The sequence below is a fragment of the Notamacropus eugenii genome, chromosome 2 (genome assembly GCF_028372415.1).
Source record: "Notamacropus eugenii isolate mMacEug1 chromosome 2, mMacEug1.pri_v2, whole genome shotgun sequence".
Lineage (NCBI taxonomy): Eukaryota > Metazoa > Chordata > Mammalia > Diprotodontia > Macropodidae > Notamacropus > Notamacropus eugenii.
In genome coordinates, this window is record NC_092873.1 from 525,610,335 (window position 1) to 525,682,423 (window position 72,089).

The following is a 72,089-nucleotide window of genomic DNA, read 5'->3' on the forward strand; positions in this document are numbered from 1 at the left end:
CCTGCATAAACAAATTTAATTCAGGTGGAAAACATTGGGACCTGGGGGGGTCAGTCTAGGGCTCCTGCTGTAGGTGGCACTTGAATGAGTCTTGAAGAAAATCTGGGGGTCTAAGAGGCATAGGGGAGGAGAGAGTGTTTTGCAGGCATGGGAGTCACCAGAGCTGCTTGAGCAGGGGAATGACATGATCAGACTTAGGATCTTTAGGGAGATCAAGATAAAATCACACCCTACAAGAAGAATGCAGCCTTCCAAGGTTCATCTGTTAGCATGAACTTTAAGAAGCAAGGGTCACTTCTAGACCAAGATAAGGCACCGAGAAGGCCTCTAGTAGAGATGGAAATATATAATTTGCTGATCATTATTTATTTTTTAGTTTCGGGCTACAATATCTTTGGTGTGGGAAACTGAATTCAATCCAATTCAGTAAATTTTTATTAAGTTTTCACCTTGTTTAAAGCAGTAGAGACAGAGAGACAAAATCTGAAATAACTCCTTAGGGTGCTTCACTGTGGGGGAGGGTGAACAACCTCTCCTCCCCAAAAAAGATGAATATCAGCCATTACTTTGTAATCTATAAATTGAGCAGGTTGTCTGGAGATCCTTGAGGTGAAATGACTTGCTCAGGGTCCCACCACCAGGATGTGTTCTTTCTGACTCAGAGGTGGACTAGCTCTCTAACCGTTACACCCCGTTGTATTTCAGTCAAAAGCATACTTCTTACTTAGTTTAAACTTTAATTTTTGTTAACTAATAAGCATTTATTTTCTCTCTCTTCTACCTCCCTTAACCCAATGTGGGAGGGGGGAGAAAATCCAAACCTGTGTAAAGAATATGCATGTTCAAACAAAACAAATTCCTTTATTGGCCTTTTGTCAAACTGTGTACTCTACGTTTTGAGTCCATCCCTTTTCTGTAAGGAGGGCAGGTATCAGGATTCATCATCCGTCCTCTGGAGTTAGAGTCAATTATCACCTTGACCAAAATTCTGTCCTCTGGAATCATGGTTGGTCGTTGTATTGATCAGAATTTGTTCTTTCCATGTTGATTGTCTTAGTAACGTTGTCATTATTGTAGAAATTACTCTTGTGTTTCTGTTCCCTTCACTCTTCTTCAGTTTACCCATGTCTTCCCAGGTTTCTCCCAAACCATTCCCTTCATCACATTTTATAGCACAATGGTATTCTATCACATGCACATCCTAGAATTGTTTTGGCCATTACCCAATTGACGGGTGCTATGCCATTACGATAGAGTGTCTGCAAGCATAACTCAGACTTTGGAAGGTGAAATGTTTAATTACTAGTGTCCTCCTAGAAAATAACAGTGACATTAAGGTGAGCAAGAATAGGCAGACATTGTTGAACTAAAGAAACAGAATCCCAGGATTTAGGGGAAATTCTATGGTGACATGAGCTGGATTTCTGGTTTGATCTTGAATTTCCTGACTGTCTCACACAAGACATTCATTGAGACTATAGAGATGATAGACCATTGCTTCCATTTCTCATTGAATATTGTCTCTCCCCCCACACTTCCTTTTTCTCAGCTTCCTGTAGGCCAGGCCTCATGGGACTTAATGCAAGAAAATACATGAAGATCCCTGAGAGTTTTGAGGGAAAGGATTTCCTAAATATTAAGTTAAAAAATGCTCAACTACCATCACATTATAAAATTTAAAAAATTAATGTTGTATAATTCCTATACAATCATGTTATCAAGAACAGTGCTCATTATTTTATGGGCCCATTTTTCTTCTAAATGCCTGTGGTAATCTTTGCCTCCTTCACCCTCCATATCTGGTCATAAAACCATAAAAAGGAAGGATACTCTGTTAGTTTGGGGATAAGATGCTGGTTTTAGAATCAGACGATTTATGTTTTAGAAGGAAGAGCAGGAAAAGAAGGAAGAGGAGAGAGGGAAGAAGAAATATAGACCCTTGTTTCATATGGACATAATTAAGCAAAACAAATTCCCATATTGTCTATATCCTAAAAGGTGGTTCCTCTTCTGCTTTAATTCATCATCTCTCTGCTATAAGGGAGGCAGCATTCCTCTTCATCAGTTTTCTAAAATCATAATTGTTTATTTAGTTGGTTGGAGCTCTTACATCTTTCTGAATTGTTCATTTTTACAGTATCATTGATGTTATAATATAAACTGTTCTTCTGCCTCTGCCCCCTTTACTCAGCATTAGCGTCTTTTCAGGTGTGTCTAAAACTATCTCTTCATTTCTTATAGCATGGTAGTGTGCTACCACATTCATATACCATAATTTGTTTAGTCATTTCCCAATTAACGGGCATCTATTTAGTTTCTGGTTCTTTCTCATTACCAAAAGAGCAGTTATATTTTGGGAAAAATGGATCCTTTTTCTCTTTTCAGAATTCACATGGAATATAGGCCTGAACTGTTTAGTACCTGTTGGGCCATAATTATAAACTGATTTCCCCTAAGGTTGGATCATTCACAACTCCACCAACAGTGTGCTTTCTCACAGCCCCGTCAACATTTGTCATTTTCCATTTTCGGCTGCTTTGCTAATCTAAGTGGTATGAGGTGAAATTTCAATGTTGTTTTAATTTTCATTTCTTTACATATAAGCAATTTGAATTGTTTGCTTATGAGTACCAATAACTTGGGTCTTCAGACCATTTATCAATTGCAAAATGGTTCTTGCTCCTATAAATTTAAATCAATGTCTCAACTATTACCAAACATCTCACATTCACTTACCGGTCAACAAAGATTTATTAAACACCTACTAAGTGCAAGATATTGCTCCAGGATATGTGAGCACTGGGAGTAGAGAGGAAAATTAAACAGTCCCTACACCGAAGAAACAAAAATGATCCAGCACCTGCAACAAAGTAGGTAGCAAGGTACTGCTTGGCTGGTGCCACAGGATGACCTCTGCCAGCCCATTCTCTTTACTTTAGACTCAACTAGGTGGAACAGTAGATAGAGCGCCAGGTCTGGAGTCTGGAAGCCTTGAGTTCAAATCAAGTGTCAGACACTTTATTAGCTGCGGGCCCCTGGGCAAGTCACTTAGTCTCTGTTTGCCTCAATTCCCCCAACTATAAAATGGGGATCATTAAAGCATCTACCTCCCCAAGTTTTCATGAGGGTCAAGTGAGATAGTATTTGTAAAGTGTTTAGCACAGTACCTGGCACATAGCAAGCAAAGTGTAAGCGTTAGTTATTACCATCATTATTATCTGTCACCATAATTTATCAGTGGTTCAGATCTGGGGGGAAGCCTGATTTCTTTATAGCGGATTTCGGCTCCTCAATGCTTCATTCCATTCCCAAACTTGGATTCCCAAGGAAAGATGCCATTTATAGAGTTGCTAATCATAGCAATTATTATGGGCTTAAAACCTAGGGTTTTCCCAAGTTGGTCAACAGAGAAAGAGTCACAAAGTACTGAGTAGAGAAGCATGAATTGGGTCGTTCACTCCTTGCAGAGAATGAAATGCTAAGCACTAAAAAAATGATAGAACGAGTAGAACAAACACCAGCAACTTAACACATTCAGTCGGGAGGCTAATATCCAAGGGTCATTTGAATACAGTTTCTTTACAAGGCTGCTGATTCGTCATTGCACATTTTCCATTATGCACAGTCGGATCAAACACTAAACTAGACCTTTCCAGTGGCCTCGTTTTCTTTCTGATGGTGCCTCTTTCCTGACCACCTGTCTGCCATTGAACCAGAATCTGCTCCAGTTGCTTCTATAACTTCTCACACACTTGGAAGATTCCTATGGACTTTCAGTGCTCCCAAGGTTGATAATGAAAGGAAACATACAAGGGAGGTTGAGGCAGCCAGGGGCCTCACCACAAGTCTGGCTATAGAGTTTCCACTACCCGTGGGGAGCAGTGGCCCCACATGCTAATGGCATGGTAGAGAGGGACTTCTTCTCCAGAAACCTTGACTGAAACCACATCTTGCTACCTGGAATGTGGAAGACAAGAGGGCTGCCAGTGGAAATCAGCTTCTTCTATTTGATGTTACACCTTGTGTGTTGATTTTTAAAAAATGAAATATAGACATAGAGAAGATGTGCATCCAATTGTCAGATGACAAAGTGGAGAGAGAACAAGTTAACTCATTGGATGACAGAGTCAGGTTCTAAAAAGATCCTAACCAATGAGAGCCAAATATAATAAAATGGGAATGAAGTGAGAGAAATATAAATAGTAATAATTACCAGCATTCGTATACTACTTTATGGTTCACAAATCACTTTATGGGTGCTATTTCAATTAATTCAACAGCCCTGTAAGGTAGGTACAATTATTATCATCCTTATTTTATAAAAGAAGAAACAGAGGCTGATGGAGATATACTGCCTTGTCAGGATAACAAATAAGTGTCTGAGGTGGGATTCGAACTCATGGCTTCCAAACTCCAAATCTATTGTATGATTCATTACTCCAAAGGCTTTTAAAAATATATTAACGCTTGCTTTCATATACTTTCCCATAATTATGTAATTTGTTTTTCATAATTTTTATAACAGATATAATCTTTTTCAATAACTTTCTATATATAAACATTAGGTGAGGCCAAAAAATGAGGACAGGCAGGCTTGACAAAGATTTTTGCCATTGTCATGAAAGAATCCAGTGTAGAGTCAAAACTTAGGAGAAAATCTTCAGAGATTATGAGTTCCTTCAGATATTTTTGTCTGTGCATGGCATAGTTCTGTTTGGATTAAGTCCTGGAATATTGTCACATCTTGAACGAGATCTGCTCAAGAGTTTGACCTAATCATCCAGACAGTAAAAACTAAGTGGATGAAAAATGTCAGTTATCCAGATTATGAGTGAAGAATATCCCCAAGATAATGAATGAGCAAAAAGGAACATTGGCTGACTACATAACAACACAAACGGGTAGCTGGGGGACAGCTCTGGTGATCTGTTGGTATCTTTACGATCTCAAGAGAAAGTAAGGAAGTTCTTCTTTTGAAGTAGGTAGATGATGTAATACAGAGTGCTGGACTCCTACTTTAGAAACTAAATAGCTCTGTGACCCTGGGCAAATTATTTAACATCTGTGAGGCTCAGTTTCCTCATCTGTAAAATAAAGGAATTGGACTTGATAGCCTCTAAATCCTCTTCTAGCTCCATTGATCCTATGGTTATAGGAAGACTTGGATAAGATCCAAAAAGGATGGACAACAAAGGATATGACATGGATGGGAATTCCAGACTAATATGACCACAGCTCTAATTGAGTTATCTTTCAAAACCTACAACTGGGTGGATCAAGTCTAGATGGCAGAGTAGCAGGAAGAAGGGTAGTTGGGGTTTACCTCACAACTCATCCAAACAGAATTAGAAAACACACAAGCCTGTGTCCTAATCAGGAAATCCAAGAAAAAAAATCATAGTGAGTCATTTTTTTCTGACTCAGGTCACCATAGGAAAACAAAAAGAGAATTCCTTGAAGGCTGGGAAAGGGATCTAGGCAGAAATAGCAGAGCATTCCAGTACAGGGAGGGACTGTGTGGCAAAGCAAGAAGAGCCACTCATCTAGGACGGGAGAGCTGCAGCTTGTGCATGGTGCAGAAATAGGTGCCAACTGGCATTTTTATCAGTAACTACCAAGTTCATGGGCAGCTAGGTGGCACAGTGGATACAGCACCAGGCCTGGAGTCAGGAAGACTTATTTTCTAAGTTCAAATCTCGTCTCAGACACTTAGCAGATTTGTGAACTTGAACCAGTCACTTAATCCTGTTTGCCTCAGTTTCCTTATCTGTAAAATAAGTTGGAGAAGGATATGGCAAAGCACTCTAGTATCTTTGCCAATAAAACCCCAAAATGAGGTCACAGAGAGTTGGAAAACAATTTCACACACAGAGAGAACATGGCACAACAATAATATTCTGTCATATTCGTAGGGTACAATACGTTCAATCATTTTTTGCTTCCATTTCTTTGAACATCCAAGGCATCCAGTCCAGGAAGTGGGATCACTGGGTCAAAGAGGGTGAACGTGTTAGTCTGTAGCTTCAATACCATTTTGACTTGAAAATATTGACCTCTGGGAGTACTCACCACTGTTTCTTAGAATTCTGTGTTTCCTCTGAGATTCTGCCCAAGCACCGCCTTCTACAGGAAACATTCCCTGATAGCCTCTGTTGCTAGAGACGTCTCTGTCAAGGTGGGCATTGATCTAGTTTGTACATAGCTGTATGTGCATGTTTCTTCTCTCCAGGAGATTGAAAGTCCCATGAAGGCAGAGACTGTCTCACTTGTGTCTTTGTCTCCCCAGCACCTAGCACAATGCCTGGCATGCAGGAGGGGCTTAATAGTTGCCCCTTGATTTGGATGGACTGATTGGGTTTCCTATGAGGGTGACATTATTGTTTTGACTGGGAATAGGATATGCAAGCTTGAACTGTGAACATTGGAAAGGAACTCCACCCTTCCTTCAATCTATCAATAATCATTTATTAAGCCACTGCCCTTCATGTGACAGGGAAACAGAGAAGTGTCATGAGACAGATGATCAGCATCACGGGCACCACAGCACTGAGCTGGACCCCTCCCTAATCCAAAAGGGTTTTTCTATGACAGACCTCCAGAGATAGTCTCCCTGGGGATGGAGCCCTGGAGGAAGTCATGGCTGGACTCAGGGCATTGACCAATATTGGCTATCTCTTCGTTATTTCCTTTTCAACATCAGGGGATGCTTTTAGACTGACATAAACAGAAGAGGAGAGCCACATGTGTGCAGCTGTCACGTCACTTGCTAGAGTTCTTTATCTTTTATGAGTACTTGTTGACAAAGCTAACTATTAATCAATTCAGTTCAGCACACATCTATTAATCATCTACCATATGGAAGGCTAAGGTCTGGGGACTGAGAATGAGGACAAAATGAGTCAGTCTTTTCCTTCCAGTGCTTTACATTCTTCTTGGGGAGATGGTGTGTCTACAGATGAGTAAATGCAAAGACTTCACAAAGAAAAACCAAATTAATTTCAAGAGGGAGAAAAAAGGCCTTAGATAGGGAGTCTTCCTGGGCTATTTTGAAAGAAGCTAATAGAGGTGAGGAGGGCATGGGATCCAGACCACCTGGGCAACCTAAGGAGTCTGAATGTGGAATGTTGTGGACAGTGTGAGTCTTAGGATATCTGTGATGAGCCTGGCAGGCCCATGAGGATGTCTTCCTTTACTGGAGCCTTTTTTATTTAGTCTCCATTAATCATCAGCTGCTTGTCATTTACTTTATTATATTTAAGTTTTATTTTTTTTTGATATGTAAAGGGAGTGCTCTGACCCCCTGCCATGAACCCAGTTGCTGAAGGCTTAGACTTACTCTTGAATCAAATCAATCAGTATGACCCAGCTGGAGAGGAGTCAATGACTGGATATCATCAGACAAGGTCACACAGGAAGCATTAGGATTGGTTGAAAGAATCAGACACATGTCTAAACCTCTGTATATTACAGTAAAATGGTTTAGAATTCAGAATTCAGCAAGAGCAGCTGTTCTGAGAACTCCTAGGCTTGAGGGCTCCTTGAGGAGGCAGATCCTTTTGCTTGTAAAATTGGACAACAAGACGAGGAGATTTAGTCCCACAGGGATGTTACACATACACACACACACACACACACACACACACACACACACACACACACACACACACACACACACCCTATAAACCAGGTAAAGACTTTGTGAACTTGGGAAGGTCACATCATCTGTACTGCCCATCAACCTCATAACTGGGTCCACTGGAACCAGAAGCAAACTCTCTTGTCTCATCTCTGCCTCCCTTCTTCACCTCTCTCTCCTTGGCTCCATCAGACTTCATATAGGAAGCTGACAAACACATTAAGGACAAACTAGATACAATGAGAGAAGGTAGATTCTGGGCTCTACAAAGGCACCTACTTTCAGAACTCTGAAGACAGCTACACCGAAAGGAATCCTCATGAGGGTGACACGAAGGGAGAAAAGGACTCCCCATCTTAGGAACAGTGATTCTATCCTTTGACCACAGGAACCTTAAGTTTCAAGCCACTCACCCTCTGGGACCTTGCATATGTGCAAGAGGGGAACATGTATAGTTCAAGGAAATTCTTCTGCTAACAACTGCAAATACTCCTTTCTGATAGTAAATTAACTCAGGTCAGCTAATTGATAATCAATAAGAAGCACATAGGATGAGGGATGGGGTGAAGACTCATAAAGGACAGTCCTAGGAAATCATCTCCTTAAGGCTATACTTAGGGGAAAAGTAGTAATAGCTTTCTGAAGACCCGGCTGACCAATGTGAATGGGAGTTTCAGAATTCACCCTGGATGGAGTGTTGCATATGTAGATGTCTGGTCTTCTCCACATCTTTATGATCTCCTTTTGACTAGATTATTTAATTTGATGATGATTTATTAAGTGCCTACTATATACCAGACACTCTGCTAGGCACTGGGGATGCGAAGACAAAAATGAAGCAGTCCCTGCCCTGGGGGAGCTTGTATTCTAATGAAAGGACACATGGAGCCAGATAAGTAAGTCTGAAGTATATTTCAAGTCAACATAAAGTCATTTCAGAAGGGTGAGGAACACTAAGCAACTGGGGATCAGGAGAGGATTCCTGTGGATTAGACCTTGAGCTGAGCCTTAAAGGAAACTAGATACTGCAAGGGATGATCTTTGTCTCATAATCCCCATAATGCCTAGCATAGTGCTCTATACAGAATGGACACTCAATGGCTCCTTCTCTCTCAAATTTATACGTATCTATGTATACGTGTACATATGTATGTGTTGTAACTGAACCCTTTGTAACAAGTTTTTATTTAGAGCTGGTTTTGCAGCGGAAAGAGCCAGAGGATAAAAGAACTAAAGCTGAAAGGAATCTTAGAGATCACCTAGGTCAACCACCAAATATTACAGATAAGAAAACTGAGGCTCAGACAAAGTGCTTTATAAGCACCATAGCTGAGATTCTGAATCAGGTCCTACCTGTAGTGCTCCAAGTTCAGAGCTCTTACAAGTGGACCAAGACTGGACATGAGGTCAAATTCCAGTTCTGCAATTTATCATCTAAGTGACTTTCTGCACCTCAGTTTCCTCATATGTAAATAAAGAGGTTTAGATGGCTTCTGATGGCTAGGTTGCACAGTATATAGAGCACTGGACCTGGAGTTATTAATATCTAAGTGCAAATCCAGCTTCAGCTGTGTGACCCTGGACAAGTCACTTAGTTTGCCTTAGTTACCTCAGCTGTAAAATGGGGGTCAAAATAGCAGCTGCCTTCCGGGGTTGTTGTGAGAATCAAATGAGAGAACATTTGCCAATTACTTAGCACAGTGCCTGGCACACAGTAGGTGCTGACTAAATGTTTGTTTCCTTCTTTTCTCCCTCTCTCCTTCTTTTCCTTCTTTCCTTTTCTCTTCTCCCTCCTTTCCTTCCTTCCTTCCTACTGTTCATCTAGGATTCCTTCTAGATTTAAATCTATGATCCAAATCAGGGGTGGGGAATCTGAGGTCTCGCGGCCACATGCGGCCCTCAAAGGCAGCCCTTTGACTGAATCCAAACTTCACCGAACAATGAAACCGCAGGTCCCCACTCCTGATCCAAATGTTGGAATGGTTTGAGAACCAACTTGCATGCTAGGATTTGTAGTTCCAAGGTACACACTTTCCTGATCAGCCCTGAACTATAAGGAGTATTTGAGGAACAAGATCTGAAATCTCATTATTTCAGGTCATTAATGAAGTTGTCTTGCTTGAGTCATGAGAGAGCATCCCTTCTGTGGGATGGCCAGAGAAAAGCAGTGTTTCCAGGACAGTCCTTCAGTGAGCTGTGCTCCCTAGTGGACAGAGAGATTGCATGCGTCTGACTGATGATAAATCACTTCTGGGACCAGATCCAAGGTCTGGCCTCCATTTGAAAGCTACTGTGGCACTATAGGCAGGCAAGCACATTGCCACTGCTTCTGCAGAGAACAGACATGATGGAGGGCAATGGGGAACTGAGGAAAATCTAAACAGATTCATGGCCATCTTGTGAAAAGCCAGGTGAGCCAGGGAATGAGAGCTGGAACTCTAGAGGTCCCACTTGGCTGGAATCCACTCAGCTGTCGGGGCAGAAGGTGCCACTCTGTGCCAAGGAGAAACTTGCAGATGGTGATGGCAATGGTGGGAATGCAGTTGGGATACAAAGAGATATGGAAAAGGAAAGGAGAGCAGCCTAGGAATGGTCTGGAAACTATGGAATCATGGACCTGGAAACACCAGAAAGGACTTCAGAGATTGACCTCTAGTCCAAGCCGTTCCTTTGCCATATAAGCAAGCCCAGGAAGAGAAAGACCCTCGCCCTAGTGTACAAAGTGAGTGGCAAGGGTAGGATTGGAAGCCATGTGCTCTGACACCAAAGGCATTGCTCTTTCTACCCTACTACAAATGGTTTTCTTTGTTATCGACCATCATGGCGACATGAGGCAAGTCTCTTCTTACTTTGGAGTCTCAGTTTCCTTCTCTATAAAAAGAAGGGTTTGGACCAGAGGACCTCCAAGGTCCTGTCCAGCTTGATCGATAATCTCATGACTTACTACCCTCATCTATATGAAAGCACCTAGGCTTCAAAAGCAATACTGCTAGTGTTCCCCAAGTAAAGGCTGTCCTGTAAATTAGCCCAAAGTCCAGTTTCTGTGACCAGAGGTGTCCACGATGTTCAAATATAGATCCCTGATAAGCAGCCCTTTACAGAAGCATCAGTCATCATCGATCGATCAATCAAATATTTATTTATCAAGCATCAGTTATGTGCTGGGCACCTTGCTAGGCACTGGGGACAAAAGTACAAAGAAAAGAATGGCCACAACTGGAAATGAACTTATGGGAGGGAATGAAACCAAACTGGGAAAGAATGACAGATTTAGAGCCAGAAGATGCCTTGGAGACAGTAGTCAAAATCCTTGACTTGATAGGGTAGAAAACTGAGGCTTAGAGATCATCACACTCAACCTTTTCAGTTCCTCCCTAATCCATGAAAAATAAATGGACTGAGGCCTTCTGTTTTGGTGCCACAGTCTTGCTAGTTTGCCCTCCTGCTTCATTAAAACCAAAAAACAGCAGAGTGACCACCTATGACTGTGTGTATACAACATCCTTTCCTCAGAGACCTCTTCCTCTGGCTGATAGGAAGGACGTATATGTCTTTCTATGTTTCTGGGACCAAAATGGATGATTGTAATTACCTAAGAGTTTGTCTTCACTTCCAATAATAAAGATGATAATATTAACTAACATTTCTTTAGTGCTTTCTATGTGCCTGAACTGTGTTAAGTGCTTTACAAATTGTTTCTCAATTGGTCCTCAAAACAGTCCTGGGATGTATCATTCCCATTTAACAGTTGAGGAGACAGAAGCAGACAGAGATTAAGTGACTTGGCTGGGGTTGCATAGCTACCTCTGGGGCTAGGTTTGCACTCAAGTCTTCCTGATTCCAGCTTAGGGCTCCATCCACTGTGGAGCCACCTCATTGCTGGTGTTCTCGGTTTTGCTTACTTCATGCTGCATCAGTTCTCCTCTCATTCTTCTTAGGTTTCTCTGAATCCTGCATTTCCACTTCATCTGTTCTACCACAAGTTGTTAGCCATGCCCAAGTTGGATGCGTGCCCACTTCATTTCCAGTTCTTTGTAACAACAAGAAGAAGCACTACTGCGCACATCTGGACACATCGGGGTCCATTTTTTTCTCCTTTCTGTCTCTGATATCCTTGGGCTACATGCCCAGTAGCAGGACTCTTGAGCCATAAGGGATGAACAGTTAACTCACTTCTCTCAGATGATTGACCTTACTGACAGCTAATATTTGTATAATGCTTTAAGATTTGCAAAGTACTTTGCATGTATTTTCTCATTTGGTCCTCATAACAAGATGCCGTTATCCTCCCCATTTTACAGCTGAGGAATCTGAGGCTGGGTTGTTAAGTGACTTACTCAGGGTCACATGGCTTGTCAGTATCTGATATTGGATTCAAGTCCAGGTGGCCCTGGCTCCAAATTCTGGGGACTCTGCCTAGTTTCTACCAATGGTTTCAGCTCTTTCATTTTATAGAATAGGAAATGGAAATTCATAAAGAGGAAGTGATTTGCCCAGGTCGTAAGGGTCCATGAATAGACGTCAAACTCAGTGTCTCTGGCTCCTTCCAGGCTTTTGGTTGAGCTGTACTGCCTCCCCATGGTGAGCCAAGCCTGAGATTTGCCAGAAGTGTGGGCCCCCTGGTGTGTTCTCACTGTTAAATCCTCATCCAAAGGAGTCAGAGATTCAACAGGAACCTCATATGTGCCATTATTACATCAAGTCAATTCAGTGCTGTTTGGATGACTGTATCCAGAAGAGATCTGATGCCAACCTGAAGGACGAGAGGTTTCTGGGGCTGAGTCTCTTGGGTCACCATCTGCATGTCTACTCCTTCATAGTCACCTCTGCTGGCTCATCCTCTGAGTCACATCTTCTCACCGGCAGTGACTGTCAAGACTCCCTCTTGGATCCTCCTTCCCTCTCTCTCTCTCTTTACACTCTCTCACTTGGTGCCCTCTTCTGCTCCCAAGGTCCAATAATCCGCTCCATGCAGATGATTCATGAATCTCCAAATACAGCTCTAGTCTATTCCCTGAACTTTAGTCCCACATCATGAACTGCCTACTGGACATACTAAACTGAATACCTTGTGAAGCATCATCATCTCAACACCCAAAAGAGAACTCATTATTTTTCCCCTCATTAAACCCAAATGTCCCTATTTTAGCCAAACTACAGTAGGCACCCAAATTTGAACCCTCTATTCTTACCCTCACTTATGCCATACATCCACTCAGCTGCCCAATTATGTCTCCATGATACCTCTTAAATCCGTCCCTTCTCTCCTCTCACCAGCCATAACCCTCATTCAAGACCTTGTTGGCTCTTGTCTGGACCATTACATTAGCCTCTTAACGTTTCTCCCTGCATCCAGTCTTTCTGCACTTCAATCTTTCCTCCACACAGCTTCCAATTTTCCCAAAGCGCAAGTCTGAATAGAGTATGTCATTTCACCCTCCTGCCCCCCACTCAATAATTCCTTTGGTTTCTCAACAATTCTAGGTCAAATCTAAACTTCTCTTTAGGACATTGAAAACTCCTCTCAGTTTGACCTCAACCTCCCTCTCCAGAATTATCACCTACTATTTCCCTTCCTTTCCTCTTTGGTTCAGGAAAATTTGCTTTCTTAGTGTTCCTCATACATGATACTCTATTTTCTGTCTCTGTACTACTGTGCTAAATGTCCCCCATGCCTCGACTATCTCAGAGGATCCCTCACCTCCTTCAAGGTTCGGCTCAAGTACCACCTTCTGTATGTCTTTCTGATTCCCCAACTACTTATGTCCACTGCCCCTATGTACTTTGCATATATTCCACATAGACACACATATTATTTGAGTTTTGATGACTTTGCATGAGTATGAATGAGAGCAGTTGTTTTGGCCAGAAACCCTGAGTATCTTCCTCTCCCAGACTGATTTGGTTTTGCTATAACTTTTAAGTAAATATTTCTGAATATTAAGTGGCTAAAAGGAACTGGGTTGTAAGGGACCCCTAAAATTGGAGTAACATGATTGGTGAAAGCTTGAGCCAATAGCAGAGATGAAAGATACTGCCCCCTCCCTCCAACTTCTACAAGTACCAGAGAATAGGATGGAAAGGGTGACACATCTGCCTCTAAAGCAATGGGGACCGGAATTACAGTAACTGTTGTTACACATGTGACATGTAATAGTAATATGCTGTTATAGTCATTGCTTTTTGTAAAAGAGGCCATTTTTGCTTCATTTCTTACCTAGCCTTAATCACTGAATGGGTGTTGCCTCAGACAAACTGAGACCTGGGAATGACCTTAACTTGAAAAGGCCAAGGTCTCCCACTGCAGCTGGGACTATCTCCAGTCATCTTGATCTGTATGTTGCCGCTGGACCCAGACAGCTGCAGAGGAGAGTGAGGCTGGTGACTTTGCATGGCCCTGTCTCATTTCAATTTAATTCATTTGCAAGTCAAGACATCAACATGCCGATGTCACGGTCCTTTTCAAGAATGAAGGAAAAATAACAATATGGATAGATACTTCCTCTGGCCCCCATTGCCTGAGAACCATTATATAAAAACACACATACACACACACACACACACACACACACACACACACACACACACCACATTGTTTCAAAAGTCTAAATGAGGTTTTAAGCTATCAATGCTTTTAAAAAGTTCTTTTTCTTTTAAAGTTTAAAAGTTAGCAGTTTAAAATTGAACTAAGACTTTTGGGACACAGTACATGTTTATGTGTGTGTGTGTGTGTGTGTGTGTGTGTGTGTGTGTGTGTGTGTGTGTGCTGTCACTCCCAGTAGATCAGAAGCTCCTTGAGGGTAAGGATTGTTTAATTTTTATCTTTGTACCCCCAGCACCTAACAGTGCCTAGATAATAGCAGGGACTTCACAGATGTTTATTGAATAATTGATTGATTAGTCTTGCCTTATTTAAAATGGTGATTGTTGGCTTCAGTCAAGACGTACTAATCATACTTACAGTTATGCGAAGTTAGAAAGGCTAGCTAATAAATTGGATGACATTCATCAATATTTTATTACTGTAAAATAGCAGCACAATCGTAACATAGAACAATTATGATTCATTAGTAAGTATTAGAGAATTGCTTGGATCTCAAAAAGTTTAAACAACTTGGCTCTTCATCATAAAGTAATTAAGAGATGTAGGCAGGGTTTGAACCTTGGATTTCCAGACTCCAAGTCTAGCACTTTACCCACAGTCCCTCAGGGCCCCTCAGAACATCCTTATCTTGAAAGATCTTTATAGATTGGAACAATGAACTAAATCTAATGAGATGGAATTTAACAGGAATAAATATAAAGTTCTGCCCTGGGGTTTAAAAATTCATCGTGCAAGTCCAAGATGGGAGAGACCTATCTTTTTACAACTGAAGTTGATTAATGTTATCTTTGTACTGACAGCAGTTTCTTTAGACAACTCATGGTTTTCCTCTTCATCTGAGATATTTCTCTTTGTGTCTTTAGATCTCCATTCTTGAGAACTTTCCATTCAACCATTCTTCCCTTGGAGAATTTTTGGCCATGAATTCAGATATGGGACATTTTGTTATGTGGATCTTCCTCTTCCATGTCAAAATTAACCACTGAAGGAAGAATTCTGCAAAAATTCACCATGCTTTTAACAATTCTCAGTTGTTCCATGACACAGAAACCCATTCAAAAATACCAATATTCTCTTTATTATGCTACATGGCTATGAGTCATTTCAGATGCATTTATTAAGCACTTCCTATGTACCAGGCACCATCTAGTTCTGGGAATACAAAGAAAGGCAAAGACAGTCCCTGACCTCAACGCACTGATAATTTAACAGAGGAGACAAAATGAGATATCCCAACAAGAATCTCAGTGCTTTGTACACTCCAGTGTTTGATAAATGAAGAAAGTCAATCAATCAATCACTGGCTACATAGATGATAGACACATGTGTACTGTGTGTGCATATATGTATGTGTGAGTGAATATACATGTATACAAACATATACATATATATATGATGGAAGGTAGAATAATACTAATGATAATGATGATGGTAACTGACATTTTTAAAGTACTTTAAGGATTACAAAGAGCTTTCTGTACATTATCTTACCTGAGCCTCACCACAACCCTGTGAATGAAGTACTGTTATCCTCACTTTTTCAGATGAGAAAGCTGAGACTGAGAAGAAAGTGATGTGCCTCGTCATACAACTAATAATAGAATACCACTATTGTTGGAAATTCAAAATCATCGTTGATCCAAAGGAAAATGATGCAGTGAATGGTAAGTTTAAGTAGGCTTACAGGATATTAACAGTGGCAAATTTTATGCAAGACATGAATGAATGAATGAATGAATGAATGAATGAATGAATGAGTGAGTGAGTGAAAAAGCATTTACTAAACTTTCCGTACATGCCAGTTCCTCAGCTGAGTGTTAAGGATATAAGCTGCCCCCTAGTGGAGGCCCTCTTCCCCTCATGCCTGAGTTATTGTAATGGTTTTCTTGATGGTCTCCTTACTTCAAATCTTTCCTCTTTCCAGTGCATCTGACACTCCACTCCCCAAGTGATTTGCCTAAAGCACAGATCTAGTCATATCTTATATCCCCCATCCCCACAAAACTAGTGGCTCCCTGTTACTTCCAGGATCAGATATAAAATCCTCCATTTGACTTTTAAGGCCCTTTAGAACATGGTCCCTTCCTAGCGTTCCAGCCTCCTGACACTTTGCTCCCTTCCATGAACTCTGATTCAGTGTCATTGGCCTCTTGGATGTTCCTAATGTGACCTGTTACCTCTCTGCCTCTTCACTGGCTATGCCTCGTGCCTGGAATGCCCTACCCCCTTCCCTCGGCCTCTTGGCTTCCCTAGCCTCCTTCAAGACTCACCTCAGATCCCATTCCTTACAGAAATTCTTTTCAATCATTCCTGCTTCTCTTCTCCACCTCAGGGCAATCCTTCTGTGATTATCTCCCATTATTCTAATATAACTTGTTTGTATGCCGCACCAAAAAGTTTTCATGTTGTCTCCCTCATTAAACTATGAGCTTTTTGAAGGAAGGAACAGGTTGTTGTTTTTTTTTCTGCTTTCTTCACGTCTTCAGCACTTAGCAAATATCTGGCATGCAGTAGGCATTGTAGCCTGTTATCTCATTTGAGTCTTATAATAATAAACGTCTATTGACCAATTGTCTGACATAATAAGACAAAATCTCCCCAGAAAAGATATTCATAAGGTTATAGATTTAGAGCTGGAAGGGACCTTGGAGCCAACTGAGTCCAACTCATTTTTCAGATGAGGAAACTGAGGTAAAGTCATTTTCCCTGAGCCACATAGCTAGTCAGGGTCTGTGGCTGGATTTGAACCCAAACTTTCCAGATTTCCAGTATGTTGGTTGCTCCACTACACTGTGACTGAAAATAGGAGGAGAAAAGGGGGTTGAGGAAGAAAGAAAGGAAAGGAGAGAGGGAACAAAGAGAATAATGATTGAGCAACTGCTACGTGCAAGGCACTCTGCAAAGTGCCAGAAGTACAAATACAAAGAGACAGAGTGTGCCTTCAAATACCTTGCATTCTAATAGGAGAAGACAAAATGGAAGCTGAAAAGAGGGGAGGGGAGGAGGATTAAGGAGGCATCCTGACCATCATGGGCTCCAGTATTTCAGTGAGGATGGTTGGCATGAGGGCTCTCTCAAATGGGGTTCCAGGATTGAACTCGCCAGTCAGAACTGTAGAAGTGGACAGCTGCCAGCATGAAGAAGGTACTAGCTAATAATAGTCAACATATATCATGTTAAGGATGAATAACAGTTTTGTATACATCATCTCATTTACTTCTCAGAACTTATCCTGTGAGGTAAGTATTACAGATGTCCCCACTTTACAGAGGAACAGACTAAAGTCCCTAATGGCTAATTGACTCATACTTGACTGATCCAATTTGTTTACACATGACACCACCTTCCCTGTGAAACAAGGACAGACAACAGACACTGTTATCCCCACTTTACAGAGGAATGAATTAAAGTTCTTAATGGCTAATTGACTCAGGTTCACATAAATAAGAAGTGTCAGTGAGATTCATGAGGCCACTGGAAGTATCCACGCACCAACTGCAGAGTGATTGGCCCAAAGCATTTCTTCCCTAGGGCAGGAGCATTTGACCAAAAAGGAAGAAAAATCCACAGATACACTGAGAGAGCATTTCCTTCCATGGGGCATGACAAGGTGATAAGCAGATTGTTTTCCCATGGGCTCTGTTTTTCCAAGAATATAGACAACCTCTTCCCTCCTGTTCTTCTAACTCTGATTAAGTGTCTTGGGAAATGATAATTTAATTTATCCTGCTTAAAAGTTTTTCTCCCAGGGGTCATTTGGCTTTCCACAGAGATCTTGCTGTTTTCTTGAGGGTACTTAAGGAAAAAGAGACCTGATGGAGAAATTCCACATCATCTACCAGCTTTCTACCTTGGGGGATTTAAGGTTATGTTTAGCTTTGGGAGGTTTTGTTTGCTTGTTTGTATTGAATGCGATTCTTGTCTAGGCTCTTTTTCTCATCATGGCTTTCAAGTAGTCCCATAATTTTTAAATTGTCTCTCCTGGATCTATTTTCCAGGTCAGTTGTTTTTCCAACGAGATATTTCACATTGTCTTCCATTTTTTCATTCTTTTGGTTTTGTTTTGTGATTTCTTGGTTTCTCACAAAGTCATTAGCCTCATCTGTTCCATTCTAATTTTGAAAGAACTATTTTCTTCAGTGACCTTTTGAATCTCCTTTTCCATTTGGCTAATTCTGCTTTTGAAAGCATTCTTGTCCTCATTGGCTTTTTAACCTCTTTTGCCAATTGAGTTAGCCTATTTTTCAAGGTGTTATTTTCTTCAACATTTTTTTGGGTCTCCTTTAGCAAGGTGTGGACCCGCTTTTCATACTTTTCTTGCATTTCTCTCATTTCTCTTCCCAGTTTTTCCTCCACCTCTCTAACTTGATTTTCAAGATCCTTTTTGAGCTCTTCCATGGCCTGAGCCCACTGGGTGGGCTGGGATACAGAAGCCTTGACTTCTGTGTCTTTCCCTGATGGTAAGCATTGTTCTTCCTCATCAGAAAGGAAGGGAGGAATTATCTGTTCACCAAGAAAGTAACCTTCTATAGTCTTATTTTTTTTCCCTTTTCTGGGCATTTTCCCAGCCAGTGACTTGCCTTCTGAGTTTTCTTTCCACTCCCACCTTGCCTCCAGATCTGCCCAGCCAGCACTTGGAGTTTGAGATTCAAATGCTGCTTCCCAGCCTCAGGGCTTTGGGTGGGGGCAGGGCTGCTATTCAGTGTGAGATTAAGTTCAGGTGCTCAGGTGGGGGCAGGGCCACCTCACGGGTCTCAGTTCCCTCAGGGGGTTTATGCAGAGACCAGCAATGGATCTGGGCTCCTGCCTGCTCTGGGAGCCCCTGTCCACTGCCCCTGCTGCTGCCTCCCAAGGGGGCCTGAGTTATGGGGACACCCCACTCCCCTCTCCGCAAGCCAGAAAGACTCACTCACCCCTGGCGCCTGTGGGTGGAGGGACCTGTGCAGCCGCTGGAGATTCAGTCCCTGAAGCCTGCTAGGATCTGCTCCCCTCGGTGCCGGCGCCAAGGCAGGGCTGGGCTCTGCTCTGGGTCTGGGGTGTGACGGACCTTTTGCGGAAGGTTTTCAGGTCCCTCTGGAACAGAAATCTCGTCTGCTCCATTGTTCTGTGGCTTCTGCTGCTCCAGAGTTTGTTGGGAGTTCTTCTTTACAGATATTTTATGGGTTGTGGGTTCGGAGCTAGCATATGTGTGTCTTTCTACTCTGCCATCTTGGCTCCTCCCCCTGAATGAGATTCTTAATGCAAAGGCAAGCTCTTATTAATGCTCAGTGTGCCCTACTAAGTATGTCACTACTAATCTCTGTTGTTAAAGGCCTGGGATTGACTCAAAACCTGTCTTCTCCAGAGTCACTGGCATTATAAAAAGATTCATACAATGTCAGAGCTGGAAGGGACAAAGTCAACTAGACCAAGTTTTCATTTTACAGATATTGTAAGAGTGAGCTCAGTTCTGGGACCAATGACTTAGGAAGGACATTGCAAACTGGTAAATTGTCAGCAGAAGGCAACCAAAATGGTGAAGGACTTCCAGTCTATGCCATGTGAAGATGAGGTGAAGGAAATTAACTTGTCTAGCCTGAAGAAGACATGGTGTGAAGTCTTCCACAGCATTGTATTAGCATTTTTTGCATGTCATTGTCAAGTCACATTAAGATTACAGACCACTGAAACCCCTTGATCTTTTACAGATTAATCACTATCTAGCCCTGTTTTCCTCATCTCATACTTATATAGTTATTTTTTTGGCATCTAAGCTCCAGTGCAATACTTTACATTTATCTTTTTTCAATTCCATCTAATTTGATTCAACCCAGTGCCCCCTAGTCTATTAAAATCTTGAGTTCTGACTTTGCTATCTAGCGAGTATATAAGTCAGCCTTCCCAGTTTTGCAACAGCTACAAATTTGATGAACTTTTCTCGAAGGCATTGATCAAAAAAATACATTATACAATAGTAAATGACCACAATAATCTAGTGTTTGATAAGCCGAAAGATCCAAAATTTGGGGACAAGAATTCACTATCTGACAAAAATTGCTGGTAAAACTGGAAAGCAGTATCGCAGAAACTAGGTACAGACCAGAGATTCCCAAATTTATTTGGCCTACCACTCCCTTTAAAAAGTTATTCAGTGGCCCCCAAGAACTCTACTTTTTTTAACCCTTTAACATTTTTTTTGAAATTTGCATCATTCCAAACATATGTATATATATTATATATATGAAATGACACACCTTAGATTTAATAATTTCTTACAAATTCGGGGTTTTCTTTCCTGAACTGAAATTTTGATGATGCAATATTGTGTCATGTAACCATATAATACCATCCTGTAAACAAGTCATTACACACATATATTCCTGCCCATGCATTCTGGATTTCCCAACAATGCCTGCCAACCTCACCTGCCAACACCTGCTTATTAAGATCTTTGATGGAATTGACCACTGATCATGGCCAATATGATAATAATAATGTAACTTGTATTTTTGGGTGTTAATTTGTAACCTAATGTAATCACTGTAACTTTAACTGTTACACGACAGATGAAAGTACAAATGCTTTTTCACAATTTTCTTTTTCTTTGCTTCTTTCCTTATGTTTCCACAGCCCACTTATTTTTATCCAATGCCTCTCCCATTACACTAAGGCTCCTACTGCCCCCTGGATCATTCCAGGGGGTGGCATTGTTCACTTTGGGAACCTATGGTTGTAAAGGCAACGATACTGCCATACCCAGAATGGCTGCTAGCACAGGGTCTTAGATCTGCTTCTCTAGGAAAGCTAGCTATTTAAGGGGTCAACAATCTTTCTAAATTACATTCACTAGTTCAAGGGGAAAGTCAGCACCCTGAACTTCAGAGAAAATACAAACAGGAAAAATACAGAGAAGATATAAGCAGAAAAATAAAGACCAATAGACGGGGCTCTATTGACTGAATTAAAACCATATTGCTATACACTTTACATACCTCCCTGGATCAAGAGAGCCTTTACATCTGAGCAGTCAGGGAACTCTGAATATATGGACACTCAGAGTCTATACCAGGGAATCACAAGATCCTTCTCATAAGGAAGCCCCCAAAGCAAAATACCAACTCAGAGTATATACTTCTCAGAGCCAGAAGGCATCACAACCCTCATAGTGGTGCCTAAGTTGAAATGAGCAAAATATGTGAAAGCTTTCCTAACAGCAAGCCTCTCCTAAGCATGCTTCCCTTAATGGATTCCACATGAGGCCTATTAACGAGCAGGGAAGATCTTAAATCCCATTAACATTACAATGGTAGACCAACGTCTCATATTGTACACGAAGATAAAGTCAAAATGGGTGCATGAGTTAGACATAAAGAAAATTAGGGGAGCATGGAATGTTTTACCTGTCAGGTTTATGAATAAGGGAAGAATTTATCACCAAACAAGAGATAGAGAGCATTATGGCATGTAAAATGGATAATTTTCATTGCCTCAAATTGAAAAGGCTTTTCACAAACAAAATCAATGCAGCTAAGATTAAAAGGAAAACAGGATAGGGGGAGAGGGAATTTTTTTATAGCAAGTTTCTCTGATAAAGGTCTCATTTCTCAAATATATGGAGAACTGAATCAAATTTATAAGAATATGAAAAATTCACCAATTGAGAAATGGTCAAAGGATATGAACATGCAGTTTTCAGAAGAAGAAATCAAAGCTATCTGTAGTCGAATGAAAAAATGCTCTAAATCACAATTAAAGATATACAAATTCAGTCAGCTCTGAGGTACCACATATCAGATTGACAAAAAAAGGAAAATGACATATATTGGAGATGTGGAAAAATACGGGCACTAACGCACTGCTGGTGCAGTTGTAAACTGCTCCAATCATTATGAGAGCATTTTGGAACTATGTCCAAAGAAAGCTGTGCATACCCTTTGATCCTTCAATACCATACTAACTCTGTATGTCCAAAAGATTTTTTTTAAAAAGGAAAAGGACCCATATCTACAAAAATATTTCTACTTGTTCTTTTTGTGGTGACAAAGAATTGGAAATTGAGGGAATGTCCATCAACTGAGGAATAGCTAAACAAGTTGTGGTATGTGATTGTGATGGAATACTATTGGGCTATTAAAAATAACGAGCAGGATGCTTTCAGAAAAACCTGAAAAAACTTACATAAACTGATACAGAGGGGAAGTGAGACTAAACCAGGAGAACACTGTATACAGTAACAGCAATATTGTACAATGATCAACTGTGAAAAGAACTGATGGAGTCTGAATATAGATTAAAGCATACTTTTCCCCCAAAACTTATTAATTTATTTGTTTTGAGTTTTCGACAATCATTTCTATAAGTTTCAAATTTTCTTCCCCTCCTTTACCCCCACCCTCCTCATGATAGCATGCAAGCTTATATGGATTCTACACATACATTTCTATTAAACACATTTCACTTAAGTCATATTGCATAAAAAAATTAAAATGAATGGGAGAAACCATTAGAAAAACATAACATAACAAAAGAGAAAATAGTCTGCTTCATTCTGCCCAACTTCATAGTTCTTTCTCTGGATTTGGAAATGTTTTAAGTCCTTGCATTGCTGTGAAAGGCTAAATCTGTCAAAAATAGTCCTCCCACACTGTGGCTGTTACTGTGTATAATGTTCTCCTGCTTCTGCTCACTTCACTCAGCATCAATTCACATAAGTCTTCCTAATTTTTCTGTACTCCACCTGCTCATCATTTCTTATAGTACAATAGTATTCCATTGCATTCACATATGACAACTTGATTAACCATGTCCCAATTGATGAGCATTCCTTCAATTTCCAGTGCTTAGCCACCACAAAAAGAGCTGCTATAAATATTTTTGTAAATGTGAGTCCTTTTCCCATTTTTATGATCTCTTTGGGATATAGTCCTAGAAGCAATATTTCTGGGTGAGAGGATATGTACATTTTTATAGCTCTTTGGACATAGTTCCAAATTGCTCTCGTGAATGGTTGGATAAGCTCACAGCTCCACCAACAAAGAGTTAGTGTGCAAACTTTTTAAAAACTTTATTATTATTGTTTTTTTGGTCTGCATTTTCTTTCATAACATGGATAATATGGAAATGCTTTACATGACTGCACATGTAATCTATATAAAATTGCTTGTCTTCTTGGGGTGAGGGAGAGAAGAATAGAATTTGGAACTCAGTTTTTAAAAAATGAATGTTATAAGTGTTTGTTTATATGTAATTGAGAAAAATTTAAATTAAATAAAAAGCTTAATAGCTGTCCAGGCACCATCACTTTGAGGAAATACAGTCTGTTGAGTCAATGAATAAGTAGGTGACTGACAAAGCATTCATAGTGTTTAGTATGTGTCAAGCACTAGAGACACAAACACAAAAGCAAGATTGTTCCTGCTCCCAAGGACCTGTGCTCTAATGAGGGTAGAAAATAAAAATGATGGGGAAGGTGGCCAAGGACAACATCTTGATCTGGGAAGTCACAGATGCTGAAATATATCACCTTAGATTACGTATAGGTAAACTGCATAGTCTCATAGATTTGAAACTAGAATTGACCTTAGCAGCCATTGAGCCCAACTTGTTCTTTTAAATGAGGAAACTGAGCCCTGAGGGGAAGTACAAGGTCACACAGCTATTGATTTCAATTGTTTTTTCCTTCTGACTCTATAACCAGAGCTTTGGAATTTGCCTCAATTTAACAGTCATAGAATTCTAGAATTGGAAGGGACTTCAGTGCCCTCTCTAGTCCATGTACCCCCAAATGAATCCCCACTATGGTTTACCCAGCAAGTAGCCCCCAAACCTCTGCTCAGAGCCCTGAGAGGAAGGGGACTCATTCCCCTCTAAGGCATTCCATTCCATTTCTGGTTGGCTCTCAATGAGAAGAAGTTCTACCTGCTATCCAGCCTAACGCATCGGTGACAATTTCCATACTCTTTTCCTAGTTCTGTTCTCTGGGAACAAATAGATTGAGTCTAATTCCTCTTGTACATGACTGTCCTGGAATACTTGAAGACAGCTATCTTCTCCAAATGAAACCAATCTAGTTCATCCAGTCAATCTGCATGGTGCAGTTTCCAATCCCTTTGCCATCTTCCTTAATATCCCCAGGACCCATTGCACCTCTCCATCCTTATATAGTCTAGTTCAGGGGTGGGGAACCTGTGGCCTTGAGGCCACATGGGATTGTCTAGGTCCTCAAGTGCAGCCTTTTGATGGAATCCAACAAGTTTGGGACCACACTTAAGGACCTAGAGGGCCATATGTGGCCTCAAGGCTGGAAGGTTTCCCACCCCTGGTCTAGTTCACGTACGGCAATGTTGTAATCCAATAGTAATCAATTTTGCTCCTCTATGGTCCCCTGATATCCTTTATCTCTTTGGTGTACTAAAGAGAGTACTGTTGGACTTGTTTATCTCTGAGCTTCCTTCCAACCCTGGTGCTCTGTGATTCTGTGGCTAGATCAAGAGGCAATAGAAAGCTGGACTTTCCAGTCAGCAAAACCTGAGTCCAATTCCAGGATTAAACCTTACTATGTGACCCTGGGCAAGTCACTTAAACTCTCTGCATCTTTCTATTTCCTCATTTATAAAATGAAGGCTGATTTCTAAGGTCCTATCGAGTTCTTAATCTATGCTCCTATGATTTCCAACTTTCTCTCTTCCTCCCCTCATAAGAAATACCCCTTGCAATTTTATCCTATAGAAAGCACCACAGTGGAGCTACAGCAGATGTCAAGAAAGCTACAGCATCTCAGTCTGAAAAACAAGAGTGGCTCTGTGAGGTCTATTCACTTTCAAAGTGAGAAAAATTGAGCCCAGGGAGATTCCATGACTTGCCTGGGGGATGTTAAGGAAATCAGCAGCCTAGGTTTCATGAGCTTTCTGGGTCTGAACCTATACTTTCAGACTGTATGCTGTCCTCTACTGCTCCCAGAGTGAAAGACCATGACCTCCAAGTCCATCTCCCTTCAGTCTCTTCTAAAAACATACTACAGCAGGAGCTCTTCAAATGCGGAAAGCAAAGCATGACCAAGGAGCCTCACAATCTCTGTGCTGGAAGAGACCTCACAGTCCAACCTGGGCCTCACCATAAATCCCCTCTAAAACAGCCAAGAGGTAACTCAGGGCAGTGGATGGCATTTAGTCATTTTTCAGTTGTATTTAATGCTTCATGCTCCCATTTAGGATTTTCTTAGCAAAAAGACTGGCTTGGTTTGCCATTTCCTTCTCTATCTCACTTTTCAGATAAGGAAACTGAGGCAAATAACTTCCCAGGGTCACACAGCTAGGAAGCCTGAATTTGAACTCAGGAAGATGAGTCTTCCTGACTTGAGGCTTGGTGCTCTATCCACAGAGCCACCTAGATGCCCTTCCAGGGCAGTGGAAAGAACATAGAAATTGGAACCCCAGGACCTGGCTTCAAATCTTGACTCTGCCACTTATCACCTTTGAAGTCACTTAACCTAACTAGGTCTCATTACCCTCATCTGTTAGAGGAAGGCACTCATTTCAATGGCCTCTAAAATTCCTGCCTGTTCTAAATCTACCATTCCATGATCTCTGACATGCAATCATCTGTTATCACATTGAAGACCTCCTGGCAGTGCAAAGCCCCTACATCCTTAGATAGCACCTTCTCCTTTAACAGCTCCAGTAGTTCTGAAAGTTTTCCTTCAATTAGACTGAAATTGTCATGTAGGCCACTTCCACTCACTGGTCCCAGTTCTGTTCTTGGAGTCCTGGAAGAATAAGCAGAGTTTCTCCTCCACATGTCAGCTTTTTTTAAATACTTGAAAAGACCTGTCATGCAGGTGGCATGGTGGGTAGAGTGCTGGACTTGAGTTTAAATCCAGTCTCAAACACTAGCTGGGTGATCCTGAGCAAGTCATTTAACCTTTTCTCCTCAGTTTCCTCATCTGTAAAAGAGGGACAATTGTCCCTACCTCACTGGATTATTGTGACAATCAAATGAGAGAATGAATGTGAAATGCTTTGTTGACCTTAAAATACCACATAAATGCTATATATGAATTAGTTATATGTCCCCCTAGATTTCTCCAGGACAAACAACCCCAGTTTCTTTAACCAGTGCTTCCATAGCGTGTTTTCCAATTCCTTCATCATTCTAGTTTTTCTCCTTGGCTACTCAGACTCTTCTCTGCCTCTATTTCAATCCAATGTGAATTGCATTAAGGCCTTACATTGCACTATGTGCATTTTACAATCACAGGAAAGTTTTTTTGGCCAAGATGTGACTCAAGATCCTTTTCTTAGACAAGGAACATAATGTTGGTCCCCTCAGTTGAAAAGTGAAAGAACATACGAAGCCCATCTATAATGCCTCACTCTCTTACTTTTGATGTTCAGAAGAACAAATGAATGGAAGAGTTTCTTTCTGAATTTTTAAAATTTTATGTTTTCACTGGCCAAAATTTTTTTTTCTCCTTCCCATTTCTCTCCTCTCCCCACTCACCAAAGGGAAAACAAAGCTGTTGTAACAAATATGCGCAGTCCAGCAAACCAAGTTCCTGAATTGACTCTGCCTTCAACATATGTCTCAATCTTTCCTGACTCCATCCTCACCTCTTCATCAGGAGATGATGCCATAAAGAAGCATTTCTTTAAACACCTATGTTCCAGGCACTGTAATAGACAGAAGGAATACAGAGACAAAGACCAGAACAGTTAGTGTCTGCCCTCAAGACACTTCTATTGTAAAAGAGGGGCACAGCCCATAGTGGGGAAAGGAGGTTAAGTTTGGGGCATCACAGGGGTTTGGGTGGAGTCAGCTGCCAGTCTTTTTACTAGCAATGTTAGGAAGAACAGATGACTCCACCCAAACCCCTGTGATGACAGACTGGATGAAAATGACAAAGACCTTGAAGATACAACATCTATGAAATGATGAAGAGTTCCGATAGGGTGAAGAGAGACTTAGTGGTGAGAATCAAAAGATCTGAGTTCTAATCCCAGTGGTGACATCTGATAACATGGGTGACCTTCAACAAATCTTTTCATTTTCATAAGCCTCCATTTTATTATCGTAAAATGAGGGGTTTGGACTAAATTCCCTCTGAGCTATCTGCCAGCTCCAAATTTACGATCCTACAGATGCCCCTTGAAGCTTCAAAGAGGCAATTTTAGGATATTTCAGGACCATTTTCCATATGCAACAGAAAAAAGGAAACTGCTTATCGTGAGATTCATTAAAACATTGGAAGTTGGAGCTTCAAGGGGTCTTGGAACTCATTAATTCCAACTCCCTTATTTTATGACCCCATTTCACAGATGAGAAACCTGAATCTCCAACAGAGGAAATGACTCCTTGAGGGTTGCACAGCTAGCTGGTGGCAGAGATGTTCAAATTCTCCACTCTGCTATGGTGCTCCTCAGATCAGACAGAGAAAGTCAAAGAGATTATGGATAAATTCATCAATTATAGGTTTTGATAGGATTTTTGAAAGTTTTATCTTACTGTTCAACTTGACTAAGTATAAAAGCCACAAAATCTAAAACTATTTCTAAAGTAATTTCCAAATGGAAGTTGGGAGTGTTCCAGGCACATATCTAGTCTTTTAAGACTCACCCCATGGGTGACCATTATCATGATTTCTATTTGTAATGCCTTACTCTCCAGCCTTTGGTCAATAGAGAAGTCTTGTGAAGAATGAATGGACATTTCTTTTTTAATTGTTTTTGTAATTAACATTAAATTTAAAATGAAAAGAACAAAACATCCTTTGGCTTTCCTATCAGGGCTGTGATGCTGGGCTTGGTAGCTATTGGTCTTAGGCATGGCAGACAAACATTTTACAGTCTAAAGGAAGTACCCTCAGAAAGGTATAGGCTCAAAGGGGCCTACCCAAAATGGAATCATGTTTGACCTGGCTAGTGTAGAAACTGAGGTTTTGTTGATATACGCTTCTTTTCAATTGAAGTACAAAGGATCATAAGATTCAATTCTTGAAGATGTCATTTCTGGTCTCATTCCTTATTTCCAGAAGGATTTATCTATACACAAACTTACAGTAAAAAACAGTTTATATTTAGTGAAAAACATGTTGGCTAGACTCATAAAATACAGTTAATCTTTCCACATCATGACATTCCCCATTGTGGTTTTGATATATTATGAATGAGGATAAGAAATTAAATGGGAAATTCTGAAAGTTTTGCAGAAACTGCAGATGACATATGAAGGCCAGCAGATGACACAGAAAAGGTTTAGAAACTCAGAAATGCATAAATATCAGCTTATTCAGACTTCTCTGGTACAAAAGGAGGGTCAACAATTTTTATGTGGATTTCCTAGATTGGGATATGTGAACCATGTTCCTAACCCCCTAGATGTGTGTGTGTGTGTGTGTGTGTGTGTGTGTGTGTGTGTGTGTAATAACTGTATGATATTATGACAAGAATGCCTGTTCCATGGTTGCTAGAGGAGATTTAGAATTTCCAGTTCCCTGGAAAATATTCAAAGGAACATCTAAATACTTCATTTGGGGACAAATCTGAAGTCAATTCAATCACCAAGCATTTATTAAGTGTCTGTTCTATACACAGTTCTGGAGATATAAAGGCAAAAAATGAAATAGCCCCTATTCTCAAGAAGATTACATTCTGTTGGAGAAGATGTGGGAGAGTTGGAACACTAATTCATTGTTGGTGGAGCTGTGAGCTGACCCAACCATTCTGGAGAGTAATTTGGAACTATGCCCCAAAGGTTACTTATATGAACTGATGCTGAGTGAAGTGAGCAGAACCAGGAGAATATTATACATAGTAATAACCACAATGTGGGAGCACTGTTTTGATAGATGTTGCCTTTCACAGCAATGCAAGGACCTAAATCATATGCAAAGGACTCATGATGTCAAATGCCATCCACATCCAGTGAAAGAACGATGGAGTCAAAATGCATAATGAAACACACTCTTTTCTCCTTTGTTATGCTTCGTTTTGGTTTGTTTTTTCTCATGGTTTTGTCCCATTTGTTTTAATTCTTCTTTGCAACATGATTAATGTAAAAATCGTTTAGTAGGAATTTATGCGTAGAGCCCATATAAGGTCATCTCAGGGAGGGAGGGAGAAGGACGGGGGAAAAAATTTGGAACTTCTGGAAGTGAATGTTGAAAACTGAAAACAAATAAATTCATAAATTTGAGGAAAAAGAAACAGATACGTACACAGAAAATAGAAAATGAATAGAAAGAAGTGTGCAGGAGCAACAGAGGGAAACACAAATAAGCAGAACAACTTTGGTGCTCAATCGTGTTCTAAATTAAAAAAAAACTATACATAATGAAATTTTAAATTTCATGTACAATCCTCTTTTTCTGTTCATCTTTGTATACAACCATACTCATTCCAAATAAAATGTACAAATTTTATTTTAAATACATAATTCATTTATTTATATGATCATCATATATAACATAGTATGTAAATCTATTTAAATGATATTATTTCTACAATATAAAATATATTATAAAGAAATTATATACAATAAACATATACTATATGACAAATTATATATACACATACGTGTGTATATATTTTATTCTGAATGATACAAACACAAGAAAAGAAGTGCATGGTCACATACAAAGAAGAGAAAAGACGGTTATGTATGTGTGTATGTGTGTATGTATAGATGTGTATTTATTGCATTTAATTTATAGCTATTCCAGAGATATGTATGTGTACATATGTGTGTATAGGTGGGAGTAAGGAAGAGATAAATCTTTCTCCAGGATTTTGTAAGGAAAAAAATCTAAATTTGAAGTATACAAAAGCAGGCATCCAAGCTTTTCGGAGCGACCAACAACCTCAGCAGCCATCTAGCTCAGCCCTTACATGAAGTCAAATCCTGTCTACACCACCTCAATGTGCTTGTAGACTTGGAGGAGGTGTGCATCACCGTCCCCAGCAAGCAGCCAAAGCAAGGACATCCCATTCAGGGCCCAGTTCCAAACAATAGTGGGCTTTTTCCTCAGTGTTCACCCACCGCTCCTAGGTCAGCTCTCTAGCGGCCAAGCAGAACCAGTGCGATTCCTTTCCCATGGCAGCCTTCTGTGGGCTCTCCAGAATGCTCCCTGATTGTGTGAACTTTCAAATCACATTTTGTGAAAAAAATACTAAAGAATTTTCCATGAGCTTCTTTATGAATTGCTTCTCATAAAATACTTCAGAACATTTTTAATTTTAGAGTTAGAAGGAACCCTCTACGTCATTTATTCCAATGCCCTCATCTGTAGGATGATCAAACTAAGGCGCAGGGATGGGAAATGGCCAAAGCCATATGGCCAGGGATGGTTTCCTTCCTGAGTCAGAGGATCCACAGAGCACTGACTAGTTCAAGGCTACACAATTACTATCTATTAGAGACTCGACTTGAACTCCTGTCTTTCTGCCTTCCAAGTTGGCCCTCCATTCACTACGCTGTGATGGAAACTAAAATTGTGGAGACTGGAGAATTAGAAAAAGAAATGAAGGCTGATGGAATAATATTGAAAATGCACCTTGAGAACTAATTCCGAAAAAGTTTGAGTGTAGGCCCAGTGTTGGAATGGCTCTCTCCTGACCCTTAGCCTGGTTTAGAGGCTCATCACCAGTTTGCCCACCGGGAAATCAACCTTAAGTGGCCACTCACATAGCCCATCTGCTGTCACAGCAGAAGATGCAATATCTGCTGGTGCAGGGAGGTCCTGGTTTGGAAACAGTGTCCTGAAACATGCTGCTCATGCTTGCTACTGTAACACTGAATCCTCATTGAGGAGGAAAACCAGTGGAGAAAGCCTCTTGGTGACTTGGCTAGCTACAGTATCATCTGGCTCTGGGAATTCCCTCCTCACACGTCAGACACGGGCCACCTGTTCCTCCACCTCCTGTATCTCCTGTACCCTAGGCCAGGCTGTCCCTCATCCCTATCCCAGGAGTGCTCCCCCTGCTCATCTGAGGCTCCAACCTCCTCAGCTCCTCCCAGAGGCTTTTCCCAAGCCCTCCTGTGGGAGAATGAACATCTTTCCCCAAGGAAGAGCAGCTAAAGAAATCCACTTGGGATTTGTGTTGGATTTACTCAGAGCATCAGAAATCGACATAAAAATGGATTCTAGAGGACACAGTGCATTCTCCTCATTTTATAGTTGAAGATTTAGAGTCTTAGGGAGTTTTGGGGGGGCACTGACTGGCCTGGGGTCACATAACAAGACTATATAAAAGGTTTGAACCTGTCTCCTTGCCTTAGAAGCTGACCTTCTACCCATAATGCTATGCTGTATCCTTACACACCAAAGGAACACAGAGAAAATGCAACCAAAAAAAATAAAAGCCCCACTCCACCCCAACACAGTTTAGAAAATCCAAGTCAGTGGAAAAAAACCCATCAGATTTCCCCTTCTTTCATCACTTCACACTAACCCTATTAGAATACCAGAAGGAAGATTCTTTAAAAATGAGTCACTTTCCCACCCCCTCAAGGTCTCATTAGCTGCTGTTCTGAAGATGCCAAGGGCTTCCAGGCCTAGGCAAGTCTTCCTGTGTTCCTTCCATAGACCCAAAGTCTTGGCCTTTGTTGCTGTTTACAGGAAATGGGAGCCAGTAGGATCATGCTTGGGTAGGAAAAAGCCCTGGGAGGATTCCAGACTGGCTCCAGCCCCTAGGTCTGTCATTGCCTTCACAAATCACTGAGACTGGTCAAGGTCATACAGTGGGGTCCCAAAGATGAAGAACTCCACCTAATTGTTGAATGTAAGGGGTGGGGGAGGCCAGGGCAGAAGATAGGACCCAGCATTGTAACTAAGGGCGTATAAGGCATTCTCTCTAAGCAGTACATCTTCCCCCATGGGGCAGTAGCTAGAGTGATCCATTAACATGTACTCAAGTGCCAGGCACTGAGCTAGGTGATGGGTTATAAGGATGAAAAGATAAAACAATCCCTCTGCTCAAAGAGCTTATACTCCTTCAGGGGAGATGTCATAAGCATGTTTCTATATATTCAGAAGGAATATCAAATAAATGAAAGGTAGTTAGGGAGGGAGGATGCTGGCAGTGGGGACAGGGGACACCAAAGTGTCGAAGATGGCCTTTGAACAGTCATTCAACAAGTATTTTAATGAAAAAAAAAAGCATGTATTAAGCTCCCACTATTTGCCAGGCATGGTACTAAGCACCAGCAGGCCTTGAGTTGGAAGTGAAAAAGAGATATATTTCAGGCATCAGAGGAGGACCAGGGATAAGAATGTTATCTGCATGTGTACATGCTTCAGGAAGACTTGGGTTCTAATTCTACCTTTGACACTGAACAGTGATGATAAACAAGTCATGAGGTTTCTAAGACTCAGCTTCTTTATCTGTAAAATGGGGACACCAATATCTCTAATATCTGCCCCCACAGGGCTATTGGGAGGGTCAAAGAAGACAGGTCATATACAAAAAATGTTGTCAACTTTTGGGTGGTTCATTCATTTTTCAGTCATGTACAACTCATCGTGACTCCATTTGGGGTTTTCTTGGCAAAGATATAGTAGTTTGCCATTCCCTTCTTCAGCTCATTTTCCAGATGAGGAAACTGAGGCAAATAGTGTTAAATGATTTGCCAGGGCCACACAGTTAGGAACTATCTGAGGCCAGATTTAAAATCAGGAAAATGAGTCTGCCTGACTTCAGGGCCATACTCAATCCACTGTGTCCCTCGCTGCCCATATTTTAAGGAACTCCCAAAAGATCAGCTATTATCTTTATGCTACAAAACACCCCCATGTTTAGAATCTTTCAACAAATCAAAAGACTAAGTCATTTCTTCCTTAAGCCATCTTTGTAAATTTCCACTGACTCCATCCCACAGCTCAAATTCATCTTCACTAATATGGTCAAAATGCCCTTTTTTTTTTTTTCTGGCCAAGGAGAGTGGGACTCAACCTTCTTACATAAAGCACACAGCTGGAACATTCGAAGGAATTCTCAGTTCTGCGTGGCTTAAGACAGGAAATGGGGCAGAGGCTTCTGCAGTGGACACGGGGGCCAAGAATGTGGAAGGGATATCTGAGAAAACAACATCAAGTGGGGAGGGCTGGATAAGACCTTAGGGATCATTTTGCCCAAAGGACTCATTTCAGGAGGGAGGGGGGATGAGGTAGGAATGACTCCTCCATGGCCACATGACTAGTTCAAAACCAAGCCAAGACTCCAACGAAGGCTCAACATTGCCTCCGGGAAGGGCCAAATCATTAAGTGTATAAGCTATCACCTAGCCTGGTTTCTTTTGACTTCTGAGGGCTGTGAGGGATCAACCAAGACATATGGGAATGATTAGGCGATGACCTTCGATGAGACTTACCTCAGAATGATTTGGAGAGAGGTAAGGGCCACATGGAGCCCTCCAGTGAGACTTAGCCAGGGAGTCAAAGCCCAGCTAAACAACAGAATACTCTTATTCAAACTTTGTTGACCCCAAAGCCATTTAGCTGGAACTATTCGGAATGTGGTAGAAAACCCCAAGAGTAAAAATAAAAAACTGCTTGGGAATCAGAGATGTCCTGAAGCACACTCACTTTACACACAGGAGACTTTAGCAGGCCCTGACTCTTCACTCATATTTTAGGCAAAATTCTAACAAGAAATTGAATTTTCCAGCTCATCAAAGCCTGGGATTTTACATAATGGCAGGGCAGAAACAGCACCGGGTTTGCTGTCAGATTGGGCTCTGCTCTTCACTGGCTACGGGATGAGGGGTGAGTTGCTCAACCTTTCTGGGCCTGTTTCCTCTTCTCTAAAGAAGGGGTTGGCCTAGCTGACCTCTGAAATCCTTGCCCATTCTAAATCTATGATTCTCTGACTGGAAACAGAAAATCAGGAAGTTCAGTGAGGCACAGAGGGAAGAAGTCTGAATTGAGAGTCATAAGGCCTGGGTACTCACTGAGGCTCTGCTGCTCAGACACGATGGGTCTCAGTTTCCTTCTCTGTAAACTGACAGTGCAGGAGCCTAGGGTCTCTGCTGGCCCTCTGAACTCTCAATCTGTGATTCTAAAGAAAAGGATCACAGAACTCCCAGTCTGTAGCAAGAGAATAGAAAGATAAAACCGTCTAAAATTTCCCAAAAGCACAAAGGCCCAGAACTAAGCATCTACAAGGCAGTGACTGTTGTTAGAACGCTGATCCTCCCCTGAAGGCACTTCATGAGCAAGGATCACTCAGTTTCATAAGGCAGGGAACTGTGGGCCACCCTTGAGAAAGTTTTCTATTAAAATGATTAATTTGTAGCTTGGTAGAACAAGGTTTAGCACTTCAGGGCTGTTGTAAGGATCAAACAGTGCTTAGTCCAGGACTTCACACACAGTAGATGTTACATAAATGTTGCCATAATACATGAAAATTCCTTCATTTGGAGCCAAAGGATCACCAGTTCTGAGTTGGAATGAACCCTAAAAGCCACATAGACCAAACTCTTTCATTTTATAGATGTAGAAACAGCAGTCAACAGAGAATGACTGAGGTGCTCCACGTCACAGACAAATGAAGTCAGCCCCTCTGGCTGCCCATTCGACTTCCCTTCCACAGTACACTGCTGATAGGTGAGGGCTTCCTGTATCTGGTTAGTGGTTGAACCTCAGCACTAATTTTACAAATCAGATTCTTCTTCTGGGAACTTGATGTTCTGAAGAATCGGAAACTAAGGTTGCCTTCTGGCAATGATGACGGTGCTTGCTGGGTGGGGTCTCTCACCCTGCTCCTTTCTGATCCTTCATTAGGTTCATTAGTCCTGTGGGGAAGGTTGAGATGTTGTCATTAACAGCACTGCCACAAGGATACAGGCTATCCATTACTTGAAAGGAGCCAGGGCCAGGTGAACACTGCAGGCTTTTCTCATGCTGTGGTTTGAAATATTTTTTTAAATGGGATTTTGGACTTTGAATCAGAAAGGTCTAGAATCAAATCTTGACTCTGTGAACAAAGGCAAGTGATTTCATCTCTCAGAACCTCAGTCTCCTCATCTGTAAAAAGGGACAATACCTGCAACACCAACCTCACAGATCACTGTGAGGGTTAAAAGCCATAATGTACCAGTGCTTCAAAACCGTCAAAAAGCGATGTCACTGCCAGTTATTACTGTCATTTACGGGAGGATGGAATGGATTTGTGATTCACCAGAGATCTAGTGTTCCAGGAAAAATATATGAAGAGTCTACATTTTCATCAGAATAGGGAACTCCCAGTGTGAGAACTCCCTTGACCAACACCAACAGCAACTGTCTGTGACTCAGTAGAGAGGCAGGGTGAAGTTGTGGGTAGACAGCTGGACTGGGAGTCAGGAAGACCTGGGTTCAAATCCCACATCTGACGCCAGATGTGTGATCCTGGGTTAAGTCACTTGACCTGTCTGCCTCAGTTTCCTTATCAGTAAATCAGCGATGATAACAAAAGTTCCTATCTCTTAACGTTATTATAAAGACCAAATGAAGCCACGTAAAGTGCTTTGCAAACCTTGAAAAGGCTAAGTGGAATTAACAGCTAGCATTTCTAGAATGCTTTCAAGCACTTTATGCAAAGTGCTAATTTACATAAACGATTTCATTTCATCTTCCTAACAATGCCATTGTAATCCTCATTTCACAAATGAAGAAATTGAAGCTGATAGAGGTTAAGAAGCTTGCCCAGGGTCACAAAGCTGCAAGATCAATCAGCCTTATTAGGTAAGTCCTAGGGGGTTAACCACAGCTAGGAAGTGTCACAGATGAGATTCAAACCCAAGTCTTCTGGACTCTAAACTCAATACTTGACACTTAACTAATCATTGCTATTACTGCTGCCTCATCATTTCATTATTCTCACCAAAAACATCGTGTGCTATAGAGGACCTGGATTCCAGTCCTGCCTCAGACACACTTGGGTCATGTGACCCTGGACAAATAACTGGCAGAAAGTCAGGAAGACTTGCATTCGAATCCAGCCCCACACACTGCCTGGCTGAGCGACCCTGAATAAATCACTTAATGTCCCTTAGCCTCAGTTTTACCTATCTGTATAATGGGAATAATAATAGTACCTACTTCTCAGGGCTGTTGTGGGGAGGAAATATTTTTAAAGTTCTTTGCAGTCCTGAAAGCAACTTTATAAATGCTAGCTAAGAGCTGTAAAATAGTGGAGGGAATTGCCTCCCCAGGATTTCCCCAGGAATGAAACCAGAGGCCTGGAGATATACACACATGTGCAAACACGTATACATGTTAGCCACAGCTAGGATCTATCTGAGGCAGGGCTCAAACTTAGCTGGCCTCCAGGCAGGGTACTAGGCTGCCTCCTCATTAGGTTTCAACCCTCAATAATCATAACAGACATTTCAGATGTCACACACACATACACACATATTCTCCCACTCCCACTCTCATAGTACTCCTCACACAGACACACTCCCATAACACTCTCACAATTCACACACACAATCTCATACATTCACACACACTCAAAACACATACTCCTCATACACTGACACTTGCATAACTCTTGCACTCATACACTCACATCTCTCATCTGTACTCACATACATACTTATACACGGACGCGGTCACATACACACTCTCTCTCTGTCACACACTCACACACGATTTCCTTTGAAACATATGAAGGAAAATCCGAGGTGTGGGACTATTTTTTCATTGTGAGCTCCTCGAAGAAAGTAACCCTCTGTTACCAACCAAGGCAGGGGGCATGGCACTGAGGCAAGATGAGCAGGCCCCTCCTTGGGGCAACGTCACTTTCTTTCCTCAGGCAGCCTTTTCAGAAAGGGGAGGTGTCCTCGAAGGCTTCAATAGCCCTGGTGGGAAGAGGCCTCAGGCTTCCGCAATGATGAGCTAGAGAATTCTCATTTGAGAAAAGCATCCTTTGATGGCCTTCCTCCCCTGATGATTTTAAAGCACCAAGGTGCTTTTGCTCAGCACTTCAGCTGCAAAATGAACAAGGATCACATTTTATTTTCATCCTCTATTTGATTAAATTCAACAGACATTTTAAAAGTACCTACTATGTGCCAGGAACTGTGGATACAAAGGTAAAAATGAGACAGTCCCTGCCCTCAAGGACCTTATACTTTACTGGGGTGACATGACACGTATACAGTCTTTAGACTATTTAGAAGATAATTTGGGGAAGGGGAAGATATTAACATCTGGGGATGGGATGGGATTGGAGAAAAGTTTTGTGTAAGAGTTGGCACCTCAGATGTACTTTTCAGGAAGCTGAGGATTCTAAGAGGTGTTAAGGTGTTAAGGAGAGGTGAGAGCATTCCATGAGCCTCTGAAAAGACAGGAAATTAGAATGTTACGTTTGGGAAACAAATTGGCTGGCTGGAATTTAGAGTATGTGAAGGCGTATAATAGAAACATTTTTAGAAAGAGAGATAATGGACTTAGAATGTAGACTGAGGCTTATTTTGGCCATGGCCAACCAGGAAATCTCTACTGTTTCACCATACATATTTGTTTCAAGGACTGGGTTAGGATTGAGTTATCCTCCCCCGCCCCTACCATGGGGAAAGGCTGGAAGGAAAAAGATAGACTTTTGTTGAATGAAAAAATTTAAGAGGAATAAGCACTTATTAAGCACCTACTGTACGCCAGGTATTCTATGTGCTAGCTGCTTTTACCAATATTATGCTGTTTGAGCTTTACAACAATACTGGATTTTAATAAAAGGGAAGAAAAGAGAAAGGAGCTAAATTTTGAAGGGCTTTAAATGCCAGCTTGAGGATTTTTGTATTTTATCCTAGAGGTAATAGAGAACTGCAGGTGGTTTTTGAGTAGGGATCTGAGAAGGGGAGAGAATGGCATGATCAGATTGGGAAGGATGGATTGGAAAGGGGATGGCCTGGAAGCAGAGAGACTTGAAGAAGAGGTGAAGTGACTTACCTGAGTGACCCAGCGGTGGAGGCCAGGAACAAGCCAGTGGCTCGCTGGCTCTGGGCCTCTCATCCCAACTCACCTCGCTGCCCACTTGTTTTGCCTCTGTCTCAGCTCCGGCCTCCAAGTGACCAGGTGGCAAGATGGCTGCCATCCTTCAGTTATCACAGTACTGTACCTTGAGAACGGACAGCATCAGCACTGTGATAACTGAGCCAGGGCAGCCCGTCAGTCATCGTGTCTGGTCTGCTGCCATGCAAACCTCCTTCCCCTTTGCCAAGTGCGCTTGCTCTCCCAGACTTTGCCAGCTGAAGTCCGGGGCTCCCTGGTGGCAAAAAGGGGAGCAGCCCGCAAGTGGGGAGACTGAAATAGGAACCTGCCCAGGTGAATCCCAGAGAAACGGATGGGGTGGATGGTGGGTCAGGTACACAATTCCTACATATTGATAAGGCTGTGAGCCTGTGAAGTTACCCTGTTTCTTTGCTCCAGCTCTGCAATGCACTGCATTCTGCAGTAGCATCTACCTGAGCCTAAACTGGGAAACCAGGAGACTTAGACCCCACTCCCAGAGGTTTCACTGGCCAGCCCCAAATAGGCAGATACATGCAAGCTCCCAGATTCCCAGTCTGGTGTTTGGTTCAGAAGGGGGAAGGGCCACACATATTGAGCTTTAGGCAGGTAAAATGCCAGCTGTCAGAATTACATGTACTTCTAGGAAGGAAAAAAACTAAGTAAATTAGGCAGTAATTATTACAACCATTCTATACAGAGGGTCAACAATGCAGCTAGTGATGCTGAAGATAACTACGTCTACCCCTTTACCTGAGTTTTGTTACTCACTGCCATCTCTTGGGTCTTTTATGTTAATCCCAATCCTTTGCGTTCTTTTCAAGGCCAGAAATACATGGTGGTCAAAGTGTGCCTGGCAACCTCTGGAATTCCTAAAAAAACAAGAAAGGAAAGAATCTCCTTGCCTTGTTTTGCCTGGAATCAGGTCTCCATCTCTTCTCTGTCCTTCCCACACTATACTGCCAATACATATCATATATAAAAGTGTAGCTCCCTCCCTTGGAGGGCAGGGGCTGTCCTGCTCACCTGGTTTTCTGTCTTCAGAACTTATCACAGTTTATGTTTGTTGCTTAGATATGCCCAACTCTTTATAATCCCATCTGTTTTGTTCTGCTTTAATGAACATTCTCATTCTCTCTCTCCCTCCCTCCCTTTCCCTCTCTCTCTCTTTCTCTCTCTCACTCTCCCCCCACATATATACATAAACATAGTATATCTACTACGTATATGTATATATAAAGATATGTATATGTGTGTATAGACATGCACATGCATCATTTGTTATCATGCATTCACCTCCCAGAGTTATGTGAGGGATGAACTCTCTAAACTTAAGGGTATATGATTTATGTTAGCGTAAGCAGATCATTTTACCTTTCTGGGCCTTAGTTTCCTCACTCATAAAATGAGGGAGGTAGGCTAGGTGGCTTCTTGGGTCCCTGCCAGCTCTAAATCTGTGATTCTGTGAATAAAATGCTGTCTAAGTGCCCAGCATATGTTTATGTGGTCTAAGATGAGGCTTGTAGATTTCAAACTGGAAGGAAAATCAGGATTCCTCTATTTTTCTAAACCTCATTTTTCCCACACGTAACATGGAGCTTGATAAAAAGTTATAGTACCAGCCTCACAAGGTTCTTGTGGAGACCAGCTAAAGAAAGAGAGGTGAGGTACTTAAACACACCAAAGTCCTACAGAGAAAATGGCATGGAGATGGCTGGAGGAATTACCCATCACGAAACATGTTGAGCTAGTGGTACAAGGATATTCAGGCTATCTTGAACTTGTGAATCCTGCAGAAGAGAGAGCTTTGTTCTACTTAGCCCCAGAGGATAGAGCCAGGAGCAAGGGATGGGAAATTCAAAGAGCTTCATGTCAATGAATACCGCCTATCCAGGAGGGCTGCTTCAAAGTGGCCTGCTTGGCCTCAGAGGTGGTGGCTTCTCCCTCTCTGGAAGTCTTTCAGCAGAAGCTGGATAATCTCCTGCCAGTTGTGATGGAGGGGGGAGTCTTTTTGGACATGGATTGGCCTGAACAGCCTCTAAGATCCTGTCCCACTCTGAAATACTGTAATCAGGCAGCTGACTGGTGCAGTGGATGGAACATCAGGTCTGAAGTCAGGAAGACTTATCTTCCTGAGTTCAAATCTGGCCTCAGATGCTCCCTAGCTGTGTGACCTTGGCCAAGTCACTTAACCCTGTTTGCCTCAGTTTCCTCATCTGTAAAACAAGCTGGAGAAAGGTACGACAAACTATTTCAGTATCTCTGCCAAGAAAACCCCAAATGGGGTCACGGACGGTCAGACGTGACTGACCAAATGACTGAACAATACAAGTCTAATCTCATTTAACAGAGCAGGGAACCGAAAGCCAGAGAGATTTAGTAATTTGCCCACCATCCTAAACACAGAAAGCAAAATATCCAGGATCTGAATCCTGGTCCTGACTCCCAATCCCTGTGCTCTCCCCAGTGTCATGCAACTACCTGTTGACATGACGTATCTTTATTTATAAAATAACATTTAGAGAACCCTTAAAAGTCTGCAAAGCAATATATATGTATATACACACACACCCAACCCCAAATCTGCAAATTAGGCACTTCAAGCTTTGTTATCCCCATCTTACAAAAGAAGAAAGAGGCCGAGAGTAAATAATTTGTTCATGTTCACACAGCCAACCAACAAGAGGCAAGAGCCAGCTTTATATAATTAAATGATTTGAGCCTCACAACAGCCTAGTGAGAAGGGTACTCTTATTATCCCCATTTTACAGATGAGAAAACTGAGGGACAGCGAGCTCAGGGATCCAAAGCTGGTATGACCCAGAGCTTTATAGTTGCAAGGGCATCACTCTTTCTCAATGTCTTTTTTCTTGTTTTTATTAAATGGGTTAGCAATGCACCCCCAAAAACTGTGACTCATTCCATGTCTATCTTGGCCATAGCTCTCAATGGACTTTCCTAAGTAAAGAATCGCAGGTTGTTTAATTAAAAAGCAGGTTCTTCAATTAGAAATTGAGTATCTTTCAAAGACTGCCTATACAGATGGAATCTTTGTAACTTTAAAGGGGCGTGTTTCTGATAAATGACTCAAATAGTGTGCTAATAAAAGTCAGAAAAAAGCATCAGTATGCCTGGTCCCAGCCTCATTTCCTCCCCTCTTTGTTTTCTCTCCTCCTAAACAGAAAAGGAATGTCAGAACTGGGGGATTAACTTCGCATAAGTGACACACATCAGATCTTCAGCAAAGTGACTTCTCCAGAAATGAAGTCCTACTTGTGGGGTCAAACCCTTTCCAGCCCTAAGCTGGGAAACCTTTCAATGCAAGGTCAGAGAGGGCTAGACTCAATTGTGGCTGCAGTAGGCTGGCTAAAACATGAGAGGGCGCCAAAGATCCAAACTTGGCCTTGATACCCCGGGCTTCCTGGAAATCGCAGCACATTTTTAACCAAATTATAAACATGTGTTACATAAACAAAGACCTGGGATTACTGTGGAATAACACTGGGGATCTCTGACCCAACAGGATGGATGACTGGGCTCAGCCAGAGCGGCCTCACGCTTCTGACCTGACCATTGTCAGTGTTCGTAAAAGCGAATTCCTGGCCCTGAAATAATGAAAGAGTGGGGGGAGGAGGAGAATTGATTTCTTCCAGCAAATAAACGATCCAGAGCTACTTAACAGTTATCTGGCTGGCCATTAGCAAGCATCTGACTGCCTTCATAATGTCTCTGTAAAGCTGAAGTGCCTTCTATTAACCCGGCAGCAAATGCCAAATGCTCTAGGTACTGCTCTAGACCACCCTGCCAACCAGGAATGTTTTTCTTTCTCATTTCACCTTTTTTTCCTACTGTGGGATAAAGGTAAACATTCTTCAATATCCTGTTTTTTCTGGGTTTGTTTTGGTAGGGATCTGTGATTTCTTTGATATAAGGAACTCACAGCGTGGAAAGCTCCCTTCACTTTATGTAAGTGGCAACCTGTTTGAGAGTTTTATCCAATTGCCTGGTGCCATTAAAAAGTGAAGTGATTTGTCCCTGTTCCTATAGTTGGCATGGGTTAGGATTTTAACCTGTATCTTCCCAGCTCTGAAACTGGTCCTATACCCCCTGCACTCTTCAGCCTCTTTAGGAAATCACTTATTTGCAAGAATATACAGAATGAGCCAAAAATAGACCATCTTCATTATGTGAGTAGAAATGGACTCAGAGGAACATTGTATTCACGGAATGGCTCTAAAAATTCCAGAAAGAAAAGCAACAGGCTCTCAAAACTTATTATATAAGCTTAGAAAAAAGTGTATTTATTGTTCTTCTTCCAGACCTATGATCTCAGTCATGCAGGCAATGCCCAGTGAGGAAACTCCCTCTGTAAAGCAGGCCAGCCTCCCGCTAAGTATTCTGGAGATTGCCAAAGGCATTATAAGCCCAGGCTCACTCAGTCCATGATAGGGTCAAAGATAGGACTGGAATAAAGGTTGAACTAAGCAGGCTAGCGCTCGATCAACTACACCATGTTGTTACTCGAAATTTTATTCAGAGAAATTACTCCTTATAATGTTTGTACTTGAACTCAAACAAACAGAATCTTTTGTCTTTTCTGCAGATTTTCTTGGCATGAATAAAAATGTGTTTTTTATATCGGGCCAAGCATGTGTGTATAACAACATATAGTTTGTGAAAACTCCCTCTGCTGATGCAGACCTGGATTCTTCTGTAACTTATGGTCTCAGAGAGAATGAAAACTGAAGTAACTTGGACAGGGTCATGCTACCACTGTGGGTAAGAAGCAGGACTTGAACCCAGGATCTCTCTAGTTGAAGGTCAGTCACCTATAATTACAGACAATGGAGAGGGTGGAGTGAGTGAAATCGGTGATTTTCAAGTTTTTCCTCTTGGAAGCAAATTCATCTTCTAAATCTTCCATTTTTGTTAGGGAGATGGCACAACCTAGTGTTAAGAGCCCTGGATTTATAATCTAAGGACCTGAGTTGGAATCCTAAGAAAAACACTTAATTTTCTCTGGGTCCCAGTTTCCTCTTCTGTTAGAGGAGGGAGTTGGACAAAATGACCTCTAATGTCCCTTCCAGCTCCAAATCAATGAGTTTCCATAAAATAACATAACTAAAGATGGACTTCACCTGTAGCATCAGGAGCCAAGCCAGGTATAGTCTCGAGCAATACTAACCACACCAAAGTTCTACACTAAAGAGATTGCTTAGAAATAACTTACAGTGCAGCTGCACAGACACCAGCCTCCCTTCTGCCTCTAAGAGCAGTCATCCACACATCCTCCTCCTCTGCCCTCCTCCTTCTCTCCTCTCCTTCTCATTTCCTCTCTCCCCTTCCCATTTACTCTCCTCTCCTCCTTCCCCTCTCCTCCTTCTCTCCTCCCCACTCCTGTCCTTTTCTCCTTTCCTCCATCTCTCTTCCCGGTCTGTCCTATTCTTCCTTTCCTTTCCTTTCCCCTCCCCTCCCCATTGCTGCTACAGATTTCCTTCCTCTTTTTTCTCCACAGATGTCACCTCCAACTCCCCACCCCTACTTTTGTCCAGCATGGGGGTAGGAAGTCTGTAGTCATGAAGGGGAAGCAGAGGAAGAAAGGGGCAACCAAGAAGTGAAAGGGAAGAGAAACTCCAGCTCTGAAATGCAACTTTCATTGCCCAGCAGGTGGAAAGAAGGGGGCATCATTTCCCCATCTGTCACACAATGGGGTTGCAACAGATGATGTCTAAGGTCCTTTCCAGCTGTAAAGTTTCTCTCTATACCAATGAACCCCATAGTGCTGCTGTTCCCCTGACCTAGTTCTGAAAGAGAAGGGGAAAGGGAGGATACTGATTCTGGAAGAACACCGCAGAGCAAAGACCCTTCAAAGGCAATGCAAGTGATTCCACAAACATGTGATGAGCACCAACCGTCTGCAAAGCTCTGTCCTAAAGATACAAGGATGAAAACAAAACAAACAGTTCCATTGTGAAGATGACCTTGTCCTCAAGAAACGTCCACTCCACTAGAACTAAAATAAAGGTGCTACAAGGTAGAATGTGATCAGGGCAAAGGAGAGTGAAGCAAAAGCACTAAAGGAAATTCAAAGAAGAGATAAGGATGGAATGTGGGATCAAGAAAAGCTCCATGAAGATGGAGCCCCTGGAAGTGATTGACGGTCCTTAAAGAAAGTGAGAGATTTACATGACCTCTAAGTCTCAGCAAAGAATCACAGAATGTCAGGGTTGGAAGGGACCTGGGGGGGATTAGGGGTGTGGGGGCTGGCTCAACTCATATCTCGCCAAAACTCCCCTCTTTTCAATGTTCCTGAGAAGTAAGTGATGGCCTCATCTCCCCAGTGAGGAGGAACCTACTTCCTCCTAGGATGGCTGGAAGGAACACTCATCTCTTGGCTCCAGGTATCTTCTCTGGTCCGACTCTAAGCCTGGAATGCTCTCCCTCTTCATCTCCTCCTACTGGCTTTCTTCAAGTCCCAACTAAAATCCCACCTCCTACAATAAGCCTTTCCCAACCTCTCTTAATTCTAGAGCCTTCTTTCTTTGAATTATTCCTTATTTATCCCCTACGTAGCTTGTTTTTCTGGATTTCTTTGCTTGTTGTCTCCCACATCAGACTGAGAGCTCCTGGAGGTCAGGGACTGCCCCCCCCTCTTATTGTATCCCCAGTGACTGGCACACAGTGGGCACTTAATAAATGCTTACTGACTGACTCAGAGCACATCTAGTCCAAGCCCTCCATTTTACAGATGAGATAACTGTGATTCATAAAGGGGTCACAGGAACAGAGTTTTAGGGTTGGAAGTGACCTCATTTTACACTCATTTTACAGATGAGGAACTGAGGTCAACAGAGGTTAATTTGGTTCAGAGGGTAAGAGGTTCCTCACTTACCAGTGCCTGGTACATAGTAAGTGCTTAATAAATGCTTCTTGCCTTGCCTTATAGCCTTAGGTGACTTGCCTAGGGTCATACCATTAGCATGTGAGACAGAATCTGAACCCAGGTCTTCCTCACTCCAATCCAATACTCTCCACATCACTACATTAGAAAGCTCTTCCTGACATCAAGCTAAAGTCTGCCTGCCTGCAATTTCCACTCACTGCTCTCTGGTATCAAGCAGAATTTGACTAATTAGCCTTCTCCATGATGGTCCTTCAAATATTTGAACCTTGTGTCCAGCCCAAGAAGTTCTCGACCCCAACTCAGTGCTCCATTGCCCACTGCTCTCCTTACCTCCTCCTCTGGCCCTTGCCCTTGACCCTGCTCAACTCCAGAGCCCCCATCCCAATCCTGCTCCCACTACCCAGCAGATGAGGCTTGGAGGAAGACACCCTCCCTGCCCCTGCCCCTGCTGGCAGGGCTGCAATGTTGGGGGTGCACTGTTCCAGCTGGAATCAGAGCATTTGATAACATGGATTCAAATCCTCACACCTTAATTAGCTGTGTGAACTTGGGCAAGTCACTCAAGCTGATCCTGTTTCCCTATCTATAAAACGGAGATAACATTTATGCTTCTCATCTCACAGAGCTGCCATGAAAAAAATGCTTTGACGAGCTCAATGCACTGTAGAAATGAGAACTGTTATTATAGTCCAAAAGAAATAGCTAGAGGGAGACTGGGTCCTATAGTACTGTTAGTAAGGAACTAGCATTCAGGGACACAATGGGCTGAATAACCTTTGAAGAGTTTGTCCATTAATGGCCCAAGCAGCCAAAAACAGAAAAAACACAAAGCAAAAAACTCTTTTAAATCTATTTTTGTTGACTTCGCTAGGGCATGTTGCGTGCCTCCTCCCGCTCTGCCTAGTACGATGTAAGCTTGGAGAGGGGAGGGGCTATTTCATTTGGGACTCTGTACCCCCAAGACCCAACACACAATAAGCACTTAATAAATTTTTGTTGCATTGAAATGAATGAATCAGAAATACATACCAGGTTATCCAATTCCAATCCTGATTCTGCTACTTGCTACACCAGTAACTTTGGTCATATCAACTCCCTCTCTGAACCTCAGTTTACCTACCTGTAAAATGAAGGGACTGAAACTAGAAGGCTGGTTCTAACTCTATCTTATCATCTCTAACACTAGTCCCAGAAGAAAACGATTAATAATTGCTTGTAGTTTTGGAACATATAAAGTAGCATCTTCACAATCAATAAGCATTTATTAAGCATCTACTCTATCTCATACAAAGACAAGAGTGAAACTGTCCTGAATTCAAGGATCATACATTGTATCAGGAAGGCAGCATGTATACTTATACATATATATATATGGATATATATATATACACCCATATATATATGTATACATTAAGTGAATACAATATATACACAATGTCTAAAACCCCTGAGAAATAGGGAGGCCCCAAAAGTTTATGTAGGAAAGGATGTTTGGAAGGATTCTGGGGGTTCAAAGAGGTAAAGATTGAGGAGGAGGTAACCAGGTAGCAATTAACAAGCTGTCCTTACCCAGCCCACTTGTGCTAGGAGCAAGCAATTCCTATCCTGGACAGAAATCGACTCCACGAAAGGGATGTGCTCGGAAGACCAGCTCATCTCTAGGCAGGAGTGGGTGGAAGCAGTGGAGACAGTGCTGAATTAAAAAGTCAGGAAGATCTGAATTCAAATACAGCCTCAGAGACAGACTAGTGGGATCCTGAGCAAGTCACTTCTCTGTGCCTCAGTTTCATCCTGTGTAAAATGAGGGGGTTACACTCAACGTTCCTTCCTGCTCTAAACGCATTAGAAGGAGAAAAAGGGAAATAATTCCTTCTATGGTGAGTGGTGCTATGTGACCTAAGCTTAAGTAAAATATTTCCATTAAACTAATTGCTTAGGATGTGTGCGATATTTTATTATGTTACAAAATATTTTTTTAAACCAAATTCTTTGCCACTCTTATTTTTCAAGCTAAAAATTAGAGGCCCAAGTCAAACAAGGGTCATCTGCATACATATACCAATTAAATAAATTATGTAAAATATGCTGATGTAAATCAGCACTGCCAACACAAGGCTGGCAAAAAACTACTCCTACTCCCTGAGGATAGCGGAGCCTGAGCCTACAGAGGGCCGAGAGGTGATAAATGTGGAAAGGTATAGCGTGGGGCAGGGACCAGGAGGAAATTCACCCAGGGTTCTATGGAACTTGTCATCTAAAGAGACCAAAAGAAAGAGAGCTGCCCAAGAGGGATGGGTTGGAGGTGATGGATCTGAGTTCAGAGGCCAGTTCTGCTTCTTACTACCCTTGTGATCATGGGCCACATTGTTCTGATTCTGTACAATGAGGATCTCTGAATCTATGATCCTAAGATCCTCCAGGACAGCTCCCTTTTAGGAGACAACTCTCAGGCCTCGAAGAGAAGTGTTAGCTTCGAAGGTTTAAGGTCTGAATTGTCCTGTCAGATCCTCACGTCAAACACAAGTTTGTATACAGAGTATTTTATCTGAACATCCTGATTACTCTCATCCTGAAAAAAAGAGGTGATTTTGGAAAACTGGGGTCCAAGGGCGTGGGGCTGCCCAGGCTTGAGTGCTGAAGGCACATTAAGGCACGAAGACCCATATTCAACACCTACTTCTGTTGCTTGGTAGTTACGTTTGGAGAGCCGTGGAATTTAACACCTCTGAGCCTTGGCTTCTTCTGTCAAATAGGGAGAAAATGACTTTTGTACTGGCATTACCATGTTGTTCTGAGGCTCAAGTGAGATTATATATACATATATATGTGTGTGTATATGTATACGCATATATGTACATATATGTGTATGTGCAGAATATATGGAGAACATACTTTCTTAAAGTATACTTAGAACATATTATAAAATGTATGCCTAATATATTTATATATAATATTTCTATGTTTATAATGTTTTATATATTTATAGTATAGTCTCAATATATTTCTATATTATCACGTATAAAATATGCTATATGTGTATACACTGCTCTGCAAACTTTAAGAAAAGGGTTACATAAATAGTAGTGCTAAAAAAATCTATAGTAAATATTATTATTTCAGTACAGCCAAAAAAGAATGGGGAATAAGCCTTTCTTTCTATGTTGGACAGGACTTTGGGATCTGAGGTCAAACAAATATCTCTAATAAAGCTAAAAATGTGCTCAAAACACAGGACTGGTCCAAATTTACTTTCATTATATAACATCATATTTTTTTCCCTGCCTCATTTAAACGTAGAAGTATTTAGTTAGAATATTTTTAGTTCAGCCTTCTACCACACCCAAGTTTCATTCTTCTTTTTTTTTCTCTGAAATCCAATTTGGGGGCTGCTCGGCTATCCCTCTAATTCTTCTTTCCCTTTTGTGTTGTAATCTTCTGGAAGGGGATACTTGAAGGCTCTCCAGGCACCATTTCCAAATGACCCATCCTTAGTTACTACAGCCAAGCCTGTCTTCAATTACTGGCCACTTCCCCAGCACTGGAAGACTGCTGCGTACAAAGGCTTTTGAAGCCAGCCTCCTAATGGAGAGTCATCGGTGGGTACTAGCAAATTCACTGAAATTCACTGACCTTGAACTCAGGACATCTGGATAATTGGGCCACACATTCTCCGAGCCTCAATTTCTCTACCTTCAAAACATGGGACATACACATGTAAGGAAGGTGTGGAGATCACCACTAGGCTGATCTTTGTCAGACAAGGCATGGAGGGGATTCTTGTCTAGGTTCAAGGGGGTGCCCGTCCTTTGCTACTGAGTCATTCAGTCTTATCTGACTATTTGTGACCCCATTTGGGATTTTCTTGGCAAAGATACTGGAGTGGCTTGCCATTTCTTTCTCCAGTTCATTTTACAGATGAGGAAACGGAGGTAAATAGAGTCAAATGACTTGACCAGGATCATACCACTAGTACCCTGAAACTGAATTTGAACACAGGTCTTCCTAATTCCAGACCTGGTGTTTTTTGCTAGCCGCTCTAAATAAAGATTCCAAATGAGTCAGCCAATGTCACCTTAGGCAGGTCATTTACTTTTTCTGACTTCAGCATCTCTACTCATAAAATGTAGCGGTGTGAGGGGACTGGATTGGATGATGTCTGAGGCCCCACTTCGTCTTCTAAGTCTACTGTTATGGAATCCTTAAAATGAGCGTAATCATGCCTCACAGGATCATGCTGGGGTTCAAATAAAGTGTCTGTAAAGGGTTTTGTCAGCCTTAAAGTATATATAAAGGTCAGTTTAATACTCTCCTAAATTGGTATTTGTGGGTTTGTTTGTTTTTGTCCGTGAAATGAAAGAACAGGGTTAGGAAGGGGAATTGGATTAGATCTAATCTCGTGTGTGTGTGTGTGTGTGTGTGTGTGTGTGTGTGTATGTGTGTGTATCCTGGACCCCTTTGTTGGCAGTGTGCTATGGCCCCTTCTAAGAATCCTGTTTTTAAATACATAAAATCAAATGGACAGGATTATAAATGAATTCAATTACAATGAAATCCAGTTATTTATCTATCTATATATTTTTACAATTTGTGGATTCCAGCTTATCAGCTATGAAATTGTATCTAAAGTTTCCTCCATTGCTCTCTATTTGGATTAGGCTGAACCTCCCCAAGTGCAAGATTTCCAAGGGAAGGTCCCTAATAAACCATTTCCCAGCCCGTTTCAGCTTTCAGCTCTTTGCCATCTTGGGTCAAGTGAATGAAATGGTTGGGGAGGGTCTGGCCCTAATTGTCTGTGGCCGAGGACTGCACAGTTCTAGCACCAGATACCACCCAACCCCAATTCTGTGGGAAGATGACATGAGCAAGGAAACATGGAAATAGAAGGGGAAGAAGAAAAGGATAGGAATGGAAAGCAGGACAAAGAGGAGAAGGGCCAAAAAAAAAAAAAAAACAGAGTGAAGAAAGGAAAAAGGAGAGAAGTTAACTAGGAGTCAGTGCCAAAGAGACCATATGGTAGAGTGAGGAGAGGACCAGCCTTGGAGTCAAGAAGACCTGGGATCAAACCCTGCTTCTGGAACTTCCTGGCCATGGCACCAGTCGTTCAATGAGAGTGCTTTCTTTAAGTGTCTAGCACTGTATGAAGAAGCCTCAGTATCCTCAGTGGAAAGAGTAACGGATTTGGAGCCTAAAGCCCTTGGTTCAAATTCACTTGAATACATATTAACTATATAACCAAAAGAAAACCTCTTCCCCTCCCCACACCTGTATCATGAAGAGATGGACCTGCTGACCTTTATGGACTTAGTCCTGGAGGGGACCTCATCCAGCTCAACTCCCAGTGACGTCCAAATCTCAAAATCCATGAGATTCCCACCCTGGGGACACACTGTGACTCTGGACACATGATTTAAAAACTCTGGGTCTCAGTTTCCCCATCTGTAAAATGTAGGCAATGGATAGATGACCTTTGAACTAACATTAGCACAGCTCTTTAAGGTTTAATAGGTATATATGTATATATTACAGACACACACATAGGACGTTATCCTTATTTGTTCCTCACAACAACCCTGTGACCCAGGCGCAGTTACAGTCTCCATTTATGGATGAAAATACAGGTTACCAAAGGTGAAGTGACTTGCTCAGAACCATGGAGCTCTGAGTATCTGAGTCAGCATTCAAACCTAGGTCTTCCTGAGTAATTCTCTATTCCTGAAGCCAGCTGCTTGTCTCTTTAAGGTTCTTTCAAACTCAAAGTTGATTATGTTCTGATTTATAAAGGGAGAATCTCAACACCTGTAGCACTGTCCTCACAGGAAACACCATGAGGATCCAATGAAATGATGCCCTGTAAGGGGCTGGGGGACCCTTGCCAAATCATCTAAGCTCTCAGAGTCCCAGGCACTTCTCCAAGAGATGCAGTACAGCTAAGGTGCTGCTCTTCCTCGGCAGAAGGAGAGGATTTATTGACTGACTATATGTTCGAGGTGTCGGGGACGCAAAGACAAAAAACAGACCTTGTTTTCTTTGTGGGGGGGGGGGGTGAGGAAAGAAGAAGGCCAACATGGCACAGAGACATGGATGAATCCGTGCACTAAGGTTCAAAGCCTGCCCCTCATATTCATGACCTATGTAATAAATCACCCAACTCTGTGGGCTTCAACTTCCTCATCTGGAAAATAAGTCATTGGTGTTGCTCAGTCATATCTGACTCTTCGTGACCCCATGTGGGGTTTTCCCTGCAAAGATACTGGAAGCCTTTGCCATTTCTTTCTCCAGTTCATTTTACAGATGAGGAAAAGGAGGCAAACAGGGTGAAGTGACTTGTCCAGGGTGACACTGCTAGCGTCTGAGGCTGGATCTGAAGCCTTCTTGACTCCAAGCCAGGCACCTTGCACCATCCAGCTTCCCGAAAGTGGTGCCACTAATTCACAGGCCTCTGACTTTCTTTGCAGCTTTAGCTCTGTGATTTTATGATCTCTGCCTTCAAAGAACTTATGGGAGGTAACAGATCCAGACCTCCTCCCATCCCCCCTAATAAGAGATGCCAGTCAGCCCAGATGTGAAGTCAAACACATTTCTCCTCCTTATCACTCCTGACTCTTCTGTCAGTCAGAAAAGGTACCTTTTCTGCACTTCCTGTCAATCTGTCTGGCCAGGACAGAGTAGTCCTATAAAAATCTGACTTGTGGAAACCAGGGGTACCTAAGAGGCAGTAAGCTCTCTAGCTCCCTGAACTGTAACATGGAAAAAGATCCATCTATAAAGAGCACAGCAGCGGACATACCAGGGGTGGCTAGAAACATGAAATAATAAGTATTCCAAGGCGTCACTGCCTTCCATTTTGGCCCAGGGGCAGCCAGCAGACAGTTAAAAAAACAGTCTCTACTGTGCAGTACAAGCTTAGCCTATTTCAATCAACTGATAGCTTCCAAGCACCCCCCTCCCCCAGTGCCAAGGATTGTGCTAATAGGTGTTGTCTTATTTATAATGCCTTACTTTTCAGTACCTCCAGGATGGAAGATGATGCTGGAGATCTTGGGGAAGATTTATTAATACTCACAGGCCTACTGGTAGGGAGGAGCATTCTGCATTGTTCAGCTAGGGAAGGGAGCAAGAAATCCAAGTCCAAAAATGTGGATCAGATTTCGGTGACCAAGTTGGGCAATCCCTGAGTCAGTGACATTGTTCCGGATTTGCCTGGGCTCTTAGTCATCTCAGGAAAGCTATATTTAACAGCTTAACTTAAAGATGACCAGTTGCCACGCTCACTCCCTTCTACCTCTCACTGCTTCTTCTCTGGTCTGTCTTTCATTACTCTCTAATAACAGAACTCAGAAAAGATGTTCTGAATGGCCTCTCCAGTTCAGCCTCCAAAGTGTTTGCTGTTGTTAGATCCAAGAACATGAATAATTCAACCAGTCCATCTCTAGACCACCACATCAATCATTCATCGGTCTTAGTACCCAAGTGCATCCCCCAGGAACCTTCCCTGAATAACACACAGAATGTGGTTTTTCTTCTTGTTCTTTCCGATAAGCTCAGCAACAGATGCTATAGCTAGCTACCTCCCTTTTCTACCTGTCTGGCCCTCCTTTCTTTGACTTTGAGGTCCATCAGGATAAGGCACCAGACTCCTAAGACCCTCCTATTCTGAGGCTCCTTTCCTGTTTTAGAACTGAAGTCTGATAGAAAGGATGGGCTGAAGTCTGATGGGGGTGGTGGCCTGGAGGGGGAGTTTTAAAGAGGGGTCTTCTCTAGACACTCTGGAGATACCTCCTGGGATGTCAGGATGGAGAAAGTAAGGGAAAAGTGTTTCCTCTCTTCTCCCTCCTCCCTCTTAGAGCACCTGTCATTCATTAGCGGACAGAGCAGCAGTTACACACATGTACATATCACCTATGTCTTCAACTCTAATTTATAGTGTTAAAGCTACCAGAAGGCCAACACAGCAGGAGGAATGGGTTTCTGCTGGCTGGAAAAAGACAGGGACGGTTGGCAAGGAGGCTAAGGGACCCGGAATCTTGTATTTCTCAGCCCACTTTAGACCCGGGAAGTGGGGGCATAGGTGTGGTCCTAGGTATGACAGAAATAGGAAGCAAGGGACCAGTTGGGGGTGGGGAGCAGGAGTGAGAGGAAAGAGATGAGCTCCCCAACAGGAAAAAGAGTCAGAGGTGGACTTAGTTAGGGGTCAGTTGTGGCCAAGTGCAGGGGATCTCCTTCGGATTCCCACCCCACCCCTAGCTAAACTCAGTCAAGGAGCATAGCATTAAAGACACAAATAATTACCTCAATAAAACAACTAGCCCCCAGTTCCTGCCAAGAGCTTCTGAATAGAAATAAACCGTTTATTCATTGGAGGGGGAAGCAAGGCAGAGGGGTGGGGTTGGGGAGGGTCGAGAAGGGCACCCTGGACCACAGAGAAGTCTCTGGCGCCCCTCGCATTTCTCTCCAAGCGCCCCCTCATCCCCCAAGAGAAGCTGCGTGGCAGGTCCCGGGCTGGCCCTCCCCCGCTTCTTCCTCCCCCAGCCCGCCCCCATTCTCCCTCCTTCCTACCCGGGGGCCCAGCCCTGTCCGCTGCGCTCAGTCTGTCCATCCGTGCGGGGCGCGATCCCGTCTGGTCTGTCTGGCGCCGAACCCGGGTGCGCGGTGGCGACGGCAGCGGTGGCGGTGCTGGTGGCGGCGGGGACTCCCTCCTGCCTTCCTTCTCCTTGCCCCCCGCTCCTCCTCCTCCTTCTCCTCGGCCCCTCCTCGAAGACTCCTCCCGCCGGATCCTTCATGTAAACAACATGCAGGCAGGCTCGATTTACAGTCGCCGCCGCCACCGCCGGCGGACAGCGAGGCAGCCCAGCCAGCACCCCGGGGAGTCGGGGGAGGAGGTGGGGGGCAAGAAAGCGAGTGCGCAACTCTGAGCCCCACGCAGCCCCCCCGGGGGCACGGACCCGGGCCAGATCCCGGGGAGGGGCGGTGCTGCCCCCGCCCGCCCCTTGAGCCCGGGTTAGCCTGCTAACCGCCGCGCCCTGCCCTTTGGAGCCCCCGGGGGGCGCTCCTGGGCGCCCGGGGCAGCGCCAGCGGGTCAGGCGAAGTGGCTGCGAGCTGGCGCGCACCCCTCGGCCTGGGCGCCTGGTCCGGAGCTGGGGGGTCTAGGGGAGTCGCTGGCTCAGCACCCTCGGACTGCCCCGCCCGCTCCAGCCCCGGGAATGGGGGGGTGGGGGGAAGAGTGCGGGGGTGGGCCCTGCGTGCTGGCAGACTGCCAGTTCTTTATGCCGGGGGGCTGCATGGGGGCCTGATGAAGCGCACCCTGGCGGGGCGCACAGCCGGGGTAAAGGCCACCAAAACAACGCAACACAACACTACACAACACACACGTCCCCGCCCCCAGCGCAAGCACCCAGGGCTGTGTATCTGTGTGCGTGAGCGCGCGCACGGAGAGACCCAGCGATGGGCGCAGAGTGGCCCGACCTCCAGCCCTGAAGCCCGAAGTGGCCTGGCGCGGGTTGGCGGGCGGGCGGCACCGGGCCCCAGCCCCAGCTGGAGCGCAACGCCTAGCGAGTCACACGCGCGCGCGTGCGTACACACACACACACACATACACACAAACACACAGACACACAACTAGCGCGCGCGGGCACACGTAAAGCCCCGCACACACCGCCCCCGGCCCGCTGCGCCCCTGGCCAGCTTCCCGACCGACGCCCCCTAACCCACCTGCGCCCCCCGAGGGCTCCGGGCCCCCCTCTCCCTTTGTTCTTCCCGATATTTGCACGAAGATTATCTAATGACGCAGCAAGACTCGCCACAACGTGACCGTCGCCATTTTTCTGTTTTTATTATATCTCGGCCATGTGATAGATTTAGGGGGAGGAAAAGAGAGAGAGAAGAGGGGAGGAGGAGAAGAAAGGGGAAAAAAAACCCTAAACTTCCGGGTCTCATGACCAGGAACAGAGAAAAACAAAAGAGGATGAGACCCAACTCCGAGGGAAGGATGCGTGTGTATAGTGTGCGTGTGAGTGCGCGCGCGTGTGTGTGCGTGAGTGTGTGTGTGTGTGTGTGTGTGTGTGTGCGCGCGCGCGCCCACCGCTCCAGATGACCCCAGATCCCCAAATGAATTAGGTCCGTGGAGGCATTTTTCGGCCCTGCTGGTCCGTCCCTCCTGGCCCAGATTTACCCCGGCCGCCGGTCACTAAGGGCAGTGACCCCTGAGCTGGCAGCCTCTTCTCTGCCCTCCTGTCGCCCCTACCCAGGGCCCTGGAGCGCCTGAATTCCCGCTGAGCTACTCAGCGGTGTTGATTTCTGGGTCAAGTTCAGAGAAGTTTATTGCCCAGAGGGAAACAGTCCCCAGCGTTTAAGGAGCACGGTGCTCCGAAAGCCACTATTATTGTGACTATTACTACTACTATTCTTAGTACTTTTCCAACAAGATTTTTTTTATGACAACCTCCTAGCAACAGCAAACGGAGTCTATTATTTTATTGGCTCCGCTCCTTTTCGTGGGCTCCACCTCTTCACCCCCCTCCCCCATACTCTCACCCCTTGTCTTCGGCTTGCGGGCACACCCTGGTGCGGAGGGAAATGCAAATCTGTGGGCTTCGGAGCTCTGGTTGGCTATCTGGCCAGCTGGCAGGGAATGATTGATGGACGGACAAAGTCAGGCGCAGTTGTCAGTATCCTTCAGAAAGGATGCTTGGGCGGCACAGCGAGCATCAGATACCGGAGAGTAGATTAACGTGCGATAGGGCCTATTCACGAAGAGACATCCGAGTCAAGTGAGAGGAACGCCCGAAAATTCTCCCCTAAGTCTGGTGCCCAGGTTTGCTGCTCTAGGGGGTGGTGTGGGGGCGGACGAGGCCTCCAGCTCCCCTTCCAGATCCGTCTTCCTAACGCTTTCGCTTTTGAAGTCCCCAAGTTTCGCTTTCTCTAGAAGGTTATGTGGTCTCATAGGGCCATCCCTGCCCCTCCTTCATTAGATCGCTTCGGACTAGTGGCTGCAGGCCTCCGGGCTTCAGTTTCCTCACTTGTAAAATGAGGGGGTTAGGTGAGATTCTTGGAGATGAAGAAGCGACCGGAGAGGCCAGCTAGTCCAGGGCTCTCATTTTAAAGATGCCGAAAAGGCCCCTGCCCGAGGGCAGACAGTGAGTCAGCAAATGGTCGAGACAGAATTTGAACTCAGATCTACTTCTCCCAGTCTCCCACAGTGCATCTCCTTTGGATCCTTCCAGTTCTATCAATCAGTGATTCGACGGCGTCCCGACATCATTGGACGTTTCTTTTTACGATACTTCTTTTAAATCACGGAAATTAAAACAATGAAGACTATTTGCCTGGTCAGTCTCTCCCTCCTGTGACTGGAGTGATCATCCTCGGTTCAAGCGGATTCCAAAATTTGTTTTGAAAACCTCCTACACTATTAGGTGCTGTGCAGAGGGATTGGGCGGGGGTGGGGGTTAGAGGAGAAGGGAGGAGTACCTACAAAGGTTCGTTAGATCTGCCCTGCCCTCAAGGAGAGTATACTCAGTCAAGGGGTTTCAGATGAGTAAATGCTCCAAATTAATCCTAATCGAATTTCCTGATGTATTCAGAATGTTATCTAGTGATTTTGCTTTCCTTATTTTCCTAGAAGAAAAATTACACACTCTTCTGGATACGGAAAAAATATCCTCAATACATTTTCCTCATTATTCCAGGTTCAAATTAGTGAGGTAGGAGGACCCTGCAGTAAAAAAATGATTTCACCTAACCTGTAAATATCTGGGGAAAGCTCTCATCCGGTGGGGCATCCGTTCTCCTTTGAACTTTAACCAGCCGTCAAGCACTGAGACTCTGAATTTGAAAAGAGAGAACCTGGGTTAAAATCTTACCTTTTCAAACTTGGGCAATGCGTTTAAACTCTCTGGCCCTCAATTTCCTTGTCTATAAAATGAGGGTCCTGTAAGGTTCCTCTCAGCCTCGAAATTTATGATTTCTGTTCTATTCAACAAGTATTTATCATGTGCCTACTGTGTGCCAGGCAATATTGTGTGCTACTCATTCAGGAAAACAAATTTCATCGACTCTCTCCCAAGTAAGTTTTTTTTTTTGTCTTATGATTTTTTATGACAAAAAGTTATATAATAAAAAAATGAAAATTTAATTCCATCACCCAGTCTCTTCTTTTACAATTGACATTTCAGTTTACATTGTTTTGTGTTTTTGTGGCCAGTGCCTAAAATAGATCCTGATGTACAATAAATAGCTCTTTAAAAAATGCTTGTTGAGTTGACTTGAATTCCATTCCACTTATCCATACGATTCAGTGTTTTTCTATGTTTTGGCCCTAAATATCACACAACTGAATACAAGTCACAGTAAGCATCTACTATATGGGTGATGCCATTCTCAGAGCTAGGACTACAAATATGAAAAATCAGGCTTTCCTCCTCAAGGAATTTATCATTTTTCACACACATCATACTTGGTGACAATATAATATAACACAATATAATATAATGTAATACATTCCTATTATCTCTAATTCAACAAGTGTTTATCAAGTAGGGTTGTGTATCAGGCAATAAGCCTATGGCATACAAACCCCCAAAATAAACAGTCCTTGCCTCTAAGGAACTTAGATACTAAAGCTACTTTTTTCCTTCTTATTTCTAGGTGTCGATGTATTAGTAGTTCAGAATCACAAAACATAGGACCCTAGAGTTGGCAGTGACCTGGAACAGTCATGTGGTCACATGTTCCAACGAATACAGAATACAATGTCCTGTTCAGCATCTCCAGCAAGGCACTATTAACATTTGTTTTCACTCCTGTCTCAAAATATCATTACCCACCAAGACAGTCCCTTCCACTTCGAGCAAGTTCTGCTTTATTCTGAATTGAAATTCCTGTAATTTCTTGTAAGTTCTACCTGCTTATCCTAATTGTACCCTTTCAGGTTGAGTTGAAGACTAATTCCTTTTTCAGTTAGATAAAACTAACTGCCAGAAGATAGAAACATGTTCTCCTCACTCAAGTCTCTTCTCCAGGCTAAATATCCCAGAGTCTTTCAAGCATTACTCAAAGGATATGATTTTAAGTCCCCTCACTAATCAGTCTGGATGTGAGCCAGTAGAATTTAAATTTCTTCAGGGTAGGGACTATTTTCTGACTTCTGTGTAGACTTCAAGCGCTACCCCCTGGCCTCCCAGCTGGTGCTCCACCCCCTCTCCCCTTCCCAGCTTATATTGCAGATCTGTGCGAATGTCTCTTCCTTTAGAACATAAGCTCCTTGAGAGCAGGGACTGTGTTCAGTCTTTTCTCCGCATTTAGCTCCAACATTAGGCATAGTGCTTGATTCATAGTAAGCGCTTAATATATGTTTGCTCATTGTTTGTTGGTAAACCTAGCTCTGAGTTCATTAAGTAGAGCATGGTAGGTTCGTGATATGAGCTCGTTAAATTGAAATGACGAAGACGCTTCTTAAAACAAATAGAGGGAAGGAGGGATGCTAATTAAGAAGATCAAGATGGCACTCCTGCAAAGAAGAAAGTAGTGGTTTTGAAGGACTGATTAGGGAGTAGATGTTTTGCTCCTCATTCGTTGCCGAAGAAGACCATGCCATCAGAGAAATGGATGACATGACTTGCACTTGACTTTGTTTTGAGTGAGAGAGGGCTGAGGGAGCAGATAGCATAAGGATAAAGTCCAAAAAAGTGAGTATTTAGAAATAGGTTAGTGACGACGTTGGAGTGACTTGTCAAATTCTAGACTGATGTCCCTTTTAGAGTAGAAAAGAGATGGAAAGGACAGATGAAGAGAAAAATGGCAAGCTTTGCACCTAGTGGGTATTTTAAAATGTAGATTTGATATCCAATTTAGATGGAGAAGTTTACAGTCCAGGGTTTTCCAGGTGTCAGCAGGTCTTTCCTACAGTGTGAATATTGAGCGCACCATATTTATGCAATTTCAGAGTGTAAGCGTTAAAAGGGACCTCTGAGATCACAAAAAAAGGGAAAAGGACACACGTGTACAAAAACATTGACAGCAGCTCTTTTTATGGTGGCCAAGAATTGGAAACTGAGGGGATGCCCATCAACTAGGGAATAACTGAACAAGTTATAGTATATGAATGTAATGGATGTAACTGTGCTATAAGAAATGATGATCAGCATGGTTTTTCCCTTTTGTTCAGATTCTTCTTTCACAACATGACTAAGGTGGAAATATGTTTGTTTAATATGATTGTACATGCATAGCCTATATCACATTGCATGCTGTCTTGGGGAGCAGGGAGGAAAAGAAGGAGGGAAAAATTAGAACTCAAAAATCTTATCAAAGTGAATGTTGAAAACTCAAATAAATTTTTAGAGGAAGAAATGATGAGCAGGCAGATTTCAGAAAAACCTGGAAAGACATACGAAATGATGCAAAATAAAGTGAGCAGAACCAGGAGACCATTGTACACAGTAACAGCAACATTGTGCAAAGATCTACTATGATCGACTTATCCTTTCTCAGCAATACAATGATCCATGACAATTCCAAAGGATTCATGATGGAAAATGCTATCCATATTCAGAGAAAGAACTGATGGACTCTGAATGTGGATAGAAGCATACTATTTTCACTTTCTTTATTTTTTTCATAGTTTTTTTTCCTTTTTGTTCTGTTTCATCTTATGTAGTACGGCCAATATGGAAATGTGTGTTCGTCCTTTATGGCCAAAGAAGACCATGCCATCAGAGAAATGACATGGCTTGCACTTGCCTTTGTTTTGAATGAGAGAAGGCTGAGCCAAGTCAGGATGGCTGAGCTGTCTAAGGCGCTGCGTTCAGGTCACAGTCTCCCATAGAAGCTTGGGTTTGAATCCCACTCCTGACAGTCCAATATAGGAATACGTTTTACAAGCCTGAATGTATATAACTTATATCAGATTGCTTAAGGTTTTAGGGAGGAGAAAGGGGAGGGAAGGAAGGGGAAAATTTGTAACTCAAAATTTTATTTAAAAATTAATGTTGAAGATTGTCTTTCTATGTAATTGGAAAAATAAAATGCTATAGCTCATTCCTGAATAAGATTTCCCTTGATAATATCTGGGGAAATGGTTATTCAGACTCATTCAGGAAATGGACTGGAGAATTCTTGATTTGTACATCCCATCCTGGGAGAGGACGGTAGGCTTTCATAATAATGATAGAATTTAGAGTTGTAAGATGCCCTAGAGACATTGAGTTCACCTCCTTCATTTTTCCAGCAGTACATTCTCTGGAGCTACCAACCCTAATTCAATCTCAGGCAAATTGGGTCCTCAGAGCTAGGCTACTTTTCCCCTTGGGGATATTCCTTAAAGATTGTTTGATTTTTTTTCTTCTCTCTCCAAGTACTACATCTATCTATCCATTCATATACATGCATGTGCACATGTATAACATATTTTCCTATGTATAGTACTCTCCCATTACTGTATATTTAATATGGATGTATATATACATATGTTATACATACACATATATGTTGTTATTATTGTTAGTTTTCAAAGGAAACAATGATACCATGATGTTGGGGTAAAATAGCCAATGCTGGATGGTGATGTTTTCGCTCAGGTGTGAATTAGATTTAGGGTTAAGCAGAGCTGCACAAAGTCGTCAGCTTCACTCTCTCTTCCAGAGATGTTAAAGTCCCATGGCAGGACAAAATGCAAGATGGGTGGTGGTGGTCCAGGGTGCAGGGGATGACCTTGGTGTCTTTGACATCTGACCAAGCCTGCGTCAACTGCCTTCATAGCCATTGGAACAAATTGTTCTCATCGCCTCTTCCATCAGGAAGTCTTCACATGGTTAGTAAAGACTTGTTTCTAAAACTTAAATAAGTCTGGCAGGCTAATTGATACCAACTGATAATCAATAGGGAAAAATGCAGGAGGACAGCTTGTAATGTGTGTGTGTGTGTGTATTTCATGCAAATATATGCATATATGTGTATATATGTCTTTGTATATGTGGTATAGTACATATAAAGTATTGTGGTAAAGAAAAACATAGTTGGCACAAACACCACCACCATCTCAAAGTTTGTGGTGTACTTTCCCACAAAGGACAGACTGAGTCCAGGGGAAAGTGAGTTCAAGCTTAGAAAACACATATAGTAAAGGGGTAACAGAGCTCTTGGAAGTCCTTTTCGTGGCAGTCCCAAGACACTAGTTTGCGTTAGGTCTGATTTAGTTTTCTGCCAGGCTCCTTGTAGATCCCCAGATCTGTCTTTCCTGAGTGAGTCTAGTGTGTCCTTGGCTCCCACTGAAGACATGACCACCATTCACCAATGATCAGCTGCTCAGATACTCAAGAGAAACTCAAATCTGAGCCTCCAAGGGTTGCAAGGCTGTTTTCTGTTGCGGGAAAGGTGGATGGAGTGGAAGGAGCCAGAGGCTCTGCTCCTGCATCTTCGGCTCCTTCTAAGTGATTCCCTCTCATTTGCTTGCCTATAACTGCTCTATCCTCCTCTGCCAGATTCTCAAGTGCCCAGATTCTGGCCTAGCTTGCTACTTTATACAAAACTTACAGAGTGTGAATGAGTGTGCATCGGTTTAATGTCTTTAACTGATAGAATCAAAAGGGAGTTCTAATCCAATAAAGGTTTCGGGGTTTAGCTACTTTGGGTGGGGATGGGGGTGGGGGAGGTGATTGATTGGCTCAATTGCTGCCCCCCCCCAACTTATAGTTTCCTCTCAGTACGAGGAATCAGAGCTCTAAAAAGGTACCCGAGGCCACAGATAATTGGTACTGTAACTAAGACTCAAGCTGGGTCATTCGATTCTAAAACTATTGGCTTTTTACCTCTACCTCTGTAGCATGTTCAAGGTTTGGGATAGTCCTGAGAGGTAAGGAATAAAAAAGTAATGTTTCCCATTTCTGTTTATTTTTTTTATCTTTATTTTTTTAAAATTTATTTATTTAACTTTTCAACATTTATTTTCACAAAATTTAGGGTTCCAAATTTTCTCCCCATTTCTCCCCTCCCCCACCCCAAAACGCCGAGCATTCTAATTGCCCCTATCACCAATCTGCCCTCTCTTCTAACATCTCTCCCTTCCCTTATCCCCATCTTCTCTTTTGTCCTGAAGTGCAAGATAAATTTCTATACCCCATTATCTGTATTTCTGTTTCCTAGTTGCAAGAACAATACTCAACAGTTGTTCCTAAGACTTTGAATTCCAACTTCTCCCCATCCCTCCCTCCCCACCCATCCCCTTTGGGAAGGCAGGCAATTCAATATAAGCCATATCTGTGTAGTTTTGCAAATGACTTCCATAACAGTCATGTTGTGTAAGACTAACTATAATTCCCTCCATCCTATCCTGCCACCCATTGCTTCTATTCTCTCTTTTGATCCTGTCCCTCCCCAAAAGTGTTGACTTCAAATTGCTCCCTCCTCCCACTGCCCTCCCTTCCATCATTCCCCCCCACCCTGCTGATTCCCTTCTCCCCCACTTTCCTGTGTTGTAAGATAGGTTTTCATACCAAAATGAGTGTGCATTTTATTCTTTCCTTCAGTTGAATGTGATAAGAGTAAGCTTCATGTTGTTTCTCTCACCTCCCCTCTTTTTCCCTCCACTGAAAAGTCTTTTATGAGAGATAACCAGCCCCATTCCGTTTCTCCCTTTCTCCTCCCAATATATTTCTCTCTCACCACTTAATTTCATTTTTTTAAGATATGATCCCATCCTATTCAATTCACCCTGTGCTCTCTGTCTCTTTCTCTTTGTGTGTGTGTGTGTGTGTGTGTGTGTGTGTGTGTGTGTGTAATCCCACCAACTACCCAGATATTGAAAAAAGTTTCAAGAGTTACAAATATTGTCTTTCCATGTAGGAATGTAAACAGATCAACTTTAGTAAGTCCCTTATGATTTCTCTTTGCTGTTTACCCTTTCATGCTTCTCTTGATTCTTGTGTTTGAAGGTCAAATTTTCTTTTCAGCTCTAGTCTTTTCATTAAGAATGCTTGAAAGTCCTCTATTTCATTGAAAGACCATTTTTTCCCCTGAAGTATTATACTCAGTTTTGCTGGGTAGGTGATTCTTGGTTTTAGTCCTAGTTCCTTTAACTTCTGGAATATCATATTCCATGCCCTTCTATCCCTTAATGTAGAAGCTGCTAGATCTTGTTTCTTTCTAGCTGCTTGCAATATTTTCTCCTTGACCTGGGAACTCTGGAATTTGGCCACAATGTTCCTAGGAGTTTCTCTTTTTGGATCTCTTTCAGGTGGTGATCGGTGGATTCTTTCAATATTTATTTTGCCCTCTGGTTCTAGAATATCAGGACAGTTTTCCTTGATAATTTCATGAAAGATGAAGCCTAGGCTCTTTTTTTGATCATGGCTTTCAGGTAGTCCCATAATTTTTAAATTATCTCTCCTGGATCTATTTTCCAGGTCAGTTGTTTTTTCAATGAGATATTTCACATTATCTTCCATTTTTTCATTCTTTTGGTTTTGTTTTGTGATTTCTTGGTTTCTCATAAAGTCATTAGCCTCCATCTGTTCCATTCTACTTTTTAAAGAGTTATTTTCTTCCGTGAGCTTTTGAACCTCGTTTTCCATTTGGCTAATTCTGCTTTTGAAAGCATTCTTGTCCTCATTGGCTTTTTGAACCTCTTTTGCCGATTGTTAGCCTGTTTTTCAAGGTGTTATTTTCTTCAGCATTTTTTTGGGTCTCCTTTAGTAAGGTGTTGACCCGCTTTTCATGCTTTTCTTGCATCTCTCTCATTTCTCTTCCCAGTTTTTCCTCCACCTCTCTAACTTGATTTTCAAAATCATTTTTGAGCTCTTCCATGGCCTGACCCCATTGAATATTTATTTTGGATGTTTGGGATAGAGAAGCCTTGACTTTGATGTCTTTCCCTGATGGTAAGCATTGTTCTTCCTCATCTAAAGGATGGGAAGAGATATCTGTTCACCAAGAAAGTAATCTTCTATGGTCTTATTTTTTCCCCTTTTTGGGGCATTTTCCCAACCAGTTACTTGATTTTTGGGTCCTTTGTCAAGAGTAGGGTATACTCTGGGGACCTGTAAGATATCAGTTCCTCCCAGGTGGCACAATCAAGCATGTACTGGTCTGGGCACGGGGAATGATTTTTGTGCCCAGAATCTTAGCAGAGTTTCCTCTCCACAGGCACCTGACCTCCAGTTCCTCCAAGCTGGCACTGGGGGGGGGGGGGAGGGTTTGGGGTGGGATTCAGTCCAGCTGTGGGGGCATGGTCACCATTCAGTGCAAGACAAAGACCAGCTCCCTCAGTGCCCCCAGGGGTTTTTACGATCCAGCATTGGTCTCGGGCTGCTGTAGGGGCTGCCGTGAGATCTGCGGCCACCTGCCCAATGTGGCCTCTGCAGGCCGCTGCCTGAAGCCAGAGCTATGGGAAGGCCCTTCTCCCTTCCTGGCCAGCTGAAAAAACCCCCGTCACTGACCTTTGGCGCCAATGGGTTGAGGGATCTTCAACCCACTGCTGCTGCTGCTGCGACTGGGTATTCCAAGACTGGAGATTCTGCCCCCGAGGGCCAAGGCTGGGCTGGGCTCTGCACTCAGCTCCGAATCTGGTGCATGTTTCCCATGGGCCTTTCAGATCACCCTGGGCTGGAAATCTCCTCCACTCTGTTGTTTTCCATTTCTGCTGCTCCAAAATTTGTTGAGAGTCCCTCTCTACAGGTGTTTTATGGGCTGTGTGGGGGCAGCCTCCATATGTGTGTCTTTCTACTCTGCCATCTTGGCTCTGCCCCTCATTTCACTTTATTTTTTAAATGTCTTGTTGATGCTTTTTTTTTAAACACTGCTCTCATTTTTCATTACCTCTCCTCAATAGATCTTCTTCCTTGTAACAACAAAAAAATATAATTAAGTCAAACAGAAACGTTGTCCATATCTGAATTGTCCCCATTTTACAGGAAGAGAAACTGAGGCTCAGAAAAGTATGGTAACTTGCCCAGGCTCACACAACAAGTAAATGTAAGAGCCCAGAATCAAAACAAGGTCTCTTGAACTGAAGACTAAAGCCCTTCCTATGACACACTGCTCATTCCAAAGATACCTTTATCAAACAATAAATATTTACCATGTATGTGTGTCACATTCTGTGCTACTTAATGAGGATAAAGATGGAGACAACTCAACCTGAAATTCACTGATATCGGAAACTCTCAGACGAGAAAACTTTCTCTGCCAAAAGAACTTAGAACCTTCTCTGCAACATGAAGTCTTTGAACAGACATTCCCAAATTTTCTCAATTCTCATCAAACAACATTAGCCTCTCAGACATTTTTTCAAAGAACTAGTAGGCCAAAAGAAATATCTACAATTCCATTTATTAAGTAGTTATGTTCAAACAACTTAATATATATTTATGTCCTAACAACTTAGTAAAGAAGTTTGAAAAAATATGTACCTAAATTGAAAGAAAAAAATAATTTCATTCCTAGGTAACCATAATTACTTTTTAATGGGATGAGTGTTCCTATCAGATATTGCACAACTTCTTCAAAATTGGACACCACCAACCTCAGACACTTGTTAGTTACCTAACCATAGACAAGTCACTTAACCATTGTTTGCCTCAATTTCCTTACCAGTAAAATGGGGATAATCAAAGCACCTATCTCCCAGGGTTGTTGTGAGGATCAAATGAGATAATGTTTGTAAAGTACTTCGCAAACCTTGTATTGCTACAAAAATGCTAACTGTTATTATTATGCATATTTCCTGTTCCATTTTGATTTTGGGGGGGCATTACTGCCTTTTATTACAGACAACTCTAAAAATGCAGCTTTGCAAAGATATGACATTACAGATGGAATAAGAACTTGCTGAGGTTTTGCTTCAGACAGTCATCTGCTGTATTTCCCTCAAAAATTTAGTATATTCCCTGGTGCCTCTGTGAGCTCTTTGTGACCCACAGATTGGAAAGTTCAGTCTTAGAGAGTTACTTGGAGCAGCAAGGGATTAAGGGACTTTCCCAGGAACCATATTGACAATTGGACATTTCTCTCTGAATTGGTACTATCTGAAAAGTAAATGTCAAAAATTTAAATTTATTCCAATTTGCTAAAAAATGTGCAAAGTAAATAGGAAGTAATTTCAGGGGAGGGGGGAGGTTAGAAAAGGCCTCCTGCATCAAGTAGTGCTTAATTGAAGCTTGGAAGGAAGCTTCAATTCACCTGCAAGTTATGACATCACTTTCCTGATGTTATGGTCCTCCTTGAGAAGAAAGATGAACAGTGAAGGAAGCCAGAATTCTAAAAGGCAGGAGAGTAAAGGAGGAAATCATTTCAGGAAGGAGATTCCCTTGTGCAAAGGGAGATGGGAGGGGAATGGGTACCAATCACAGGAGAAAACTGAATCCCATAGTCCCTTTGTATATGTTCTGTGGGCCATGGATCCCTGTGATCAGTGCTCAGTGAGAAACGGTGACCAGAACAGTAGGGACAGCTGGAATAAACAGTGCAATAATTCATCTTCCAGCAAGGTGGTGGTGAAGCCTAATTATTTGCAACAGCAATATTTATAAAGTAATTTGATGCCTTCTAAAAGGGAAGTGGAGAAGGAAGTGAATAGACTTTAAGACTGCTGCTCTTTCTCCCCATGCACGCCAATCCCCCATCATATGACTGCAGTCCCAGAGCACAAAGACTATCATTAAAACCTTGTTTTGGCACCTGGTTCCATGAGAATGTCTCTGTTGAGATGCCCAGAGAATATTGTTGGTGCCTAGGCTTTCCAGCACACACTCTTCTGGATTTCGATTCACACAGACCCTCCCACCACCATCTGAACATTCTTACTCTTCCAGTCAGAATTTAAAGATGGTTATTCTTTCATATTTATGGGGGAGGGGCGAGAAATGTGTGTTGCTGCACCGTGCTGGAGGGTTTCTGAAGTGGGGTGAGGTAACAGTAACAAGGACAGATCCCTAGTCAATGGGATTCTTGATGAGATTATCTGAGCTGTTTTAGGCTGCCTCTGAGGTTCCGTCCAAATCTGAGGTTCAGATTCTGAGGGGAGAATGATGCTTACACCTCTAGATGTATGTCTTCAGTTCTCGTAAATCCTTCCTCATATCCTCTCCCCCTCTGATGCTGTAGGAGTCTGAGGGAGAGGGGCCCCTAGAGAGGTATCTGCAGGTAAATCCTTCTTGTCACTTAACTTTATTGTTTCACTGGATGTCATTTGCCTTGATCTATGTTCTCTATTTGGTCTACGAAAAATAGCTCATGGAGATTTGTAGATTGGTGGGGAGTTTGCAAGTTCGGAATTGAAGTGAACCTGTTCCAAATCTGGGACAACTTTTTTGGGCAGTCAGGTGGTACAGAGGATAGAGTGATGAACTTGCAGTCAGGAAGACGAGTTCAAATATAGACCCAGGACCCTTACAAGCTATGGGACTTCGAACACATAACTTAATCTTTCTCAGCCTCAGTTTTCTCATCTGTAAAATGGGGATAATAATAACACTTAGCTCCCAGGATCATTGTGAGAATTAACTAAGATAACATATGTAAAGTTCTGCTTATGAATCCTAGTTCTCATTCTGGGTATGGGGTATGTGTGTGAGGGGAAAGGATACAGTTGAAGGAAGAACAGTGAGGAGAGGAATTCTCGATCCCCAGGTGGCCCATCCAAAGAATCCATGACTAGCCCCATGTTTTTCTCATTAGTGTGACTTTCCTCCCTAGATGAAATCCAAGTAATTATTTCAGATCTCCACTTTATTGCTCATATTTTGTTAGTGCTAATCCTTATATGTCTAGAAATAAACCTAAAAGGAAAAATAAAATTTTAAAGCCTCTTAGTTTTTAAAAATTCAGTTTCAAGAAAGTTCAGTTAATAATTCATTGACTGTAAGCTCTTGATGTAGTGAAGACTGTTCTCCAGCAATTGGTCCTGGTGACCCTATGGGCCTACATAAAATCTAGACTCAGTGTACACTCCCTGGGACCAGCATTACCAGTGGTCCTGCTGGCCTTTAGCTCCCCCTCCATCATGCTGCTGCTTGACACTTGGCAGAGAAGGAAGCCAGAAGGTATTTCTCTACAAGAGATTAGGTTAAAATATTATCTTCTCATACAAAGACCCCATTACTAGTTTTAGACTGACAGAATCAAAGAATTTCAGGGCTGGAGGGAATTTAGAAGTCATATGGTCTATTTCCTCCCATTACATGTGGGGAAACTGAGGTACAGATAGGTTAAATATTTGCCCAAGCACACAGTGAGTGGGTGGCAGAGCTGGAATTAGGACAGAAGTCTTCACCTCCTAATCCAGAACTGTGTTTCCTATAGAAATAAAACCCTCAAAAGACCTATGTTGGAAAAAAGCAAAGGGGGGGAGGTTCTACTAAAGAAAGGGACTCTTATGGAGATCTGCTTAGCAATCACTAAAGAAAGAAGGGGCCAGTTCTGAAATTTGTGTTTGAGGAATTTACCCTTCTATCACTGGTAGAAGTTTCTTCTCACTAAGAATTTTAAGTAGGGAATGAACTCATCATCAAGCAGTGGCTGTTATTTCCTAGGAATGTTATAGAGAGGATTCTTGTTCATGCGCATGTCAGACTAATTGTATTCTGAAGTCCCTTCCCACTTGTAGAATCCTTACTTCTGTAAAGAACAAGCCAATATTGATCAAAAACTTATTTGAACTCATGTCGGGCAAAGTGAACAGATTCGGAAGAATCAGCGTAAGTTGTAGTCCCAATAATGTAAGGGACGACAATGCTTATCAACATCAGAGTTCAGGTAAGTGTGATAATCAGTCTTGACTCCATAAAACTGATGATAATACAAGCCTTTCCCCCTTGAGTAGGCAAGTGGTGGATTCCAAGCATGTAACGGGGCATACACTGTCAAACGTGTTGGTTTGCCCTGCAAAAGTAAGTTCTAGTGAGTCTTAGGGACGAAAAGCATTAATCACATATTTTAAGAAATGAAAATGATTGCATTTATACAGCACTTCAAAGTTTGCAAAATGCCTTGTAAAATTATCACATCTGATCCTCAAAACAAGAAGTAGGTGCTATTATTATTCCTATCTTACAGCTGAGGAAACTGAGGCAGACATGTTAAGAGATTTATTCAGGGTCACACACAGTTAGCAAATGTCTTCACACTCAGGTTTTCTTGACTCAAAATCTGGCACTCCCTCTACTATATCATCAAGTTGAGAAAGGAAAGACTTAAGAAAAGGATAAGCCAGGATGTTAAAAAAAAAAAAAAAAGCAAACCTTGGAAGGATCTAGTTGAATATTCTGCTGACATCCCGAACCTAGAATGACTAAGCCAGCAACCCTTTTCTTCCCTGTCTTTATTCAAATTGGCCATCTTTGCAATAAAGTCTGGGATTCTTGCTCAGTCACAACTTCTCTTTACCCAGAGGAGTTAAAGACAAAGAATTCTTGGTGGACACAGTGGAGGACCCTCCACTAGGCTTCTCCAGGTGATAATTTCAGCACCATATTGGAAAGTATTTCCAAAGCGTTTCCTGCAACACCTAGTATTGTTAGTAATAAGTCTCAGCGTAGCCAACATTCTAAATCCCAGGATTAACCAGAGGAGTCAATGACCAAAAATAATAAGCATAATTTCATCAAGATTACTGTGTCCATAACACTGTGCCAGGCACTGGAGGAGACACAAAATTTAGAGAAGACTTCCTAGAGCTAACCTTCTAACCGGGGGACATAGTTGCTGTACTTAACAGTGAGAGATATTTATTAAGCACTTGCTGTAGGAAGAAGAGGTGTTTCAGGGGGAGAGGGAATGATAGAAAGTATAGATGAGGTACAGACCCTGCTAAGAGACTAGTGAAAACCTAGGACACAAATATAGAGAGCCACCATGTAGCGTTAGTAAACATACCTGGCTTTAATGAAACTAAGGACAGTGTGAGGTCCAAGGAAGAGGGTTGAAAGAGAAGCCAGTGCTTTCTTCTTTGAATAATAATAGTGAGCATTTATATATCATCTACTACATGGCAGGCACTGTACTAAGTGCTTTACCAATATTAACGCATTGGATCTTCACAACAACCCTAGGAGGTAGGTGCTATTGTTATTCTTATTTTACAGTTGAGGAAACTAAAGTAGACAGAGGTTAAGTGACTTGCCCAGGGTCACAGTTAGTAAGTATATGAGGCTAGATTTGAACTCCTGTCTTCCCAACTCCAGACTCAGGGCTCTGAGCCACCTATCTGCCCTTGAACCTCTTAGGGCATTCTGTTTGACCTTTCTTCCATGCCTCATCATTTCCAGTGGAAATTTCATCCATCTACTGAACAACAAGCACCTTAAAGGAGAGGACTTTATGAGATTTTCAGCTGTGTGTCACCAGTCCCCAGCCCAGCACTTTGAATGTAGCAAACATGGGAAATTTGCCTCTATCAGTGTAGGTCAGCATCTTCTCTGGACCTTATAATCTTTAAGAGTTGTCCATAGCACAGAAGGGTAAGTGACTTGACCAAACTCACAATCAGTTTGTGTCAGAGAAAACTGCCTCTCACATATTAGGTATTTTGCACAAAGTAGGTATGTAATAAGTGTGTATTGAACTAAATTGAAGAAAAAAAGGGTGAAAAAGGATTATTTTCCACCTCACCCCTTTGATGAAGTGACTCACCCAACTCACACTCACACTTGTGTTCTGGGGTCCCTAAGGGATGCAGCTGATAATTAATTCTCTCTCATGGTTCTAGAAGTCACCTTGAGGGTTATATTTCTAATACTATGACTCCTGTACCCCATCAATGTGTTTCCCATTAACAATCAGCCAGTCAGATTTTACTAGAATTTTTAGAAAAAGTATTTGCTCAAAACATTCCCCACATTCCCCTCCAAAAAAATCTGGGCTGTACTCTTAAAAAAATACATCTACATGTGTCACGAACATCCCACCGGTGTCTTTTTCTCCCTTTGTGGATCTTCATGAAATTCCCCTTCAGTGTTGCTCTCTCCTGGGCGCTGAGAATCAGTACCTTTGTAGAGTTCATAGCTGTTACTCTTTTCTCCCATCCCTGGTCAAAATCCCTGAAACTGCAGGTGCCTTCAGTTGACCATAGCTCCAGATTTCCATGTGGTGGCTTGAAGTGAGGAAGATTTGTATTCATCTTGATACACTCTGTACACGCTTTCACGAGGACATCTTGATTCCTCCAATAGGATATAAGCTCATCGAAGGCAGGGGCTGTTGTGATTTTGTCTGTGTATCCTCGGTGTTTAGCAGAGTGCTTGAGCATAGAATAAATGTTTGCTTGATTGAATCCCACCCCTGTTACTTCTTAGCTGTGTGACCTTGGGCAAGGCATTTCATCTCTGTTTGCCTCAGTTTCCTCTTCTGTAAAAAGGGGACAACAATAGCATCTTCTTCCCAGGGTTGTTGTAACGATCAAATGAGATGATGTTTGTAAAGTACCTAGTACAGTGCCTGACATATAGTAGGCATTATGTAAATACTAGTTGCTTATTTTATTGTCATTATTGTTGTTGTTTTAATAACTATTATGGGAGAGTACTGTCAAAATTCAGCTTGGTTCATGCGTAGCATTGGTCCCACCAAGTTCGCAACCAAAGGTGACATCTCTGAGACATGAGGTCTCTTTGCTCTTCTGAGATGGGTTGACTGGAAAACCTGGCCTGAATTCCGACTCCCTGAGGGATTTGCTTTCCCAGCCTAAAGTTAGACACTTCAATCTCCTTCACTTAGAATGGAAAAGACCAAATAAAAAGGCCAATGACCAAAGCCTGTTTCTTGGAGCCCCATGGCCTTGAAAAGAAGGCTCCAAGATCTCTCCTTATATTACAGTCTCATACTAGATAATATGAGCAAAAAAAGTCACTGAGACAACAAACAAACAAACCAACCAAAAACAATCGCCCCCTCAAAAAAAACCAACAACAACAACAACAAATGGGGGCAGAGTTGGCTGGATTTTGAGCAGGGTACAACCTCCCATTGAATAATCCAGTCCTATTCTCTGAAATCT

General features: G+C 42.5%; 1 protein-coding gene across 1 annotated transcript; it reads right to left on the reverse strand.

Moving 5' to 3' along the window:
* Positions 1–29,629: 29,629 nt before the first annotated feature.
* On the reverse strand, positions 29,630–54,389 carry LOC140523247 (uncharacterized). Its single transcript, XM_072638207.1, has 3 exons — positions 54,285–54,389; positions 53,666–54,243; positions 29,630–39,077 (listed from the first exon to the last, which is right to left on the reverse strand). The coding sequence occupies exons 1-3, from the start codon at positions 54,387–54,389 to the stop codon at positions 38,969–38,971; spliced, it is 792 nt and encodes a 263-aa protein (XP_072494308.1). The 3' UTR covers positions 29,630–38,968.
* Between the last annotated feature and the right edge of the window lie 17,700 nt (positions 54,390–72,089).

What these genes read in the sequence shown, in the direction of transcription:
- LOC140523247 (XM_072638207.1), bottom strand. Translation starts at nt 54,389, where the DNA reads ATGCAGCCCCCCGGCATAAAGAACTGGCAGTCTGCCAGCACGCAGGGC. An exon ending in GGGCTGGAGCGGGCGGGGCA is followed by an intron (nt 54,244 to 54,284) that starts GTCCGAGGGTGC and finishes TAGACCCCCCAG; the next exon opens with CTCCGGACCAGGCGCCCAGG. An exon ending in GGACAGGGCTGGGCCCCCGG is followed by an intron (nt 39,078 to 53,665) that starts GTAGGAAGGAGG and finishes TTGTTTTTTTAG; the next exon opens with GAATTCCAGAGGTTGCCAGG.